The sequence below is a fragment of the Hyla sarda genome, chromosome 2, assembly GCF_029499605.1.
Source record: "Hyla sarda isolate aHylSar1 chromosome 2, aHylSar1.hap1, whole genome shotgun sequence".
Classification (NCBI taxonomy): domain Eukaryota; kingdom Metazoa; phylum Chordata; class Amphibia; order Anura; family Hylidae; genus Hyla; species Hyla sarda.
In genome coordinates, this window is record NC_079190.1 from 23,882,610 (window position 1) to 23,954,698 (window position 72,089).

Here is a 72,089-nt window from a genome sequence, read left to right on the forward strand (position 1 = left end):
CACAAATATTTACAGATCAGCACCCCGCAGTTGGGAATTGTTGTACAGACAGGATGTATTTTAGAATCACAAGAAACTGTGAGCAAAGCAGCTGGATTCCTATAAGCGAAATCTGACTAATGAAGGGCAAAAGGAAGGTTATGGATCAAAAACAACTGAACAGAGAAACATATTTAGAGAAATAAAAAAATATATAAACATAGAGGGGATATATTTTGGAAAACCCTGCTCCAGCCTACACAAAGCCTGTCTGAACCAGTTTTAAAGATTTGTGCCTCCAGCTCTCACTGCTCTTTGTTCCAAAACTCAGTTCCCGCAGACTATTGCATCTGTTGTAGGTTGATGTGCAACCAGATTCGCCTTCTTCCCCAGCACTTGGCAGTGGCCTGATGGTTCCAGGTTGCACCCTTTCTCTTGCTGTACCCAGCACATGTTGATAACATGAAGCCAGTTAGCTTACTTGAAGAAGAAGCCTCCACTTGGATGTCGCCTGGTGATTAAGGTATGTCTTTTACAAGGCACCACGCGCCACCATTCAGGTTCGATTGTAAGTTTGGCTTTGCTTCTTGAATAGGCCTCTTGCTCTGTAAATTTTGTTTCTTTTTCTAGGATACATTTTCAGTTTGACCACAGCCTACTCCTGACTTTGTTTTTGAATTCTCGCCTTGTTGACTGAATTCTTCACCTCCGATACTACAAGCCATGGCACCATCGCCACCAACCCAAAACTGTTCTGGCACTAACACTAGCTGGGGATCTACCTGCAGAGAAGTCCACATTCAGGGTGGCTAAAGGGTGAAAACCAGGGGAACTCTTAGACTCTGTGCCCTGTTGAAGCGTGTGTCAATCAGTGTGACTTTGTGGGTCCACTACCGGTTTATACACCATAACACTCCATAATCCATTATTACAAACTTCAGATCCAGAAGATAAATTCAGGCCTAACAATAGTATATACATAAAAATAAATCCAAATAAAGAATAAAATAAAGAATTCCAGACCTCAAGCAGTTCCGAGCAACTTCTTATCATTACCCTGTGTTGGTCTCTGGCTTGATGATGTAGGTTGCTAATTGCACGTGTACCTATGCACTTTTTTTTACAACTTTTGTGGGTACGCATAAAGTAACAAACAGCCTTAACTAGGCAAATTTCAGTTTTCACTTTGCAGCGGTCCCAAATTTATGAAGTGCCAGCGTTGCATGTCGGTGTAAAAAAAAGTCGCAACCCCCGCCAAAAAAAGTCACAAGCCAAAGCCAGATCAGATCTGGAGTATAAAACTGACTTTGGAGGGCACTTTTTAAAAGTCTCACGAAAAGTCGCAACTGAGACTTTTTGTGCAAAAAAGTTAAAGAGGAGAGGAGGAAACATACAAAGGGGTGTTCTGAAGTTCTTTATTGTTTTTTGCTTATGTGCGCCAAATTTATCAAACCCCCCCCCCTCCCCTTTGATAGTATGATAAATATGTCACACATAAGCAAAACCAAACCAAACATTTAAAAAATGACTTTAAAAGACTTCTCAAAGACAATGATAAATCTCCCCCATGATTCCCTTTTTCTGTTTGTCATAACCTTTACCATGACAAGTAAAATTGCTTGTTGCTTGTTAAGCGGTCGCTTAATTAGAATTAAGAAACAGAACCAAACTTTAAGAAAATGTAATCCTAATTAAACAGAAACCAGGCGTGAAATAATATTCCTTAAAGGAAATCTGTCATCAGTATCACCCGCACTAATCTGTCATACAGGCTTGTAGTGCGGGGGATACTGATCAAAATGACACTTACAATGTCCTGAATAGCCATTATCGCTGTTTTTCTTTTCATGTAAATGATGTCCTTGGGGCATGGGCAGAGCTAGGACCGGAGCTCCGGGCACACCACGTGATCTTCTGCCAGGCGGGCGCTCCGCCCGGCTCCTTAATATGCACGGCCACCCTCCCTGCTCTTGCAGCACGGCGCATGCGCCACTTCCAGAGTACACCCGGAAGCGGCGTCAGTTTCAGCCTCATTCACCTTCATGCCTTCGTGCATCCTCACACTTCACTGCTGGTTGTGGGATTGAGGCTGAAACTGACGCCGCTTCCAGGTTGGAGAAAACCTGCCGCGAGAGCAGGGAGGGAGGCTGTGCATATTGATGAGCTGGGTGGAGCGCCCCCCGGCAGAACATCACGTGGTGTGCCCGGATTCCCCCAAGGACCCCCCCCCAAGGACCTCATTTACACAAAAAGAAAAACAGCGATAACGGCGCAACGGCTGGACCGTTCAGCACATTGTAAGTATCATTTTGATCAGTATCACCCACACTACAAGCCTGACAGGTCAGTGCGGGTGACACTAATGACAGATTTCCTTTAAAGCATTGTGTCACTATATTTTCAAGGGTTTCAAATGGTTAAAGGAGATCTGCCCCAGTATATAACTTATCCCCTAGAGTATAAGTGTTTGATCGCAGGGGTCAGACCGCTGGCCCCCCCACCCCCCGCGATCTCCCATACAGGGACCCGGCATTGCCGCAGCTCTATGCAGCTAGTGCTTGTGTCGTCAACCTCACTAAGAGGTCGACAGACATGCCCCCTCCATATAGCTCTATGGGAGAGGCGGGGAGGCACGAACACTGCATCTCCTCCTCTCCTATAAAGATACATGGAGGGGGGAGGTGGCCATAGCATCATGCTGCAGCCAACACGCCTTCTGTACGGGGAGAACCACAGCAGAACCGTGGCCCCGTACAGGAGATTGTGGGGGGTCCCATCGGTCAGACCCCCGCCCCCCTCCCCTCAGATTGGCTTATCTGTCCATGCAAGGACCAATAGGTAAAAAAGATGGGTCCATGCCGTGGAATCACATTGAGGTATTAACAATAAGGCTATGTTCACATGGAGGTACAGCAGCAGCAGAATCCCACTGCTTTCAGAGTCCCATGGAAATGTGCTGCTCTGTGCACACGGCTGTTTTGGCAAAGAAAATCCAATTTCCATGTCTGCAGAAAGAATTAACCTGTCCATTCTTTCTGCTGACTCCGCACGGAATGCATAGCTGTCAGACGGCGCATTCCTGTGTGGTCCTAGCGCTGGCATGTTATGCCCTGCGCCCGCAGTCTGCAGAATGTCCCCACAGAGATTTTACGTGTGGACTTTTCGAAGTGTGAACATAGCGTTACTGTGGGACCCAGCAGTAGGACACCCTGTGATCAAGTTATTATTCTTCTAAGCAACTGTGGACAATATGGAATTGTAAAATTGGGAATATTTTCATGAAGTTATATTGTATTATTGTACAACACAAATAGAGAAACATAGCCGAACATCCACCATTTGTATTTTGATCTACTTGCTTCTCAGCATAATAAAAAACCTAACAGGTTGTTAGTATTTATTTTGATCAAAAAGTACAAGCCCACTCGCCACGTTAAGGCCACCTATCCAGAGTGGGTCCCTAACCTAACACTGGCGTAGTTCTGGGAAGCGACCACTGCCTCCGAGACCCCATGCCCACAGGGGGATAACCCAGTGGCCAGGCAGCCCCACTGCTGCCCAACCAAGCCCCTGGCTTTGGGCCACACCACCCCACAGACAAAGCATCACGGAAACAATGGCCGCCACAGAGTACCACACCAGTGTGAACACCTACCATTTGCTCCCTACCAGAGGGCTGGGAGAATGGAAGGAGGAAACCCTTATGCAGTCTCCTGCTAATTAAAAATGCCTGGGCCAAATGGGTGGAGTGGACTGCTGGCCAAGGAATTGTAATATTGGGAATATTTTCATGAAGTTATATTGTATTATTATGTGGTGCAGTGAATGGTGGGACCACAGGTGTTGCGGTGTAGAGTGGTGGGATCAGATGTTATTAACCCCAGGGGTCGGATGGTATTAACCCCTATGTGTTTGTGATGCCAGTGTGGTTTTCGGGTTCCGGAACACCACACGCCCGAATTCTCCGATATCCCACGGGCTAGTAGTGAATAAAGAATCCACAACCAGTTATGGGTAAACGGAGGCTTTACTGAATAGAAGACGTGTAATTATCTTCACAGCTATGGCCAGAATTCCCAGAGAGGTGACCAGGACCCAGAGGACCTCGCAGCTTGCTGGACCAATACTTGTAATACACTTGACTTTGACTTGTAATTAGACTTGGCTTGACTGTGCAGGACTTGACTAACTTCAGTGACAGCAGACAGAGACTTGTAGACTTACTGGAGAGTTGTAGCTTTGTGGTACTCCAGATGCTGAACACTTGACTCTAAGGCCTCTTGTTCTTGCTGCCTCAGCAAAGACTTTGATGTTACTCTCAGAAGAGTCTGAGGAAAGAGATCCAATTAAAGATGGCCACCCCTTTATATAGTACGAGGCTGGACTAAAGCCCATTGGTCAAGCTGTGGGTCATAGGTTATAGCTGGTGCTCTCTGGGAGAACATGTTACAACCAATCATATTACTGCATAACATAACATGTGACAGGATTACTCACATGTCCTTGAGTCCTCCACAGGTCCTGTATATTATTTAGACATAAGGATCCTGTCTATGCTCTTAAAGGTACATACACCACATTTAATAAATTAACAGGAGAACAAGGGGAGTCCCCCCACAGGTCACTGAGGGACTCTACCGGACAGGGCCTACAGGTAGTACAGAAACGTGTACCTGTACTGGGACATCACAATTACATTGACAGAATAAAAAGCGGTTACTGAATACAGATTGTTGTCTTCCACCCCAATGGCTGCCTGGGCATGCTGGGAGTTGAAGTTTTGCTGGAGGGCACAGTTGTAGACCACTGTTCTACAGGGTTCAGGAGATCTTCAGAAATTGCTGGACCGCTTAGAGCCGTGTTTTTCAACAAGGGTGACTCCAGCTGTTGCAAAACTACGACCCCCAGCATGCCTGGACAGCCTTTGGCTGGAGGCACCCTGTTTTAAAAACTCTGCTTTAGAAGGAGTGCACATCCCGCAGCACAAAGCCACACGAGTAGCATCCCAAAAGGTAAGTCTATGTTCACACATAGTATTTAGATCTATTTTCTAAACAATAAAACTTCCTAAAAAAAAGTTAACAGCTCAAAAAAGGGACCAAAAAACTTGAAAGAACAGCTGGTCGATGCCATTCAATGCAATCTTACAATTGTAAAATTAAAGGAGTAGTGCAGTGAAAGGATAGGGGATAAGTTATAGATTGCAGGGGTCCGACTGCTGGGACCCCCCGCGATCTCCTGAACGGGGCCCAGGCAGTCTACTGGAAGTGGGAGTGCTAACCCTCACAGGGAGAGGCGGCTGACATGCCCCCTCCATGTATCCCATAGAATTACATAAAGGGCGTGTGTTGGCCATGGCTTCCTGCGAAGGTTGGAATGGCTGCTTTCGGCAGACTGCCAGGGCCCTGTTCAGGAGATCGTGGGGGGTCCCAGAGGTCAAACCCCCCGTGATCTATAACTTATCCCCTATACTTTGGATTGATGACAAGTTATTTTTCACTGCACTACTCCTTTAAGTGTAGGGTGCTTTCCTTTGGTTGAATACGGCTTGAAAAAAAAACTTTGTCTGTAAAGTGTTTCCATGTTTTTTGGGCCATTTAAAAAAGAAAAAAGGCTACAAATTGCATTACACTGCCATAGCACAGCATTGGGAACATATATGGATAAAGAACAGAAAAAAAGAAAGAGCAGGCGCTCTCTAAGTGCGGCAATTTCCCATTAAAAATTCAAATAGAATAGGAGTAACTGGACTTTTGACAAATGGTGCAAAGGATGATGAGACTCACCTCTTAGTGTTGCGCTGCAGGTTCAAGACTGTGATGCGCATGAATGAGTGTATACACTCAGGTAGAGTCCTTGTGGCAGCCTTGCGTCCTTTTCACGGTCATCTGTGATGTCAGTCAGGCAATCAGTGGTTTTCAGAGGAATTCAGAACGTTCCACTTGCTGGTTTGGATCACAGTGCGGCACCTCAAGGTAGCTGTCCTATCACAAATTGAACCCCTTGCTTCGTCAGGTCAAGGGGTCAGGAGACCTGACGAAGCAAGGGGTTCCTTGCGAAACACGTTATCCATTTATGCTTTTATGCCTTTATTTTACCAATAAACTCCTTTGGATATACCTCTGCTGTTGTGATAGGACAGCTACCATCAGGCACCGCACTGCGATCCAAACTAGTGAGTGGAATGTTTCAAATTCCTCTCCATACCGCTGATAGCACAGCATTGATCAGTGTTATCGGTGATCCACTTATACAGGCTGCTGAGGCTGCCTGAACTTTAGTGCTGATTGGATGAAACGGAGCAGGATAAGGGACTATCTGTCTACCTTCTTAGTTGATCAGGACCCCACGATTTTGCCACGGTGGTCCCGTTCAGCTATACTGAGCAACTGGCCACTAGATTTTACTACTTTCAGACACCGCAATCAACTTTGATAATTGTGTGTGAAGGGTTAATCCCAGGCATCGGTGAGTTCACCGATGTTCAAAAATAGCGGTATGTCTGGGCTGCTGATAACTACCAGGACTTGCAGGGTATGTATAAAGCTCCCTGTAAACCATCCTGCCTCATATGCATGGCTCCTGTGGCCCCTGTTGTCTTCTCTGGCTGTTTGATATTCTTTGCCATCTTTTCCTACATCTCCCAGCAATCATTGCAGCTCTTCTCTGCCAGCCAGCTCACTCTCTGAGAGTAGCCTCCACCATCTGAGCAGCAGAGAGAGGTTCGGTGTCAGATTGGCTGAGGCTGCACATACCTCTCAATGATCTTCCATTTTTATCCCCTAGAAGAAATAGCTAAAGGTTCCTATTGTGTTACTTTTCTTCATACAAAGATTTTTTTTTTTTTTACTAAAATAGAATACCCCTTTAAAGCTATTAGTATCTTCATTTTTTTCGTAAATAATTCCAACATTCCAAATTGACGACAATTAAAACCAAAGCAGCGATGTGCGAAAGAAATTAGAGCTGTAATTGATCTCATTACCATCCTGGCATATGATGCTAAACAGAATTATTTAAATGCTGGCGCTGCTGCCTGCCAAATGGGAAACAGATGAAGAGGGAAAAGAAAATCATTATATACAGTATTTTACAAAAAAGCTGGAGAAAATTATGTAACATTTTATGTAACATTTTTTTTATAGTATTTAAAGGGGTACTCTGCCCTTATACATCTTATCCGCTATCCAAAGCTGGGGACCCCAGTGATCTCCCTGCTGCACCCAGCATTTGTTTAGAGCAGCGGGTGGTGCACGGGAGGCCTTCACAGATTTGTAAATGACTTCTATTAAAAAATCTTAATCCTTCCTTCAGCTGTTGTATGATCCACAGGAAGTTCTTTTCTTTTTGAATTTTCTTTCTGCCTGACCACAGTGCTCTCTGCTGACACCTCTTTCCATTTCAAGAACTGTCCAGAGCAGGATAGGTTTTCTATGGGGATTTACTCCTACTCTGGACAGTTCTTAAAATGGACAGTCAGCAGAGAGCACTGCGGTCAGATAGAAAGTAAATTCAAACAGAAAAGAACTTCCTGTGGATCATACAGCAGCTGATAAGTACTGGAAGGATTTATATTTTTTAATAGGAATAATTTACAAATCTGTTTTACTTTCTGGCACCAGTTGATTTAACCTCTTAAGGACCCAGCCATTTTACACCTTAGGACCCGGCCATTTTTTGCAATTCTGACCACTGTCACTTTAAACATTAATAACTCTGGAATGCTTTTAGTTATCAATCTGATTCCGAGATAGTTTTTTCGTGACATATTCTATTTTAACATAGTGGTAAAAAAAATTGTAACTTGCATCCTTTCTTGGTGAAAAATGTGAAAATTTTATGAACATTTTGAAAATTTTGCATTTTTCTAACTTTGAAGCTCTCTGTTTGTAAGGAAAATGGATATTCAAAATATTTTAATTTTTTTTCACATATACAATATGTCTACTTTATGTTTGCATCATAAAATTGACCTGTTTTTACTTTTGGAAGACACCAGAGGGCTTCAAAGTTCAGCAGCAATTTTCCAATTTTTCACAAAATTTCCAAACTCACTATTTTTCAGGGTCCAGTTCAGGTTTGAAGTGGATTTGAAGGGTCTTCATCTTATAAATACCCCACAAATGACCCCATTATAAAAACTGCACCCCCCAAAGTATACAAAATGATATTCGGTCAGCCTTTTAACCCTTTAGGTGTTTCACAGGAATAGCAGGAAAGTGAAGGAGAAAATTCACAATGTTCATTTTTTACACTCGCATATTCTTGTAGACCCAATTTTTGAATTTTTACGAGGGGTAAAAGGAGAAAATGTATACTTATATTTGTAGCCCAATTTCTCTCGAGTAAGCATATACCTCATATGTCTATGTAAAGTGTTCGGTGGGCGCAGTAGAGGGCTCAGAACCGAAGGAGTGACAAGGGGATTTTGGAGAGTACGTTTTTCTGAAATGGTTTTTGGGGGGCATGTTGCATTTAGGAAGCCCCTATGGTGCCAGAACAGCAAAAAAAAAACACATGTCATACCATTTTGGAAACAAGACCCCTTGAGGAACGTAACAAGGAATAAAGTGAGCCTTAATACCCCACATGTGTTTCACGACTTTTGCATATGTAAAAAAATAAAATAAAATTTCACTAAAATGTGTGATTCCCCCCAAATTTCACATGGGGGAAAATACCCCCCAAAATTTGTAACCCCATCTCTTCTGAGTATGGAGGTACCCCATAAGTTGACCTGAAGTGCACTACGAGCGAACTACAATGCTCAGAAGAGAAGGAGTCATATTTGGCTTTTTGAGAGCAAATTTTGCTCGGGGGCATGTCCCATATAGGAAGCCCCTATGGTGCCAGGACAGCAAAATAACCCCCACATGGCATACCATTTTGGAAACTAGACCCCTTGAGGAACGTAACAAGGGGTACAGTGAGCATTTACCCCCACTGGTGTCTGTCAGATCTTTGGAACAGTGGTCTGTACAACATTTTTAATTTGCACAGCCCACTGTTCCAAAGATCTGTCAGACACCAGTGGGGTGTAAATTCTCACTGCACCCCTCATTACATTCCGTGAGGGGTGTAGTTTCCGAAATGGGGTCACATGTGGGGTTTAGTTTTTTTTGCGTTTGTCAAAACCGCTGTAACAATCAGCCACCCCTGTGCAAATCACCTCAAATGTACATGGCGCACTCTCCCTTCTGGGCCTTGTTGTGCGCCCCCAGAGCACTTTGTGCCCACATATGGGGTATCTCCGTAGTCGGCAGAAATTGCGTTACAAATTTTGGGGGCTTTTTTCCCTTTTACCTCTTGTCAAAATGAAAAGTATAGGGCAACACCAGCATGTTAGTGTAAAAAATGTATTTTTTTACACTAACATGCTGGTGTAGACCCCAACTTCACATTTTCATAAGGGGTGAAAGGAAAAAAAGCCCCCCAAAATTTGTTAGGCAATTTCTCCCGAGTACGGAGATACCCCATATGTGACCCTAAACTGTTGCCTTGAAATACGACAGGGCTCCAAAGTGAGAACGCCATGCGCATTTGAGGCCTAAATTAGGGATTTGCATAGGGGTGGACATAGGGGTATTCTACGCCAGTGATTCCCAAACAGGGTGCCTCCAGCTGTTGCAAAACTCCCAGCATGCTTGGACAGTCAACGGCTGTCCAGCAATACTGGGAGTTGTTGTTTTGCAACAGCTGGAGGCTCCATTTTGGAAACAGTGGCGTACCAGACGTTTTTCATTTTTATTGGGGAGGGGAGGGGGGCTGTGTAGGGATATGTGTATATGTAGTGTTTTTTACTTTTTATTTTATTTTGTGTTAGTGTAGTGTAGTGTTTTTAGGGTACAGTCACATGGGCCGGGGGTTACAGCGAGTTTGAGCTGCCGCGCAAAATTTGCTGCATCGCAAACTTGCAGCCTGATACTCACTGTAAGCCCCTGCCCATGTGAATGTACCCTGTACATTCACAGTGGGGGGGGGGGGGGCCTCCAGCTGTTGCAAAACTACAACTCCCAGCATGCACAGTCTATCAGTGCATGCTGGTAGTTATAGTTTTGCAACAGCTGGAGGAACACGGGTTGGGAAACACTGAGTTAGGAAACAGACAATGTTTCCCAACCAGTGTGCCACCAGTTGTTGCAAAACCACAACTCTCAGCATTCTCAAACATGCTGGGAGTAGTAGTTCGGCAACATCTTTAGAGCCAGATGTTGCCGAACTACAACTCCCAGCATGCTTGGAGTTGTAGTTTTGCAACATCTGGAGGAATACAGTTTGCAGACCACTAATACAGTGGTTCTCAATCTGTGCCCTTCCAGATGTTGCAAAACTACAACTCCCAGTATGCCAAAACTGTCCAGGCATGCTGGGAGTTGTAGTTCTGCAACATCTGAAGGGCCAGATGTTACAGAACTACAACTCCCAGCATGCCTGGACAGTAAGGGCATGCTGAGGATGTGTAGTTTTGCAACATCTGGAAGGGCACAGTGGTCTCCAAACTGTGGACCTCCAGATGTTGCAAAACTGCAACTCCCAGCATGCCCAGACGCCAAGGGCTGTCTGGGCATGCTGGGAGTTGTAGTTTACAGGGTCCCAATACAGCAATGCATGTCGCTTTACGGCGACGTGCATTGCTGTAGAGGGCCCGACTGCGGCTGAAGATCTACTCACCTGTCGCCGCCGTCTTCATCGCAGGGATCCGGGTCTTCAGGGACGAGGTAAGTACCGGGGCCGGTCCCCAGCACTCCCCCGTCCCCCGCCACGTCCTCCGGTCTTCCTCCCGTCCTCTCCGGACTTTCAGGGGCCGGGCAGGACGGGATGAAGTAACCGCCCCCCCTCCTGCGATTGGTCGGTTAGTTAACCGACGGATCGCAGGGGATCGGAGGAGGTGGCAGGCTTGCCACCTCGCTCCTATACTTCAGCATGGTCCTGGCTGTCTGTGACAGCTGGGATCATGCGAAATTACCGGGCGGTCGGGTCCCAGAGACCCGATCAGCCCGGTATCGCCGCAGATCGCAAGGGCGATTTCCCTTGCGATTTGCGGCGATCGCCGACATGGGGGGCCTACATGGCCCCCCTCGGCGTTTGCCCTGGATGCCTGCTGAAGGATTTCAGCAGGCATCCGGTTCCGATCTCTGCCCGGCGCGCGGCAGAGACCGGAAAACGCCAGGGCGTACTAGTACGCCCTGGGTCCTTAAGGCCCAGGGTGTGAGGGCGTATCCATACGCCCTGGGTCCTTAAGAGGTTAAAGAAAATATGTTTTCCAGTAGAGTACCCCTTTAACCAAATGGGGAAAAAAACTATAGCTTTTTTAAACAAGTACTTTAGAAAAGAAAAAAAAAGAAAATTTGTCTAGTCTGGAATTTTCAGAACTAGGGTAGAGCGAATCAAATCTGACGAATCCAAATTCATTTCGAATTTCAGGAAAAATTAGATTTGCAACGAATGCGAATATCTGCGCAATTTGAATCAAATCGCTTCATTAAACTTCATTTAGTGCGGTCCAGACTCAAGGGCATCTATAATGGCTGATACACATGTGAGGACATAGGCCAAGGAATCCTGGGAAGGCGGGAACAAGAGTAGGTGGGATGACCCTGAATCACATGCAGCATGCAGCCTATCAGCAGCCAGTCACAGCCCTATAAAATCGGCAGCCATATTGCGGCCAGTCACTTCAGCCTTTCATTGCAGAGAGATAGGTAGGGACAGCACTGTGTGTTGACCAGAAAAGCCTTTTTCCAGCAGTGATTCACCTCCTAGTCACATCAGCGTTCTGTTACACAGAGGGACAGAAAGCAGTGTGTTGCACAGAACAGCAGCGATTCAGCGCAAGCACAAATCCTGCATAGAAGCACTGATAGGGAAGGGAGTGAGATTGAGAGAGCGAGTTCAATTTTGGGTGTAGTACACAGCGACTGTGTGCTGCAGAACTTGTGTGTACTGCTGGTGTTGTACACAAATACTTTTTTAAGCGTACTGGAGCACATGGTCCTCTCTTAAGTGCATACCACATAAGTACATCTAAGTGGTGTACTATTTTGTTCCTGTTAAAGTCTCAAGGGCCTATATACTGTGAAAGGCCAGGCAAAAGTACACACCTGCTGGTGTTGTAGACAAATACTGTTTTAAGTGTAGTGGAGCGTATTGTACTCCCCTCATATACGCACTAAGTATGTCAGGAAGAGAAGTGCCAGGACGTCCACAGAGTAGTTGCAGAGGCCTAAATTAATCAGGCAGAGTTTGCATCAGAGTAGGGGCAAGTGGCAGCAGGAGTCGCAGCAAGAGGCATGAGCTCCCTGTATCAGCTTGCGGGCGTGTCTCGCCCAGCAACCCATCTTCCGTCATCGATTTTTTAACACGGTCATCTACTTCATCACAAGTGAAATCTTATCTGTGGGTTCAGCTCCACTATTTAGTGAGGACGATGTACTAGAGGACAGTCAGCAGCTACAGCCCAGCCAAGAAATGGAGGAGACATTCACCGCTTCCTCCGCTAGGCGGGCAAGAAGTAATGAGGATAGTGGAGTGGGAGGTGGTGTTGTGAGCGTTCAGGCTCCTGAAGCAGACACTGTTTAGGAACCTAAGGAGGACACAAATGTGACGTGCAGACACAAATCGATGATGATGAAGCTGATCGCACTTGGGAACCGGATGCAGAAGCGGCTTCATCATCATCAGGAGAAGAGGGTTGCAGGTTGCCCCTGAGGCAGCAGGTGAGCCAGCAAGGTGGTAGCATGGTTGGCAGTCAGCATGGTGGCAGAAGGGAAAAGTCTGGAGCCAAACATGCCCGGGGCAGACCACCTGCTTCACGGCAGCCTACCTTCCTGTGAGGGAGTGGAACAGGGCTTCCTGGAGTTGGCGGCAGTAGCAGTCAATCAGGGCGGACTGTTGTTGGGAAAATCAGCTACGTGGCAGTTTTTCATCAAGCATCTGGAGGAGGTTAACATGGCCCCATGCAAGATGTGTCGGCAGAAGGTGAAGCATGGCAGGGGTCCCAATGTTGGCACCACGGCCCTGCGTCAACATTTGCAGCGTCACCATAAAGCGGCCTTGGAGAATCGTGCCTCTGATGTGATGGTCCAGCCTGCTGCATCACCCAGTGGCACGCTGTTTCCTGTTTCAGCCAGCCAAGGCTCCACCACCTCAGCTGAGGGGAGCTGTGTGTCATACCCATCTTCTGTCGCTCCAGATGCTCCTGCTCCTCCTACTTCGAGTCAGTCATTCCGCCAGCAATTCATCGGCGAAGCCATGTCCAAGAGACAACAGCATGCGTCCACTCATCCAACAGCACAGAAGCTGAATGTGCTCCTGTCCAAGTTGCTGGTGTTGCAGTCCCTCCCTTTTCAAGTGGTGGACTCTGCACCTTTCAGAGAATTGATGGCTTGTGCCAAGCCGAGGTGGAGAGTCCCAAGCCGTCATTTCTTTGCAAAGAATGCAGTACCAGCCCTTTTTTTTGTGGAACAGAAGTTGGGCCAGTCTTTTAGCCTGTCAGTGTGTACCAAAGTGCACAGCAGCTCCGACGTGTGGAGCTGTAACTACGGTCAGGGACAATACATGTCCTTTACGGCCACAACAGCAACTTGGACAGGTCACGCCGCTTCCGGCTCCACACTCTCAGGCCGTTGGTCCTGTGACAGTGTGCGACTCCACCTCCTCATCCTCCACCGTCTCCTCAGCCTCCACTGCACGGACAAGTCTCAGTGCCCCTCCAGCATACCATTTGTGCAGGGCACGGCGGTGTCATTCTGTTCTTCACAAGGTTTGCCTTGGCAAACAGAGTCACACAGGGGAGGAACTGCTAAAAAGTCATTCATAAAGAAATCAAATCATGGCTTACTCCACGAAAACTGGGAATGGGAACCATGGTGACCGACAACGGGAAGAACATCTTGCCTGCACTGCGACAAGAAAGCCTGAGCCATGTGCCCTGCATGGCACACTTGTTCAATCTGGTTGTCAAGCGGTTCCTGAAGTGTTCCCCCCATCTGCAAGACATCCTAACAATGGGAAGTAAACTTTGCATGCACTTCAGCCACTCGTACACCATAAAGCACACCCTCCTTGAGCTCCAGCATCAGAACGGTATGCCCAACATTGTCTGATTTGCGAAGTTTCCACACTTTGGAATTCCACCCTCCATATGTTGGACCGACTATATGAACAGAGAAACGCCATCACCGATTTTTTGATGATGCAAGCGGATAGGGGTACTCCACTGTGTAACTTCAATGTCAACGAGTGGCACCTGCCATTTGCTCAGGCCCTTTGAGGAAGCCACATTATTAGTCAGTTGCCAGGATTACGCGATGAACAACGTCATTCCACTGCTTAATTTACTACAACACGTTTCTGAAACAATGGCTGGTCAGGGCACTGGAGACGTGGCGCCTACATCTCACATGAGCCCTGTGGGGGCTGAACAGGAGGGGGAGGGGCACAGTGAAGCACAGTTTAGGTTTCGCCAAATGGGTGGTTTTTCTAGTCATCAGAAAAGAGAGGAGGTGCATGAGCAGCTAAAGGAGCTAGAGGGTTCTGAGGAAGGTGAGACAAAGGACCCAGACACACCGTGGCAGTATGCAGTAGAGATGGAGGCAGGGAGTCCCTCCGAGTCACTTGCACAAATGGAACGATGCATGCTCCCTTGCTTGTGTAGAGACTTTCTAATTGTCACCATGATTTCTTGCTCTCCACCTTATTGGATCCTCGCAACTGGCACAAAATTGGAGCTTTTTCACACCTACTGAGAGGGAGGACAAACTGACCTACTACAGAGACATCCTACGTAGTCAGTTGACCGATGCCTATCGGCGCCATCGTCCATTCTCTCGCAGGTCTGACTCGGGTGGCCCACTGCGCTCACCTTCCACTGCCATGGCTGCTGGGGAGGGGTTGGGTGGCAGGAGCAGTACCAGCTCCACCATCAGCAGCCTGAATCTACAGTCGCTGATGAGTAGCTTTCTTCACCCGCATAGTGAAGCAACTCAGCAGCAGGTAGACCTGGAACAGGACCTGAACCAGCAGGTGGTGGCATGCCTTGACATGACCATGGCAACACACCTTGAAGATCCGCTGGACTTCTGGGCAGCCAAACTTGATTTGTCTAAAGGGGAGAAAAGGGAGAGCGTTTCATGGTGTGATAAAAGAAAGATAATCAGTATAAAAGTGAAAAAAGACAGCAGCTCACCAGATGTGGTTGTGTAATGTCATATAAAACAATGGTAAGCGCATCAAGAGGTAGTGTATCCACAGCCCTCCGGCAAACTTGATTTGTGGCCGCAACTAGCAGAGTTTGCCCTGGAAAAGCTGTCCTGCCCGGCCAGTGTGCAATCAGAGCAGGTGTTTAGTGAGGCTGGGGCCATATTCACCCCAAGCAGAACTCATCTGTCCATGAAAAATGTGAAGAGACTTGACCTTTGTGAAGATGAATCAGGCATGGATCAGCCAGGATTCCCACCAACCAATGCCTGATGCATCAGAGTAGATTGACCATGGTGCCACACCAACACTACACCAGCAAGTATTGATGTGATGCAAAGACCTCTAAAAGGTGGAAGGGAACAACGTATGGTCCATTGTAACCGGTGGGGGAAAAACCTTCCCCTGTAAGGCCCTACTCTCGCATTATTAATTCCCTTCATGGCAAGTGTTACTCGCCCTAAAAAGGGCGGCCCCACACAGGAACCTCTCCCTATTTCCCCCTAAAAACACTGCCATTTCCCAGGGTATTTAAGTGGAAATAGAGATAGTTTCCTGTGTGGGGCCGCCCTTTTTAGGGCGGGTAACACTTTGCCAAGAAGGGAATTAATAGGGCCTTACAGGAGAATTTTTTACCCCCAACGGTTACAATGGACCATAAGTTGTTCCCTTACACCTTTTAGAGGTCTTGGCATCACATCAATACTTGGGGGTGTAGGTGGCACATGGTGTTTTAGCACACCTTTACTTTTGTTTGATTTAAAAAAAAATTGGGGTCCATAGATTTTATTCTAAGAATATTATTAAAAGTTAGTTTTACGTAATGCATATCCTCAATAATTACTTGTGCACACTAACGCTTTTACCGTTTTCTTCTGCCTACCTTTCTCAGCTACTATTCTGATACATCTGATGCCACACAGCTGATGCCAGGTCCTCCTTTTTTCACCCACCTTCGTCACCGGGTACTGGTATTTGCACCCACCGCACCACTCTGTCACCGGGTCACTTTCAAGACTCCTGATGCTGCTGTTGCCACCTCCAAGCTGTCTCATTATGCCACCATATGTTCTCCTCATGCTGATGCCAGCTCCAGGCTGTCTCATCCTGCCACCATATGTTCTCCTCAAGCTGCCGCCAACTCCAGGCTTTTTCATTCAGCCACTATATGGTCTCCTAATGCTTGCGCCACCTCCAGGCTGTGTCATTCAGCCACTATATGTTCTCTTCATGCTGACGCTAACTCCAGGCTGTGTCATTCAGGCACTACATGGTCATTGTGCCACCATGTGACTCCTTGTTAGATTGGGTTTTTTGGTCATATAGTATTAGTTCAAAGTAAACGCTGGGACATTAAACTTGAGAATCTAATATAAATCTTAAATTTAAAAAAAATTGATGCAATATTTTCAAGACTGAGGCCCTATGGTAGTCAACATGATATATTAGCTGTGGAATTACCACAAGAATCCAATGAAGAAAGAATTCAGCTTGTAGCGATAACAATGAACCATAACTGATTAAATGAAACATTTGCACTTTCACAGTCAGGTGGGTGCTGAGAGGTAGGGGCTGGAACAGGTGGTATCTCGCCTGGTGGAGGACCGCCAGCTCGATGCTCACCAGAATGGGTACTCAAAAAATTTAAATAAATTAAAATAAATGAAATAAAAATTACATAAAAAATCTCTTTATTCTCTTCAATTTTGACACCATATGGTCTCCCTGCTCGCACATCCAGAAGCTCTGTGGCAGTGATTCTAATAGTGATGCCTGTAATCTGCATGCCATACTGGATGACAGTATTATTTCACTAACACAACACACTCCCTATGCGTGTTAGGACAAGGTAAAGTGTTCTACACCCCTATTGAGGCTATATGGTCTCCTCCCTAGTGTTCTACACCCCTATTGAGGCTCTCTGTAGGCTAGAAATAGCCTTTTTTTATAGCGAATAAATTCGGACCGAACCTTATTTTTTTAGGAAAATTCGTCAAATCGGCCAGATCAAATTTTTCAAAAATTCGCTCATCTTTAGTCAGAACAAAAAATTTTAATTCATAACACATTGCACAATATGATGACAATGAGAAATATATGGATGACTGCGGTCTCCTCGGAAGCTCCTGGCCTTTGTTTCCTTGTTGTCATTCAGTGTTAATGTAATCACACAATGACATTCCGCCTAGAATTGCTTGGCGCGCTCCATGCCAGCAAAATCTAATTAAATACACTGTCATCTAATCATAGACTCCTCAACATGTACAATCTTCTAACTGGCCAAAAAGTATAGTTAAATCAGGTTAAAGGGGTACTCTGGTTAAAGGCATATCCTAAAGCATAGGGAATAAGATGTCTGATCGTGGGGGTTCTGCCCCTGGGACCTCTGTGATCTGCGGGCCGCCACCCCGAACATTTATGTTCAGAATGCTGGCTTCAGGCCGCCGTGTACATGATGTCACCACACCCCCTTTCCATTCATGTCTATGGGAGGGGGCCTTACACCCCCTCCCACAGACATGATTGGAGGGGGCGTGGTATGACATCAAGAACATGGCCGGCTGCTGGGACCATCCGGCGATCAGACATCTTATCCCCTATCCTTTGGATATGGGATAAGATGTCTAGGAGCTGAGTACCCCTTTAAAGGGGTATTCCCATATCAAATAACTTTAAATGCAGTCCACTCGATAGGTGTGCCAAGCTCTACCAGAAAAGAGTCCCCAGTATTGATTAGGTGCCAGTGCTCCTGGCCACCAGCTTATTATTATCAGGTCCCTCTTTATACACATTGATTGGGAGAGACCTGTGTATAATTATAGGAAGAAGACATCAGTGGGTGGGCAGGGGCCTTGGCACCTAATATTTGTGACTCTTTTCCAGAGGTGCTTGGTACAAGGTGTGTACTTCTGAATGTTAATGCCCTATACTTCAGCATTAGTGACAGAGCGCTGAAAGTAGGGACATAAAAGGGGTATTCCCATTTCCTTAATCACGCATCTATGTGTAGAACATGGCAGCATAAACAAGTTTGCAATTGGCTTCATACAGCAAACTTGCCTGGTTCTGAAGATATATTTTCTTATCTTCCCTCTTGTTGACAGCTGGAAGTCATGATGCCCGTCCATCGGCTCTGCTTTAGAAGCAGTGTAGGGTCACTGGCCCACATTTATCATTGTCTTTAGACTGTTTTTTGTGTCTAAAAAAGGGGCAAAAAAGGCACAAGCAGGGTTTTTTGCGCCATTTTTTGCCCCTTTTTGTTAACACATTTCTGCTGATTTTGAGTTGCAATCCACTGATTTTGAGTTGCAATCCACTGATTTTGGCAATAGACATGATATGGAAGGGATTTATCATTGCCCCTTTTTGTAAAAAGGAGCAAAAAAAGGCGCAAAGCCACTGAAAAGTCTCTAAAACTACACCAGCGCAGACATGGTGTAGCTTTTTGGTGTATGTGTAGACAGAAATTTCAGAAAATGTGGACCTGCACAAAATGTATCAAAGCTCTTCTGCCTTTTAATAAATTTGGTGCTCCTACACATTATCAGCACACAAAAAAAGGTGTAAAAAAATGCTTCACTTGCACTGCAATGATAAATGTGGGCCAGTGTGTAGAGTGATTGGAGAAGCTCATCAGGCTCCCTGATCGTGCTCATCTCAGCCCATTCATCATGTCTGACAGTTTTAGAGTGTTTTAGCTTGGGATCTGTCAGGCACAGAAACTGATGACCTGCTTCTGATCCCAGCCCGTCCACCAGCAATCCCAGAGTTTGAGCTGATAGCAGTAGGAGAGAGAGAGAGAGAGAGAGAGACAGAGAGAGAGAGAGAGAGGAAATCAACAAAATTAGACAACCCCTTTAAGGCTGCCATCTATGTACAAGGCAAATAGTTCTTTATAGTCTGCATATCCAAGGTAGGTGCCCAGGCCACCAGTCTTAAGTTTCCGGAAGTCTTGATCAACTTCAGCACTCCAGATTATGGCAATCTTTTTAATCATTTCTTGAGATACCCCTTTGGGATTGCATATAGGGGTGCAACTACCTTTTAGCCCTAGAAAAGCATGGAGTGTTGAGAACCCTACTGACCGCTATCTTTGTCCAGTTACATGAGATGTTCCATCAAAAGTCTATGGGGCCTTCTCCAGCAACTGGACGGAGACTGCTGCTAAATGGGAAGTGAAGTGCATTATTGCGTGCTTCACCCACCTATATCTAAAGATTGGTAGATTTCTGGACACTTAAAAAGAGACATAACATAAGTATTTTACGTAAATGGGGGGTGGGGGGATAACATTCACCCTTCTAACATGTACCCCCCTTATCCTGGACAATCTGTGCACTTGGCAGAAATAACATTATCAAAATAGCCATGTACAAATGCACGTAGATAACAAAATACCTATTCTCAAGTGATTTTTCCATTTTTAGGACTCGTCGTAGAACATCTTGAACCATATAGTAATCACCCACTTGATAGCTTTATTGTGACGCTCACTTGCATGATAGTGGATTCTAATAGCTGAATATTATCCAATTATTGGACAGTGTCCAAAATAGTCTTTGTGTGTTACAAAATGTCCTAAAGATAATCTGTTTTCTTGAGGACATAATGCGCAGCACTAGAGAAGAAAAACATTTGGTCATTAGAGCAAGCACAGTAGGATGGCATTTCCTGTCTTTGGCAGGCAACCTGTCAGTTTTGCTGTGTAGACTGGAACAGAGTAAGCAGAGTCATCTCACTATCATTAGAGGGCAGGGGAGTTACTAACAGCTCTATTGTAATGCTCAAGGCCAAGATAAGGAAGGATAACAACACTATAAGGCAGAATAGTAACATTATATATACAATATATAATAAGGTTTTCTGAGGAGCTTCTTGCCAAAAGTCAGTTTGGGAATTTTCTGTTTTGCCACAATCTGTGGAAGCATCTACGGGTAACAAGTGCTCAGGTACGAAAAGAACCACGCTAAGGCCTGCCATGTGCTGTATGTGGTACATGAAAATTGCCTACTATCTAGTATGCAAGACAGAAAGGGGAGGGCACACTGAACGGCAACTTCACCTGCATGGAATGTGCAATCCAACCTCGGCGACCTATATGAGTACCTCCTGCGGGGTGCATATACTAAAGATGAAGTATCAATAAATATTGTACAGAAGGGGTTTATGTGCACTCGCCGCTCAATATAGGTCACTGCGTTCCGGGGTACGGGTCACCGGAAGCAGGATCTCAGCGTGGACGCACATAGGTAGCGCTTGGAGGCAACACCGGCAGTTTCGCACATGAGTGCGTGCTTCTTCCGGCCTCAAGGCCGGAAGAAGCACGCACTCACTTGCGAAACTGCCGGCGTTGCCTCCGAGCGCTACCTATATGCGTCCATGCTTTTGATCCAGCTTCCGGTGACCCGTACCCCGGAACACAGTGACCTATATTGAGCGGTGAGTGCACATACACCCCTTCTGTACAATATTTATTGCCTACTATCTGTTGCATCATTTACTACAAAAATTTACTAAGGAAAAGTTGCCCAGTTGCCCATGGCGACCAATCAGATCGCTTCTTTCCCTTTTCAGAGGCTTTTTCAAAAATAAAAGAAGCGATCTGATTGTTTGCTATGGGCAACTGGTCAACTTTTCCTCTGCACAGGTTTTGATGAATCTCCCCCCATGTCTTCTGAGCTTCATGAAATCCGTTTTTATGATCATATGCAGCTGCCCAAAGGTTTACTGCCCAAGTTCCTGAACATCAGAGTCACTAGAGGCCAGAAGCATCATCTGTGTGCCGCTCAACCGTTAGGGCATCATTAGGACTTACTTACAGTTCAAAGAGTCGCCAAGTCCCAGTCACAAACAAAAAATACACAAAATTATTTTCAGTACTTAAATTAAAAAACACATTACCGAGCAGACAGCTAGAAATGATTAAAGACGATTTGCTTGTCACATAAAAACCAAGTGTTCTGCATGTACAGATAATTATACAGGTAACTCAGAACAGTGCAGAATTATAGCTTCAGTATTCATTACCAAGAGAAACAAAATTTATTGACATAAAAAGACACATTATCCAGGTTTTCTCTATACACTACAAGTGATTTACATTGGTGACATGGCAGATGCCAAGGCCAGGGGTACTCTATAGCATGCAGCAGTTGGAGGGTGCCCAAGGGTATCCACCACTTCCAGCTGGTTTGGAGAACCAGCAAGAGGAGGCTTTCAATCAGCCTGCATTTAAAGGGGTACTCCGGATAGGGGATAAGATGCCTGATCGCGGGGGGTCCCACCGCTGGGGACCCCCGTGATCTTGCACGTAGCACCCCATTAGAATCAGTACCCGGAGCTGTCACCCCCCCTTCCATATGCTTGCATTCAGGGGGCAGAGCATGACGTCACACGAGGGCGGGGCAGTGACGTCACAATGCTCCGGCCCCCGTGATCGCCAGTAATCAGACCCGGAGCGAACGTGCTCCAGGGACTGATTCTAATGGGGTGCAAGATCACGGGGGTCCCCAGCGGTGGGACCCCCGCGATCAGGCATCTTATAGATAAGATGTCTTAGTGCCGGAGTACCCCTTTAAATTGGCTAGGGGGCGAGGGAACACTCTTAGGGGTACGATTAGGGGCACAGTAGCACAGTTTATTAGGGGGTAATAGTACAGTTCATTGGGAACAATGGCATGGTTCATTAGGAGGGCAGTGGCATTGTTCATTATAGGGACAGTGGCATGGTTCATTAAGGGGCAGTGGCAAATTATATCAGGGAAAGCAGTGGTGTAATACTTTGGGGGGCAGTGACACGTTCTTTATGGGGGCAGTGGCACAGTTCATCGTGGGGATCAGTAGCATTGTTTTTAAGGGGGAAAAGTATGCGGAAGTATAATATTCAAGTGGTACAGTGTGTAGCAGTATTGTATACAGTGGCACAGTGTGTGGCAGTATTATATACAGGAGCACAGTGTGCGGCAGTATTCTATTCTGGGGAACAGTCTTGGGAAGTATTTTATTCAGGATGCACAGTGTGTGATAGTATTATATTCAGAGGCACAGTGTGTGGCAGTATTATATTCAGAAGCATAGTGTGTGGCAGTATTATATTCGGAGGCACAGTGTGGAAAAGTATTATATGTGGGATGCACAGTTTGTGGCAGTATAATATTAAGGGACATAGTGTGTGGCAGTATTATATTCAGGTGCACAGTGTGTGGCAGTATTATATTCAGAAGCACAGTGTGTGGCAGTATTATATTCAGAAACACAGCGTGTGGCAGTATTATATTCAGAAACACAGTGTGTGGCAGTATTATATTGGGAGGCACAGTGTGGAAAATAATTATATTCAGGATGCACAGTGTATGGCAGTATAATATTAAGGAACATAGTGTGTGGCAGTATTATATTCAGGATGCACAGTGTATGGCAGTATAATATTAAGGAACATAGTGTGTGGCAGTATTATATTCAGGATGCACAGTGTGTGGCAGTATAATATTAAGGGACACAGTGTGTGGCAGTATTATATTCAGGATGCACAGTGTGTGGCAGTACAATATTAAGGGACACAGTGTGTGGCAGTATTATATTCAGGTGCACAAAGGGGTACAGCGTGAACGTATTGTACTCAGGGACACAGTGTGTGGCAGGATTATATTCAAGGGGTACAGTGTGGGTGTGTGTGTGTATTATACTCAGGGACACAGTGTTTGACCGTATAATATTCAGGGACACAGTGTGTGGCAGCATTAAATTCATAACAATAATTTTCTGCAATAGGCAGTGTCTCTTTCTTACTTGGCAGTGCCAAATTAAATCCCCTCCATCTAAACTTCCTACCTACTCCCATAATTTAGCACCAAATGCAATTTCCAATGTTATTGTTCTCACTTTTCTTTCTTTTTTCTCTATGTTTGCATTATAACTATAAGGCATGTGCTGTTGAGTCATTGCTAAATGTACGGCTTGTGATTGACTTCTTTTTTTTCTTTTAATGAAGAGGAAAAGTGCTAAATTTTCTTTAGACGGAGACGGATGCAGGAAAAACACCCACCGAGGTTGTTGGTAGCTTCATCGCAGAACAACTGGTGACAATAACATAGGGTATTAATCTATTAATCATGTGACTAGAGGAGCTATAATAAAACATTAACATGTAGTAAAAATAGAGAGGCAGTAATTCCATTTATAAAGATATGTCTATTCTTGTCTTACCCATTATCGAACCAAAAATGTGTTTAGATCGTGTATCACATCCCGTCCCCACTCCCCTCGATGGTTTATATAGTGTCTGGGGTGACAAAGAGCACGGAAAGAGACTCCCCCAGGATTATGATATCTATATCCTACCCCAAAAATAAATGGAAGTATATTTATGAACACATGTCTATCTGTAAACATAGAGCAGATGGCCATTGTAGATCGACAATCACTCCTCTGAGCTCACTCCTATCCAATCAGACTTCAGGATGAAAACATAGAAGATGAGGGGGTTAAAGAGCAGCCTGCAGTGATTGGATGAAGAAACTCAGAACAGTACAGCAGAATCAGGGAGGAAGTGAACATATAGTGAGTGAGGGCGGGCTCAGTGCTTGCCTCCGACACACCCCTTCCTGAGCAGTGGATGTCAGAATGAGTAAGTAGAACAGAGGGATTTGTGAGCCAAATACAGAAGCTAGACACATAAAAAGGGCATGTAAAGCATCTGCATGATCTCGTAAGCAACATATAGAAGCATAATTTTTTCTGTGGTATGACAGATTCACTTTAAAATAATCAACCCTGTAAACAAATAGAACCTATGACTTTAGATTTAATTAGCAACTTCACTGTTCAATCAATTGTCTGTTTGTCTTAGACTTTACTATAAAGAGATTTTCCGCATGACATCATATCCCAGAAAAAAATTTGAGAAAAAAGCTATAGAAAAAATTTCAGCATGAAAGTGGTGCTGATAATTCTAAATCCCCAAAAATTCAGGTGGGCAAATGCAAATCACATGTAACAAGATATGTGAAATACTATTACAGGATTCCTTAGAGACCAGACAATGTTAATACTCAAAAAGGGTTGATTAACAATACATCAGGGCATTTTGAGGGTGATGGTCCTGAGGAAGAGGGTTGCAACACCCTCAAAATGTGTCATCCTGATGTATTGTTAATAATCTACTTTTGAGTATTAACATCAGCTCCGAGACAATATATACTTTATTGTCTGGACACCTAAGGAAGTGCTGATTCAAAGCATCATTTTCCTCTTCTCTACATTCTACTGTAAAAGTGTTAAAGGGGACAGGCCAGAAATTAGATTGCAGCGAAGTACAAAAATGTCAGGCAAAGGGGTAGTCAGGTCACTAGAAAGCAAAAAACAATAAAGCGAGTGCAGGGATTAACCACTAATACGGGAAAGGGCTGAGAAAACTATTGAAGTTTATATAACCCGTCTCTGGGAGCTGCGGATGTCAGCTGATACCTTCTGATTGGCCGGGCTGGCCAGACTGAATGGAGCCCAGGTATGAGTGCAGACCTAAAGTAAGCAAATGGTTAATAAAATCAAAGTTACATGCTGTATCTGATGCAGTCAAGCCATAATCGCACTTCAATATCCGCTGTCTAGTGGATTGAAGAAGTTATTTATCTAGAGAGGGGGTAGCTGTGAGGACCGTGGCCATTGTGCTGTCCTGTATGCTATATTATCAGATAGCTTTGTCCGGTTGATGAGACGTGACACCGGGAGACTTGGGGGAGCAAATTCACCTCTTTAGAAAATGCATTCACTCCCAAGAAGCACTTTAATTCTTAGGAGGCTGAACAAGAATCATTGTTAGGAACTGGAGTGAGCGATGCTCTGCAGTAACATGACAGCTTTCAACTCAGAAAGCCTCCATATAAGCCTGAATAGAAACTTTGCATCCCATGGCGTTGCCGGGGACAAATGATGCTTACAAAAAAAAAAAGTTCCTTCTTTTATTTCCTCGGGACAGAATTGATTCGGTATCAATTGGTATTCGAAAAGTAAAACCTGCAATTTGGAGCTTTCAGAAAAGAACACATTTTTTATCACAGGAATAATTGCGGCAGAACACAAGGTGGAAGACATTTAAATGTAGATAAACTGAGGATGTAGAATAAGATATAGACACATGTCTACAGCCGAGATGACAATTAAGTATAGGATACAATAGGAATATAGGATACAATAAAGGAACAAAATGATAGCAATCACTGGGAAGAAGAGCGTGAAGAACTTTGCTTTTCTGTTTGAGAATTATAGATTGTGATTGCTGAGTTAGGGGGGGGGGGGAGGTATTCAGAGTTCAGCCATTCTATCCTATAGTTGTGGAGTACATAGAAGAAAGGGGCCCCCACAGCAAATATAGAAATGGTCCTGATTATTATAGTATATGATTTGGCCCCCAGGACAGAAGGGTCTGGTGATTATTTTCCCTTTGCTTTCCATGACCCATTGGTCCATACCACCCTCCATTACTTTGCTGACAATGCAGTTCCCTGGAGACAGGAGTTCTGCACAGTTTCTTACCAAAAGAAAAAGGAATGGATCCAACTAGAATGGGGCCGCCACTCCCCATGTGCCCCATAGCAGCCACAGGGTCTGCCACTATAATATATATGCCCTTGCCTATAGATTATGTGGTGGGGCCCTTGGTAGGTGCCATCATGAGCACCATCCCCACTACATGGAGGTTGGCTTCACACTGAGTTTCTTGGTCAAAGTGGTGCTGATAATTTTAAACCCCCAAAATATCAGACGGACAAATGCAAATCATGATACAAGTAAATACATAATTCGTGAGATATTATAACTGCATTCCTAAGAGACCAGACAATGTCAATACTCAAAAGAGGTTTATTAACAATACATCAGGATGTTTCGAGGGTTATACTCCTCAGTAAGAGGGTGGAAACAGTCTCAAAACGCATTGTCCTGATGTATTTTTAATAAACCCCTTTTGAGTATTTAATATCGGCCTGAAGGCGATACATACTTTCCTATCTGGACACCAAAGGGAGTGCCAATTCCAAGCATCCACTCCTCTTCTCCATGTTCTACTGTGAAAGTGTTAAAGGGGACAGACCAGAAATCAAAGACCAAGAAGGCAGCACAAAATCATCAGAAGAAGTGATGATTTTTGAAGAGGAAGTACAAAATCATCAGGCAAAGGGGTAGTCAGGTCACAAGCAAAGGACAGGTATATAAGGTCAGGTCACTAGAAGGCAAAAAACAATAAAGTGAGTGCAGGGATCAACCTTTGAGAAAGGCAAGGACTGAGAAAACTATTGAAGTTTAAATAATCAACATCTGGGAGGTGTGGATGCCCACACCTCCTCATTGGTTGGGCTGGCCGCATCACTCAGATTGAGGAAGGAATGCAGCCGGTGCTGAAGCCCATACAGGTATGTATGTGACAATTCCTTTATATAAATATTCAGGTGAAAGTGCATATGTACCCATTGGTGACCAAAAGTAAATAGTTAATAAAATTCAAGGTTACATGCTGTATCTGATGCAGTCCAGTCATAATCACTCTTTAAAAATAAAATTTCCATAAATAAAAAAGAAAAGATTGGAAATTTTTTATTTATTTTTTGTAGAAAATGCATCTACTAATATCGAATGGAAGGATGTGGCCCTCCTTATGAGCCTCACAGAAGAGGGTTATTCCTTCGAAGAAGACGAAAAAACACCTAATGAAAACTTTTTTCGTGGTGGAGTAAAATCAACTTTTAATCCCCCAATAAACACAGTGGTAGCCTTGATATATTTTTTCAGCAAGTCTTAACACAAACAAAAGCTCTTATCTATCCGAAAGCAACATCCAATCTCCCGAAGGAGGAAGAACCAGCACTTAAAAAATTGAAGCAGAGAAGCGACTTGGTTGTGAAAAAAGCTGATAAGGGCCAAAACGTAGTTATAATGACAAAGGAGTACAGTGACCCCCCGACCTACGATGGCCCCGACATACGATCATTTCAACATACGATGGCCTCTCAGAGGCCATCGCATGTTGAAGGCAGCATCAACATACGATGCTTTTGTATGTCGGGGCCATCGCATAAACGGCTATCCGGCAGCGCAGACTGCTTCAGCTGCCACCAGATAGCCGTTTACGATGCCCCGTGAGCTCCGGTGATGGTCACTCACCTGTCCTCGGGGCTCCGGCGCGTCCTCTTCGGGATCCCCTGCATCGTCGGCGCTCTCCATTGTCGTTGTCACGAATGCCGTCCCTTCATCCAATAGGAGCGGCGTGTGTAGCGACGTGATGGCGGCGACGGAGAGCGAGGATGTAGGGGAAGCAGAGGCCTTGCCGGAGCGTCGGGGACACCTCAGGGACGTGGTGACAGCGATGGAGGATGACATCCAGGGCAGCGGTGACGGTCTCATGGACACGTGAGTACAACCTCCAATGCCAGTGGTCTTCAACCTGCGGACCTCATGGACACATGAGTACAACCTCCAATACCAGTGGTCTTCAACCTGCGGACCTCCAGATGTTGCAAAACTACAACTCCCAGCATGCCCGGACAGCCGTTGGCTGTTGTAGTTTTGCAACATCTTGAGGTCCGCAGATTGTAGACCACTGTCCTATACTTTACATTGCACGGATCCCTCAACATACGATGGTTTCAACAAACGATGGTCCATTTGGAACGGATTACCATTGTATGTTGAGGAACCACTGTATTATATTGAGAAGGCGGAGAGGCAACTGCACGATCTTGGTACATATACCCCTCTGAAAACGGACCCCACCAGTAAAATTAGTAACAAGGGGAAAACACTCCTGAGAAAATATGCAGAGAACGGATTTTTTAAAAAGAAGGAAGCGGAGAAGCTATTGCCCTTACACCCCATTAACCCAAAATGGTATTTTCTGACGAAAACACATAAGAACATAGAACGCCCCTCGGGCAGGCCAATAGTGGCCGGAATTGGAGGAGTCACAAAGCCACTATCTCAAAATGTAGAATAGTTATTACATCCATTGCTCTCAGGAAGAACCTCATATGTCAAAGATACAGATCATCTCCTCACGTCCCTTGAGACGCTGGAATGGCACGATTCCTATACCCTGACATCCATAAATGTTGAAAATGTGTACACAAGAATCCCACAGGAGTTGGGTGTAGTGTTGAGCGTGAATATTCGAAATGCAAATTTTTACCACGAATATCGGCACTTCACGATTTCACGAATATTTAGAATGTATCGATATATATTCGTAATGACCAATATTCTTTTTTATTTCAAAGTGATCATCCCTCCCTGCTTCCAGCTTGTGGTCCAAAGAAGGCTCCAATATTATTTACTGTGTGAGTCGGTGTGGAGCGCAGATATTTTGTATATGCGAATATTCGCGAATATCGGCACTTCCAGAGGACACTGATCTCTCCCTTGTTTTAAGTGAAGGATAAAATCGCGCATGCGCACTATGCAAATTTCATTACAAATTTTCGCGTGGAAAAAAAGGGAACGAACATAGCGAATATGCGAATTTCACGAACATAGGATGAATATTTGTCCATATATTCGCGAAATATCCCGAATTCGAATATGGTCCCTGCCGCTCATCACTAGGTGGGAGTTCAAGCGGTGAGGGAATTCTTAGAAGATGCCAAGAAAGATGAGCTCTTTATATCTTTTGTCTGTGAAGCCCTGCAACTCATTTTACAAAATAATTGCTTTACTTTCCAGAAAAAATGGTACACCCAATATACCGGTACGGCCATGGGCACTCCCATGGCATGTTCTTTTGCTATAATGTTTTTGGCAATTTTTGAATTCAAGAAACCCATTCTCTGCATATATGGTTCAATACTATTGCTATGTGGACGATGTTCTAATTATTTGGAAAAACACACCTCAAAAGTTTGACGAATTTGTAGAATTCATAAGTCACAATGACATGAACACAAAGTTCACAAAAAAATAAGCAGTACATCAATGGAGTTCCTTGATGTTCTACTGGTAATAGAAAATTGTCATTTTTTTCACAAAAGGTTACCGTAAACCCCCCGCCTCTAGTAATTTACTACATCATGATAGCTTCCACCCACATCATACAAAACAAGCTATGTCGTATAGTCAATTTTTAAGAATAAGAAAAATAAATAAAAAGGACATTGATTTCGAAATTCAAGCCAATGAGTTAATACACCATTTCTGTAAAAGAGGCTACCCTGAAAACGAATTAAATTCTGCCTTGGAAAAAGCAAGAGAAATTCCTAGACACGATCTTATCACAAAAGAAATTTAAAAAAAAGAAAAATCTGTGAAAAAAATAATCCTCACTTTATATTTTCTTTTCAATATAACACGATGGCTGACACAGTGAAACAAGTTATAAAGAAAAACTGGTTCATTATTGAAAATGATCCCTTTTTCAGAGCGGTAGGGGTGAAAAAAACCATGGTCTCCTTTCGAAAAATAAAAGTTTTAGCAATTTATTAGTACGGAGCAACCTCCCCCCTACCCCTAAAAATTAGGAAGAAAAAAAATCTGGCTACTTACCACTAGCCCGGCTGGAAATAATAAATGCAGGAATTGTCCACACTGTAAATGTTTCACCCCAGGGAAGAACTTCCAACTTGGTGGTACAGATATAGTTTTCGGAGACTTTATCTGTTGCCGAACTGAACCGGTAGTGTATGCTGTAGTCTGTCCGTGCAAAAGATTCTATATCGGCTCCACTATAAGACCACTGTGAGTCAGATTCCGGGAGCGTCAAAGATCTATTCACACTGGACATGGTTGCGTTCGTCTAAAAGAACATGTCAGATCCGCGCATAAAGGGAAAGGAGAGTCCCTATCTTTTTACGGGATTCAAAGAATAAAGGAACGTTCAACGGGGATTGACTGTCACAAAACGCTTCTTTGGTGCAAAGAAAAATGGATAATGCGTACCAGAGCCATGGATGGACTGGGTCTGAATGACCGCCAGGACTTGAGTGTTTTCCTATAATCACGCTCCATATCAGTTTTTCCTTATTTGCTTTTTCCCACTTGCTCCTTCCCATTTCTTTCTCCGTTTCTTTTTCTCATTTATTTATTTTGTTAATTATTTTTTCTTAATTTTTCATTTCTCTGTTCTCCCTATATTTAATGTTTTTACATTGTTATTATTGGAAATGTATTATTAACCTGTGAATGCAGCTTCCTATACTTATTATAGTCCAGGCAGTCTAAGCTGATTACGTCATTCAATGGGGGAATTCAAATCCTGACTCTTTCTCATCGGCGTTGTCCACAAACCAGAGCACTGCCAGGTGTGAAACTAGTTGTTTGTTCTGGGACTCCTCCATGTCTAACGCCTGCTGCTTCCAAACGTTCATCATTGGAATAAAGTTTCTCTTTACTGCAACTACAGAGGGTGAGTGCGATTCGTCTATTTTCTTCAACCCCGTATTAATTTCTGGATTTCTGGATACAATCTGCACCCCCTGGTATTTCAACTGTGTTTTACTGCCTCCCCTGATATCTGGTCATTTATCATTCAAGTATTTCATCTGCAAGCTGTGCCACCATGTTGTCTTCTACTTGGATATAACTACTATAATACTGCCTCCAATGTACAAGAATATAACCACTATAATACTGCTCCTGTATACAAGAATATGACTACTATAATACTGCCCCTATGTACAAGAATATAACTACTATAATACTGCTCCTATATACAAGAATATAATTACTATAATACTGCCTCCTATATACAAGAATATAACTACTATAATACTGCTCCTATATACATGAATATAACTACTATAATACTGCTCCTATATACAAGAATATAACTACTATAATACTGCCTCCTATATACAAGAATATAACTACTATAATACTGCTCCTATATACAAGAATATAACTACTATAATACTGCTCCTATATACAAGAATATAACTACTATAATACAGCTCCTATATACAAGAATATAACTATTATAATACTGCTCCTATGTACAATAATATAACTACTATAATACTGCTTCTATATACAAGAATATAACTACTATAATACTGTCTCCTATATACAAGAATATAACTACTATAATACTGCTCCTATATACAAGAATATAACTACTATAATACAGCTCCTATATACAAGAATATAACTATTATAATACTGCTCCTATGTACAATAATATAACTACTATAATACTGCCTCCTACATACAAGAATATAACTACTATAATACTGTCTCCTATGTACAAGAATATAACTACTTTAATACTGCTCATATGTACAAGAATATAACTACTATAATACAGCTCCTATATACAAGAATATAACTATTATAATACTGCTCCTATGTACAATAATATAACTACTATAATACTGCCTCCTACATACAAGAATATAACTACTATAATACTGTCTCCTATGTACAAGAATATAACTACTTTAATACTGCTCATATGTACAAGAATATAACTACAGTGGTCCCTCAACATACGATGGTAATTCGTTCCAAACGACCCATCGTTTGTCGAATCCATCGTATGTTGAGGGATCCGTGCAATGTAAAGTATAGGAAGCTGTACTCACCTGTCCCCGTCGCTCCGGACCAGGTCCTCACCGCTCCCGATGCTGTCCCAGGGGCTCCCGATGCTGTCCCGCTGCTCCGGTGTCTTCTTCGCGATCCTCCGGTGTATTGCACATCTTCTGCAGGGTCCGGGCCTCGCTTTCTGGTGGCGTTATTACGCTGCTGCACCGGCGCGGCGTGCGTAGTGACGTAATAACGACGCCGGAAAGCAAGGCCCGGACCCTGGAGAAGATGCGCAAGACACCGGAGGATCGTGAAGTGGACCCGGAGCAGCGGGAATAGGTAAGCGAACCTGCCAGGGATGCTTAAACTGCTATCTGACAGCAGCTTAAGCATTTTGCGCTGTCGGATAGCAGTTAATGCGATGGCCCCAACATATAAAAGCATCGTATGTCTATGCTGACATCGACATGCGATGGCCTCTGAGAGGCCATCGTATGTTGATTTTATCATATGTCGGGGCCATCGTAGGTCGGGGGGTTACTGTACTATAATACTACTCCTATATACAAGAATATAACTACTTTAATACTACTCCTATATACAAGAATGTGGCGACCAAGCTCCTGTTTTACAAGAATATAACTACTATAATACTGCTCCTATATACAAGAATATAACTACTATAATACTGCCCCCTATATGCAAGAATATAACTACTATAATACCGCTCATATATATAAGAATATAACTACTATAATATTCATCAAAGAGAAAAAGAATAGACGGACGACTCACCCAGGTGCAGTAAAAAATTCTTCTTTATTTTCATGAAGTTTTCGTATATCCACGGCAGAGCAGTACAGGGGGGTTATCGGGGGGATGCAGGGTGCGGGTGTGCAACAATTGTATCGCTCGTTCACTGAGCTTCTTCTGGCTTCCCACATGTGTGTACTGACCTGCCGTGATTTAAAACCAGGTACGTGAAGGGAAGGGGAGGGGGGAGGGGAGGATCCTTCACCCTGGGGTCAAATCACCTTCAAGTGCTTAAAACCAATAGAATATCATAGGAATGGTCCGAATTCAGCTCGGTCGTTTAACCCTGCCGGTCCCAGTGCTCCTGTTCTTAGGATCCAGCGGGTCTCCAACTGTATTAACAGATTTTCTCTATCCCCTCCATCTTGTAGAAGGGGGACCCGCTGGATCCCGAAGAATTTCAGAGCCTTGGGATCATTGTGATGTTCCTCTCTCATATGTTTTATGAGTCTGGGAACACCTTTTCCAGTTTTTAGAGAATACAAATGTTCCCTGAATCTAGTACATAGCTGTCTTTTGGTTTTTCCGATATAAAATCGGCCGCACTGGCAGGTTATGCCATATACCACATGCGTACTTTTACATGTGATGACTTCCTTTACCATCACTTCTCTCCCTCCCAGGTTAATAAAACTAACTTTCAAATTTTGAGGGCAGTATGAACACTGCCCACAAGTGTAGTTACCTGGGGGGAGGGAAGTGGTGAGCCAGTTAGTGTGTTTGACGTTTTTGGTGCGTTTTTTAAACCTCTTTATATTGTCGCCTATTGTAGTGTTTTTTCTAAATGTGATCAGTGGTCTATTTTTGATCACTTCTCTGAGGTCTTCGTCTTGTTCTAAAATCTTCCAGTTTTTATTTATTGCTCTTTTTATTACTTCGTTTAGTGGGGTATTGTTGAAAGTAAAATTAAACCTTTTATTATTTACTGCAGATTGATTGGATTTAATCTTTTCCTTTAACAAATCTTCCCTTTTTTTAGAAGCTGCTCTTTCATAGGCTTCATTAATAATTTCTTCCGGGTACCCCCTTTTTTTTAGTCTTATTTTTAACTCCTCAGCTTGTTTTTGATAATTTTGCTCCTGGGTGTTAATGCGCTTTAGCCTAATAAATTGACTGTATGGCAGTCCTCGCTTGGTGTGATGTGGATGGGAGCTGTGAAAGTGTAATAATGTATTTTTTGCTACTGACTTTCGATAACCTGTGATGTTGATTTTATCTTCTTCTACAGTTAACAATGTATCTAGGAATTCCAGTTTGTTGTTTCCAAATGCTGCTGTAAATGACATATTGCATGTATTGTTACTGTTCAAAAAAGCTACAAATTCGTGGAATTTATGTTCTGAGCTATTCCAAACTATGATAATATCGTCCACATATCGTTTGTAAAAACGGATATGTGGAAGATAGGGGTTATCATTAGTAAAGATATATTTATCTTCAAAAGCCGCCAAAAATAGAACTGCAAATGTGCATGACACAGGAGTCCCCATAGCGGTACCGTTCTTTTGCCGGTACCACTGGGATTCAAATTTGAAGGTATTGTTAGATAATACCAATTTTAAAGCCTCACTTACAAAATCTATGTATGGTTTGGATTTACCTGCCATTTGTAAGAAGTATTGCACTGCCTGTACACCCGAATCCAAAGGGATTCGAGTGTATAGGCTCTCGACATCAATACTAGTCAAACTGTCATTTGGCTCTATAGGAAAATCTTGGATCGCTGTTATTAAATTAGTGGTATCTTTTAAATAAGACCTGGTGTTTTGAAGTAAAGGACGAAGCAACCAGTCTAGGTATTGGGATAGGTATTCTGTAATAGAGCCTATCCCTGCAACTATGGGGCGTCCTGGAGGGTTCTCTAGCGTTTTATGAACTTTTGGTATTATGTACCATTTTGCAGGTTTGGGGTGGGTTGGCAATAATTTCTCAGCTGTTTTTTTACTAAGTGTGCCCTTTTCAATATGCGTTTTAAGGAAGGTTTTCAACGTGTTATTGATTTTATTAGTTGGGTCCCCCCTCAGTTTTTCATAGGTAATCTCATTACTCAACTGTTTCATGGCCTCTTTTTTATAATCGTCTGTATACATCACCACTACTGAGCCGCCTTTATCGGCCCGAGTAATGGTGATATCAGATCTAGCCGATATTTTTTTAAGGGCTTCACATTCTTCCTTAGGCAAATTGCGAATAGCTTGGGGATAAATTAGACTTTTCACATCTTGTACAATTGCTTTCCTGAACAACTCCAGGGGGCTCCCTGGACTTATTGGAGGAGAGAATGTAGATGGGTTACCTCCTGTAAATTGAGGGACACACATGGTTGGATCAGATGTATAATCTGTAGTTAGACTAGCTAGTACTTGGATATTAGTACTTGGATATATTTTACTTTCAACAATACCCCACTAAACGAAGTAATAAAAAGAGCAATAAATAAAAACTGGAAGATTTTAGAACAAGACGAAGACCTCAGAGAAGTGATCAAAAATAGACCACTGATCACATTTAGAAAAAACACTACAATAGGCGACAATATAAAGAGGTTTAAAAAACGCACCAAAAACGTCAAACACACTAACTGGCTCACCACTTCCCTCCCCCCAGGTAACTACACTTGTGGGCAGTGTTCATACTGCCCTCAAAATTTGAAAGTTAGTTTTATTAACCTGGGAGGGAGAGAAGTGATGGTAAAGGAAGTCATCACATGTAAAAGTACGCATGTGGTATATGGCATAACCTGCCAGTGCGGCCGATTTTATATCGGAAAAACCAAAAGACAGCTATGTACTAGATTCAGGGAACATTTGTATTCTCTAAAAACTGGAAAAGGTGTTCCCAGACTCATAAAACATATGAGAGAGGAACATCACAATGATCCCAAGGCTCTGAAATTCTTCGGGATCCAGCGGGTCCCCCTTCTACAAGATGGAGGGGATAGAGAAAATCTGTTAATACAGTTGGAGACCCGCTGGATCCTAAGAACAGGAGCACTGGGACCGGCAGGGTTAAACGACCGAGCTGAATTCGGACCATTCCTATGATATTCTATTGGTTTTAAGCACTTGAAGGTGATTTGACCCCAGGGTGAAGGATCCTCCCCTCCCCCCTCCCCTTCCCTTCACGTACCTGGTTTTAAATCACGGCAGGTCAGTACACACATGTGGGAAGCCAGAAGAAGCTCAGTGAACGAGCGATACAATTGTTGCACACCCGCACCCTGCATCCCCCCGATAACCCCCCTGTACTGCTCTGCCGTGGATATACGAAAACTTCATGAAAATAAAGAAGAATTTTTTACTGCACCTGGGTGAGTCGTCCGTCTATTCTTTTTCTCTTTGATGAATATCATATGGAACTGTTTGCCTGTCAGACGTAGACGCTCCCCGCGAGGTGTACACACTAGAGCAGTTCATCATTCCGACAGTCCGGAGCAGCAATAATTAGCGAGTAGGCAGTGCCTGGTGTAAATCTCCTTGTATGCCATAAATTGCACTTTATCTTCATTACACATTGTGAGCACGCTTAAGATCTCGCAACTGGATCCTATTGCAAAGCTGTATCATGGATCAAGGTGCTAATCCGGATGAAGACTCGGATGTGGAATTGGGGCGGAGGGATGCAGGAGCATACTTTATGTCCTGCAATGTGCAAAGTGACTTACAACTTGTAAGCACTAAGACCCTTGAATTCAAAATTATGACCCTGTCAGAAAAAGAAACGAGATTATTCTGGACCCTGAATTCCCTACAAGCATATATAGAAAGTGGACGTTCGCCAAGGGGTCTAAGGATTTATAAGAACCCTTCACAATTCCAGGAGAATAAAGATTTTGTTGCGGCCTGGGAGCAGGCACACATCCAACACTCCCTGCATCTAACCCAGCTGATCCTGGAACAGAATCACAATGAATATAAGCAAGTCAAGCTAACACTAGAAGACGCTAAGTCTGAATATGCCAAGAGAGTTAATGAGGAGCAAATGAATATGTTCTTCAAAAATGTGAATAGAAAAGTAAAAGTGCTACAAGCTGAAATTAAAACAAGGAAAAGAGATAAGTTCCTAAGGGACAAAGAAGATTTCCAGCAGAACAAAGTATTTTCGTGGAAAAACGCTAAACCATTTAAAAATCGAAACAAGAAATCTAATGCCGCAACAGCCAAGAAAAACTACAAAAAGAGATCCGATTTTTGGACGTCTGAGTCAGACACAGCGTCAGATGAGCAAACAGAAACATCTAATTCAGCCACTAGTCACACTCAAGATCCAGCAGTCCCTTTAGGGAAAGCCCGAGAAGGGCAAAAAGGAGGAGGCGAAAGAGGAATCGCAACCGCAACAAAAAGAAAGAATGTGACTTGGCGCAAAACATAGAAGAAGAAAATAATGTGGTGAATTTAACCTCTGAAGTGCTGGACGAACATACAGTGAGGGTACTATCTAAAGGACTAAATTATGGACTCCTGGAAGACTTCAAGGAAGAAGATTTCGAGATTGATATGCAAAAAGGAATAAGAAAAATGAACTTGCATAAATATTATAACAATAGAGTAAATAAAAACGCAGTAGAAAAACTAGAGGGTGAAATTCAAAGTTACATTGGCCCTTTGGGATTTATTCCCAACCCTCAATTTACTACGCAGGATATATCTAATATCCAAGTACTAGCTAGTCTAACTACAGATTATACATCTGATCCAACCATGTGTGTCCCTCAATTTACAGGAGGTAACCCATCTACATTCTCTCCTCCAATAAGTCCAGGGAGCCCCCTGGAGTTGTTCAGGAAAGCAATTGTACAAGATGTGAAAAGTCTAATTTATCCCCAAGCTATTCGCAATTTGCCTAAGGAAGAATGTGAAGCCCTTAAAAAAATATCGGCTAGATCTGATATCACCATTACTCGGGCCGATAAAGGCGGCTCAGTAGTGGTGATGTATACAGACGATTATAAAAAAGAGGCCATGAAACAGTTGAGTAATGAGATTACCTATGAAAAACTGAGGGGGGACCCAACTAATAAAATCAATAACACGTTGAAAACCTTCCTTAAAACGCATATTGAAAAGGGCACACTTAGTAAAAAAACAGCTGAGAAATTATTGCCAACCCACCCCAAACCTGCAAAATGGTACATAATACCAAAAGTTCATAAAACGCTAGAGAACCCTCCAGGACGCCCCATAGTTGCAGGGATAGGCTCTATTACAGAATACCTATCCCAATACCTAGACTGGTTGCTTCGTCCTTTACTTCAAAACACCAGGTCTTATTTAAAAGATACCACTAATTTAATAACAGCGATCCAAGATTTTCCTATAGAGCCAAATGACAGTTTGACTAGTATTGATGTCGAGAGCCTATACACTCGAATCCCTTTGGATTCGGGTGTACAGGCAGTGCAATACTTCTTACAAAAGGCAGGTAAATCCAAACCATACATAGATTTTGTAAGTGAGGCTTTAAAATTGGTATTATCTAACAATACCTTCAAATTTGAATCCCAGTGGTACCGGCAAAAGAACGGTACCGCTATGGGGACTCCTGTGTCATGCACATTTGCAGTTCTATTTTTGGCGGCTTTTGAAGATAAATATATCTTTACTAATGATAACCCCTATCTTCCACATATCCGTTTTTACAAACGATATGTGGACGATATTATCATAGTTTGGAATAGCTCAGAACATAAATTCCACGAATTTGTAGCTTTTTTGAACAGTAACAATACATGCAATATGTCATTTACAGCAGCATTTGGAAACAACAAACTGGAATTCCTAGATACATTGTTAACTGTAGAAGAAGATAAAATCAACATCACAGGTTATCGAAAGTCAGTAGCAAAAAATACATTATTACACTTTCACAGCTCCCATCCACATCACACCAAGCGAGGACTGCCATACAGTCAATTTATTAGGCTAAAGCGCATTAACACCCAGGAGCAAAATTATCAAAAACAAGCTGAGGAGTTAAAAATAAGACTAAAAAAAAGGGGGTACCCGGAAGAAATTATTAATGAAGCCTATGAAAGAGCAGCTTCTAAAAAAAGGGAAGATTTGTTAAAGGAAAAGATTAAATCCAATCAATCTGCAGTAAATAATAAAAGGTTTAATTTTACTTTCAACAATACCCCACTAAACGAAGTAATAAAAAGAGCAATAAATAAAAACTGGAAGATTTTAGAACAAGACGAAGACCTCAGAGAAGTGATCAAAAATAGACCACTGATCACATTTAGAAAAAACACTACAATAGGCGACAATATAAAGAGGTTTAAAAAACGCACCAAAAACGTCAAACACACTAACTGGCTCACCACTTCCCTCCCCCCAGGTAACTACACTTGTGGGCAGTGTTCATACTGCCCTCAAAATTTGAAAGTTAGTTTTATTAACCTGGGAGGGAGAGAAGTGATGGTAAAGGAAGTCATCACATGTAAAAGTACGCATGTGGTATATGGCATAACCTGCCAGTGCGGCCGATTTTATATCGGAAAAACCAAAAGACAGCTATGTACTAGATTCAGGGAACATTTGTATTCTCTAAAAACTGGAAAAGGTGTTCCCAGACTCATAAAACATATGAGAGAGGAACATCACAATGATCCCAAGGCTCTGAAATTCTTCGGGATCCAGCGGGTCCCCCTTCTACAAGATGGAGGGGATAGAGAAAATCTGTTAATACAGTTGGAGACCCGCTGGATCCTAAGAACAGGAGCACTGGGACCGGCAGGGTTAAACGACCGAGCTGAATTCGGACCATTCCTATGATATTCTATTGGTTTTAAGCACTTGAAGGTGATTTGACCCCAGGGTGAAGGATCCTCCCCTCCCCCCTCCCCTTCCCTTCACGTACCTGGTTTTAAATCACGGCAGGTCAGTACACACATGTGGGAAGCCAGAAGAAGCTCAGTGAACGAGCGATACAATTGTTGCACACCCGCACCCTGCATCCCCCCGATAACCCCCCTGTACTGCTCTGCCGTGGATATACGAAAACTTCATGAAAATAAAGAAGAATTTTTTACTGCACCTGGGTGAGTCGTCCGTCTATTCTTTTTCTCTTTGATGAATATCATATGGAACTGTTTGCCTGTCAGACGTAGACGCTCCCCGCGAGGTGTACACACTAGAGCAGTTCATCATTCCGACAGTCCGGAGCAGCAATAATTAGCGAGTAGGCAGTGCCTGGTGTAAATCTCCTTGTATGCCATAACTACTATAATACTGCCCCCTATAAACAAGAATATAACTACTATATTACCGCTCCTATATGCAAGAATATAACTGCTATAATACTGCTCCTATATACAAGAATATAACTACTATAATACTGCTCCTATATACAAGAATATAACTACTATAATACTGCCCCTATATGCAAGAATATAACTACTATAATACTGCTCCTATATACAAGAATATAACTACTATAATACTGTTCCTATATACAAGAATATAACTACTATAATACTGCTCCTATATACAAGAATATAACTGCTATAATACTGTCTCCCATATACAAGAATATAACTACTATAATACTGTCCCCTATGTACAACAATATAACTACTATAATACTGCTCCTATATACAAGAATATAACTACTATAATACTGCCCCTTTATGCAAGAATATAACTACTATAATACTGCTCCTATATACAAGAATATAACTACTATAATACTGTTCCTATATACAAGAATATAACTACTATAATACTGCTCCTATATACAAGAATATAACTGCTATAATACTGTCTCCCATATACAAGAATATAACTACTATAATACTGTCTCCTATGTACAAGAATATAACTACTATAATACTGCTCCTATATACAAGAATATAACTACTATAATACTGTCTCCCATATACAAGAATATAACTACTATAATACTGCCTCCTATATACAAGAATATAACTACTATAATACTGCTCCTATATACAAGAATATAACTACTGTTACGCCGAGCGCTCCGGGTCCCTGCTCCTCCCCGGAGCGCTCGCGGTGTACTCCTCTCTGCAGCGCACCGGTCAGACCCGCTGACCGGGAGTGCTGCACTGACATTCACGATGGGGATGCGATTCGCATAGCGGGACGCGCCCGCTAGCAAATCGCATCCCAAGCCACTTACCCGTCTTGGTCCCTGGCTGTCATGTTCTGGCGCGCGCGGCTCCGCTCTCTAGGGCGCGCGCGCGCCAGCTCTCTAAGATTTAAAGGGCCAGTGCACCAGTGATTGGTGCCTGGCCCAATCAGTCTAATTAGCTTCCACCTGCTCCCTGTCCATATTACCTCACTTCCCCTGCACTTCCTTGCCGGATCTTGTTGCCTTGTGCCAGAGAAAGCGTTAGTGTTGTTCAAAGCCTGTATTCCAGATCTTCTGCTATCCTCATTGACTACAAACCTTGCCGCCTGCCCCAGCCTTCTGCTACGTCTGACCTTGCCTCTGCCTCGTCCTTCTGCCCCACGCTTTCTCAGCAGTCAGCGAGGTTGAGCCGTTGCCGGTGGATACGACCTGGTTGCTACCGCCGCAGCAAGACCATCCCGCTTTGCGGCGTGCTCTGGTGAAAACCAGTAGCATCTTAGAACCGGTCCACCAGCACGGTCCACGCCAATCCCTCGCTGACACAGAGGATCCACATCCAGCTAGCCGAATCCTAACAACTACTATAATACTGCTCCTATATACAAGAATATAACTACTATAATACTGCTCCTATATACAAGAATATAACTACTATAATACTGCTCCTATATACAAGAATACAACTACTATAATACTGCTCCTATATATAAGAATATAACTACTATAATACTGATCCTATATACAAGAATATAACTACTATAATACTGATCCTATATACAAGAATATAACTACTATAATTCTGCTCCTATATACAAGAATATAACTATGTACTTCCTATGTCAACAATATAACTACTATAATACTGCTCCTATATACAAGAATATAACTACTATAATACTACCCCCTATATACAAGAATATAACTATTATAATACTGCCTCCTATATACAAGAATATAACTACTTTAATACTGCTCCTATATACAAGAATATAACTACTATAATACTGCTTCCTATATACAAGAATATAACTACTATAATACTGCTCCTATATACAAGAATATAACTACTATAATACTTCTCCTATATACAAGAATATAACTACTATAATACTGCTCCTATATATAAGAATATAACTACTATAATACTGCTCCTATATACAAGAATATAACTCCTATAATACTGCTCCTATATACAAGAATATAACTCCTATAATACTGCCTCCTATATACAAAAATATAACTACTATAATACTGCCTCCTATATACAAGAATATAACTACTATAATACTGTCTCCTATATACAAGAATATAACTACTATAATACTGCTCCTATATACAAGAATATAACTACTATAATACTGCTCCTATATACAAGAATATAACTACTATAATACTGCTCCTATGTACAAGAATATAACTACTATAATACTGCTCCTATATACAAGAATATAACTACTATAATACTGCTCCTATATACAAGAATATAACTACTATAATACTGCCTCCTATGTACAAGAATATAACTACTATAATACTGCTCCTATATACAAGAATATAACTACTATAATACTGCCTCCTATATACAAGAATATAACTACTATAATACTGCTCCTATATACAAGAATATAATTACTATAATACTGCTCCTATATACAAGAATATAACTACTGTAATACTGCCTCCTATATACAAGAATATAACTACTATAATACTGCTCCTATATACAAGAATATAACTACTATAATACTGCTCCTATATACAAGAATATAACTACTATAATACTGCTCCTATATACAAGAATATAACTACTATATTTGTATTTGTAGTATCATCTGTGTTGGATGGATTATACTATAAGAATATATGATGTGATTTTCTCTCATCTCCATTTCTAATAGAATTTCCCCATGAAGCCTGAATGGTGAAGCGATAACAACCGTTCTCCTCTTATAATCCCGCACATCATATGATCTCAGACGCATCGACTCTGTATGTAAGGGGCCGGAATCAATTTATCTGCAGAGCTCTGAAGTTTTTCCTCTGCTGTCAGGGATTATATTGTTGTGTACCGGAAGCAGGGACAATATTTACTGCCAGGAGATGATGTGCGAATACAAAATAGGCTGCGGTAAATCCCAGGCCATGAGTCCACATAGCACTGGCCATGAAGGGCGGCCGGCCATGAAGATCAAGTGCAAAAATGTAATTGGGGTCCATGATTTATTAAGAGATGATTTAAAGAGACATGACATGTTCATCTCTTCTGATAAGTAGACTGGAGGGGTTTTTTAATGGGCGCTGTCAGAATAAAAAATATTGTATATGTTGTATATCTTGAAAAAACATTAAAGGGGTACTCCGCCCCTAGACTTCTTATCCCCTATCCAAAGGAGATGTCTGATCGTCCAACACGCCCCCTCCCATAGACTTGCATTGAGGGTGCGTGGCCGTGACGTCACGAGCGGGGCGTTGGCGTAACATCACGAGCCTCTAACGCTGCACCCGATGCTCTAAACAAACGCTTGGTGCAGCAGGGAGATTGCGGGGGTCCCCAGCAGCACCAACGTAGACAAGGCTGGCTACCTCTGTAATTTTAATCTGTCAAAAACCAAAGCATGTTGGCCCCACATCTCCCCATGTAAATTATATTCATTTTTAATTTTTTTTTATTATGCATACACTTGCCTCCCTGGCCAAATAGCCATGCCCACATCATGATAAAGTCCAAACTAAAATTCCTTCTGCTTATTTTAAATTGGTACTTCCCTGCTAAACATCTTATCCCCTATCCAAATGATAGGAGATGTCTGACCACGGGGGTCCCCCTGCTGGCCCCGCGATCTCCTGCAGCATCGGGCATTCTAAACAAATGCTGGGTTCCGGCAGCAGTGGTCATGATGTCACGGCCACACTCCTCGTGATGTTACGTCACGCCCCCTCCATTCATGTCTATGGGAGGGGGAGTGTCGGCCACCACACCCCCACCCATAGACATCAATAGAGGCGGTGTGGCGTGACATCACGAGGGGCGTAGCCATGACATTATGACCACAGCCTCTGGCTCCGAGCGTTCTGAACAAAATGCTCAGAACTTTCGAGCATCGGAGTACCCGTTTAACACCCTTTTGGGAGGGGCAATTTATTATTTAACTTGATTTAGACAAAAACAGTCACCTTTTTTAATAATTTTTTTATATACTGTGTGTACAGACAACCACTTTCCCATAGACTTCCTCAGGGCACATCATTTAAAAAAAGGTGCAAATTTGAAAATACACTGTGTGATCATGGCCTATGGAAGCACATTTCAAATTCAGTTCTTGAAAATGAATGATGAGCTGTGATTGGTTGCTATGGGCATCTAAACATGTTTTGGTTTGATTTCCCAGTCACTGACCATTTACCACTGATGTTACTTTGAAAGGGTATTCCGGGAAACTCAACTCATCCCTTTTCCCATATGGGGCTCAACTTGTCCTCAAAGTGCTGTAGCCTTGGAAACACACAGGAGTGACGACTCGTTCAGCCAATCAAGGCTGAGACGCAACATCAATACTGCTTGTCTTCAAGGGTGGGGGCCGAAGCAATCCAAGGATGGGTGAGTTGCCAGGCCCTGTACAGGAGACTGTGGCGGGTCCCAGAGGTCAGACACTTATCCCCTATTCTGTGGTTAGCGGATAAGTTGAGTTCCCCCGAATACTCTTTTAACTACAGGGTTTAATTTTTACACCTTTTTGAATCCCCTTGTATAATTTTGGGAGGCATTCATGGGCATGTCAAGGGAATTCCACCTATCCCGATTTGGGTTTTTGTAAGAAAAAAGTAGAAAACACGGAGCGCCTCATAGGGTATTAACCTTCATTACATAAGAGAAAAAAACGTGTACCGTATTTTTCACCGTATAAGACACACTTTTTCTTCCCCAAAACTGGGGGGAAAAAGTCGGTGCGTCTTATACGGCGAATACACCCCTATTGCGGCGGTCCCTGCGGCCATCAACGGCCGGGACCCGCGGCTAATACAGGACATCACCGATCGCGGTGATGCCCTGTATTAACCCTTTAGACGCGGCGATCAAAGCTGACCGCCGCGTCTGAAGGGAAAGTGACGCTAACCCGGCTGTTCAGTCGGGCTGTTCGGGACCGCCGCCATTTCACCGCAGCGGTCCCGAACAGCCCGACTGAATAGTCGGGTTAGTGCTTACAGGACACCGGGAGGGACCTTACCTGCCTCCTCGGTGTCTTCTCCGTTCAGGGATCCCCTGTATGGCCGGCGCTCTCCTTCCTCGTCATCATGTCGTCGCGTACGTGCGTCGGCGTACGTAACGACGTGATGGCAGCGACGGAGAGCGAGGATACCCGGCCGGCAGCAGAGACGTTCTGAAGCGACGGGGACACGGCGACAGCGATGGAGCGACATCCAGGGCAGCAGTGACGGGTCCGGAGCGGCGGGGACACATGAGTATTACATCCTATGCAGTGGTCTTCAATCTGCGGACCTCCAGATGTTGCAAAACTACAACTCCCAGCATGCCCGGACAGCCGTTGGCTGTCCGGGCATGCTGGGAGTTGTAGTTTTGCAACATCTGGAGGTCAGCAGGTTGAAGACCACTATTGGGTTCAAAATCTTTATTTTTTTCGATTTTGCCCCTAAAAATTGGGTGCGTCTTATACGCCGGTGCTTCCTATAGGACGAAAAATACGGTATATTCACAGGGTGCTCACCTGCATAGGTTGTGGGTTAGCCACAAGACTAGTATAAGCCAACCAATCCCTCTCTGAGGAGAATACTAGGGATATGCAGCAAGGAGAAGATAATCGGGTAAGGTACCACATGTGACACCCCGTCGTATTGGGTTTTTTGGGTTTTTCTAATTTTGGCAAGTATAACATTGCCGCAACTGTCTGCGCCTTTAAGAACTATGAAGAAACTTTTTATATTAACCTCCAAATCCAAAGGTATAGCATGAAAATAGATGATTCACAAGTAACTTCACAGGCAGAGCAGCCATAACCAAATTATTTGTTCTTATGTTACGTGCCGCCACTACTTTACTAACATAATGAGCCTTTTAAGCCAGTATTCCTCCAAATTATAGCAATTGGAGCTGATGGGTTTTTAGTCTTTAGACCTTAGATGATAAAAGTGGAGCTGGGAAACTGTGAAAGCCGCTTCTTGTATTCAACATGGGGACGGTTCCTTTTAAAGTCCCGGTGGATTACTTTGGGGTGTTTGTTTGTTTGGCAGAATAATTACATCTTATTCCACTTCTATGGGTTGAAAGCCTTTTTATGACATCCCAATTACCCTAATGTTTAATCATAAATTGAGTTAGATCACATTGTTCTCTTAAAATGAAGAATCAATCATAAATTTATGCTTTTAAAATACAAGACTTTGTAAGATGTGTGGGTTTTTATTATTTTTTTTATTTTTTTATTAACCCCATCCAGAAATACAGGCCGCACCCCTATAAAACAGTCAATAGCAGTCTATTTAGGGTGCGCCAATAAAAGGTGACATCACAGTCCCACATAAACAGGGCAAGCAACAAAACTCTAACAGTACCTGAAACTTCCATTAGGGGGAGCTCATTGCAAATGCAGTGTCCCACTACATAGGTTTCCAGTAATCTGTCTGAGCTGTAAGACATTTAAATGGGTATTGCAGGAAAAAAAAAACTTTTTATATATCAACTGGCTCCAGAAAGTTAAACAGATTTGTAAATTACTTCTATTAAAAAATCGTAATCCTTCTAATAATTATCAGCTGCTGAAGTTGAGTTGTTCTTTTCTGTCTGGCAACAGTGCTCTCTGCGGACATCTCTGTCTGTCTCGGGAACTGAACAGAGGAGAAGCAGTTTGCTGTGGGGATTTACTTCTACTCTGGACAGTTCCTGAGACAAATTTCATCAGAGAGCACTTAGACAGAAAAGAACAACTCCACTTCAGCAGCTTATAAGTACTGAACGATTTAGATTTTTTAATAGAAGTAATTTACAAATCTGTTTAACTTTCTGGAGCCAGTTGAAATATATTAAAAATATATATATTAAAAAAAAATGGATAACCTCTTCAACTCCTACAACAATAATGTTACCTGTACTTGTAGAGAGTAGCAAAAAATAATGTATTTTATGTACTTTAGTAAAGCAGAGCAAATATTAGAGAAATTTCTAAACTTATATATAAATGGTGAAGAAAGTTCTAGAAAGGGGTTAAAGTCCCTGCCTAGTCTCCAATCCGGTCTCGGTGAGGGAGTTTAGCCTAGCCAATAGTCCGCATTCAGCAGAGACTGCAGAGATCCTGCACCAGGCCTTGGGTTCCATGGGCCTGCTGTACAAAAATAGTACCAGATACCCAGTTCGGCAGTCCCTCCTAATGGGGTTCCTTAGTCTAAGAAGTCTTCAGAATTTATCTCAGGTATACTGGTCAAGAAAATGGAGAACAGTTTAGTCAATAAGGATAAGCCAGTGAAAATACAAGACATTTATTGCATCCAGGGCCTAAAAAGCTTCTAGCAAGGCCTGGTTAAAGGGGTACTCAACTGGCCACACCGCCTCAATGTAAGTCAATGGGAGGGGGCGTGATGGCCGCTCCCATTGACTTGCATTGAGGGGGCATGGACATGAAATCACGAGGGGCGTGGCCGACCCCCGCATCGCAAAAACAGCATTCGGAACATCTTGTTCCGAACGCTGGCCAGTGGAGTACCCCTTTAAGTAAGAGTGTTGCTATTGAGGCTACAAAATGTCTACACTCCGCAGCTGAAAATTTTTTAATTATATAAGGAACTACAAGTAACAAGAGTATCTCACAGGAGCCCTGTTTCCCTACAATACAATGGTCTTTTAAAAGTCATCTTTGGTCTGGTCAAAAATCGGTTTAGAAGATTTACAACTAAAGCTAAATTTTACACTACATTAAAAATGCATTAAAAAGATGTCCACAGACTTTTTGCCAGGCTCGCTGAACTTTCGGAAAGTGTTAGTTTCATCTCGGCAGTGAAAGGGTTATAGAGGCCCTGTCATTATGAAAAACGTTTTACATTTTGTAACACTACTGATGAGATGACTTTTTAAAATACACATTTATTTAAAACAAAATTCCATTTTATTTAAAAATAAAAGATGAAAATAGCCGCCACTAGGGGTCATCGATCTTTATGCAGACGTACTACTCTGTATTTTGCAGCATTTTGAATATCGGCCATAAAGTGAGTTGGTATCCAGTATAGGAGATCACCACTGCAGCCTTCAGCTGTTCCTAAACTACAACTCCCATAATGAGAGTGGTAGTTTTGCAACAGCTGAGAATACAATCTTTGTAAAACTCTGTTTTAGAGCTGTGTATTCTCCAGCTGTGTGCATCCAACTCTTGCAAAACTACAGACAAAGGATGTGAGGGCATGCTGGGAGTTGTAGTTTTGCAACAGCTAAAGGCAACACTGCTCTAACACAGTGCTTTACAAACACAGCAGCTCCAGCTGTTGCAAAACTACAACTCCCAGCATGCTGGAACAGCCAAAGCTTTCTCTGACTCCTGAATTACAAAGAAGCTGATCTGACATCCAGGAGTCTGTGAAAGCTGAATGACAGACATAGTGACAGCTATGATGATTAGCTTTACTCGGAACAGAAAGAAAATCACTAAAATCCTTGCACTAAATTAGAAAGATCTAATTTTATATTTACACATTTTATATTGTTATAAACTCAACATGATGTCTTAGGAATACTGTTTCATGACCAACTGGGGAGAAAGGGAGAGTGAGCCCTAAACTGACCCTAAAACATCTCTCCCTGCCTACATGCCCATCCATCCTAAACGATGGATCGACAACTGGGCGCCGGTCCCTTCCTGCGCTAAAGTGCAGTGGTGTAGAAACACATAATACACATAGTCGGTCACACACCAGAAACAGAAAAGTACTAGACAACCAGAAATACCAAACAGGATACAAATACTAACAGGGAAGAATATAAACAGGCAAACTGATCAGGAACATAGGACACTGTTCACAAACAGGTACAAGTACAAAGGACAAAGATCAGATCAACCAAACAGGATATAAATATAGGACACTGTTCACACTGGACACAAGACAAACAAACTGGACACCCCACTCCACAAAAGGAGTACCCATTAATAATAAAGCCAAATAGGCTACTGGCCAGCAGACACACTCCACTGTGTGGACAAGATGCTGACTCAGTAGGAAACAGAAATATAATACATGAAACACTAGACTAGAACAGGATGAGTCTGAATAGACTCCAGAACAAGAATATAACATACAGAGCACAGGTAACAAGCAAGATAATAACCACACCCGAGTTCTCATTCATTCAGAGCATTAACTATTTCCTATTCAGGTTTAATAGCAAACTGCTCTGAACAAACTATTGTGTGAATACACACCAAAACAGAAAAATACAAAAACAAATAAACGGACATTACATACTGCAGGCAAACTCCAATAATCTTCCTCTCTGTGTAACATGTACAGCATGAAACCAGAGAGGAAAGGGTTGCAGAGTGCAGTGATTTGCCAGGCTGGTCCCAGACTCAGAGCAGATGAGTCATCATAGTGAGGGAGAAAGATGGGCCCCTCCACAAGGCAAGAGAACAAAGCATGTGAGAAAGATATAAATGCTATGTGTTAGAGATATATAGGTACTAGACAACATAAAAATATATGTATATGATCAGGATTAGGTACTGAGTAACATATCATTTTTTTTTCTTTTGCAATATGACAGGTACACTTTAAGTAAAGGGCTTGTTCCAGTAAACCAAACCCCCCCCCCCCAGAGTTCTTATAATATCATGGTATGTCATAGGGGGTCAGGGGTCACCCTATAGCTTCCAGACCACAATGCAAAATCTGTAACAGGCCCCCTCACCTACCATGTACCAGGACAAATTGGGTCCCGCTGCTCAATAAAAAATAAGGGGAACACAATGTAACTCCAAGTCAATGACACTTCTGTGAAATCCCACTGTCCACTCAGGAAGCACCACTAATTGACGATCAATTTCACATGCTGTTGTGCAAATGGAACAGACAACAGGTGGAAATTATAGGCAATTAGCAAGACACTCTCAATAAAGGAGTGGTTCTGCAGGTGGTGACCACAGACCACTTCTCAGTTCGTATGTTTCCTGGCTGATGTTTAGGTCATTTTTGAATGCTGGCAGGGCTTTCACTCTAGTGGTAGCATGAGACGGAGTCTACAACCCACACAAGTGTAGTGCAGCTCATCCAGGATGGCACATCAATGCGAACTGTGGCAAGAAGGTTTGCTGTGTCTGTCAGCATAGTGTCCAGAACATGGAGGTGCTACCAGGAGACATGGAGGATGCCATAGGTGGGCAACAACTCAGCAGCAGGACCGCTACCTCTGCCTTTGTGCAAGAAGGAGCAGGAGGAGCACTGCCAGAGCACTGCAAAACGACCTCCAGCAGGCCACAAATATGTCCACTCAAACATCAGAAACAGACTCCATTAGGGTGGAATGAGGCACCAACATCCACAGTGGGGGGTTGTGCTTACAGCCCAACACTGTGCAGGACGTTTGGCATTTGCCAGAGAACACCAAGATTGGCAAATTCGCCACTGGCGCCCTGTGCTCTTCACAGATGAAAGCAGGTTCACACTGAGCACATGTGACAGACGTGACAGTCTCGAGACGCTATGGAGAACGTTCTGCTGCCTGCAGCATCCTCCAGCATGATTGGTTTAGCGGTGGGTCAGTAATGGTGTGAGGTGGCATTTCTTTGAGGGCCGCACAGCCCTCCATGTGCTTGCCAGAGGTAACCTGACTGCCATTAGGTACCGAGATGAGATCCTCAAACCCCTTGTGAGACCATATGCTGGTGCGGTTGGCCCTGGGTTCCTCCTAATGCAAGACAATGCAAGACCTCATGTGGCTGGAGTGTGTCAGCAGTTCCTGCAAGAGGAAGGCATTGATGCTATGGACTGGCCCGCCCGTTCCCCAGACCTGAATCCGATTGAGCACATCTGGGACATCATGTCTCACTTCATCCACCAATGCCACGTTTCACCACAGACTGTCCAGGAGTTGGCGGATGCTTTAGTCCAGGTCTGGTAGGACATCCCTCAAGAGACTATCCTCCACCTCATCAGGAGCATGCCCAGGCATTGTAGGGAGGTCATACGGGCACGTGGAGGCCACACACACTACTGAGCCTCATTGTGACTTGTATTAAGGACATTACATAAAGTTGGATCAGCCTGTAGTGGGGTTTCCACTGTGATTTTGAGTGTGACTCCATATCCAGACCTCCAGGGGTTGATACATTTGATTTCCATTGATAATTTTTATGCGATTTTGTTTTCAGCGCATTCAACTATGTAAAGACGAAAGTATCTCATATCATTAGTTCATTCATTCAGATCTAGGATGTGTTATCTTAGTGTTCCCTTTTTTGAGCAGTGTATAATTGACCAAGCATGTACAGCCGCTCCCTTATTAAACTAATGCTAGAGATCTTCAGGAAAGTTCTGTCTGCTGAACAACACAACTTAGTCCTGGCATCGAAATCCTCAGGAGACCCTGTCTCTGCCCACCCGTCAGGTCTCTGAAACTGTACAGACAAGGTGGATGTTGCTAGGATGATGCTGATTAGGAGGGCTGCAGACTTCATATTGTTTTTATTACCGTTTGTGTGGTGGAAAACGTTACAGGGAACAACAGCGACACCTACAGGTCAAAACTGATTATTACATGAAGGAGGCATCTGAGCAAAATTTGCCTTGAAGGGGAACTCATGAAAAAAAATTCTAATCAACTGGTGCAAGAAAGTTAAACAGATTTGTAACTCACTTCTATATAAAAATCGTAACCCTTCTAGTACTTATCAGCTGCTGTATACTACAGATATACTACAGAGAAATGTGTGAAGTTCTTTCCTGTCTGACCACAGTGCTCTCTGCTGACACCTCTGTCCGTGTCAGGAACTGTCCAGAGCAAGATAGGTTTTCTATGGGGATATGATTCTACACTGGACAGTTCCTGGTGCGGACAGAGGTGTCAGCAGAGAGCACTGTGGTCAGACAGAAAATAAATTCACAAATATCTCTGTTTTATACAGCAGCTAATAAGTACTGGAAGGATTAAGATTTTTTATAGAAGTAATTAAAAAATCTGTTTAACTTTCTGGCACCAGTTGATTTAAAAAAAAAAAGTTTTCCATAGGAGTACCCCTTTAAAGGGGTACTCCACTGCTCAGCGTTTGGAACAAACTGTTCCAAACACTGAAGCCGGCGCCGAGAGCTTCTGATGTCATAGTCCCGCCCCCTCATGACATCACGTGCTGCCTCCCCCCCAATGCAAGTCTAAGGGAGGGGGCGTGACCGATGTCACGCCCCCTCCCATAGACTTGCATTGAGGGGGCGGGGTGTGACGTCATGAGGGGGCGGGACTATGATGTCAGAAGCTCCCGCTGCTGGCTCCAGCATTCGGAAAAGTTTGTTCCAAACGCTGAGCAGCGGAGTACCCCTTTAAGTCAATTAGTGATTTTCTCCTTACATTTCTTCCCCTATTGTAGAGATTTTTTGTGCACTGGTTCAGGCTGATATTAAGAAGTTGAAAAATTCTATGATGTCATTATTTCATTTTAACATGTCTCATAATCAGATTGTTGCTCTGAACGAACTGATCCATGAATACAACCTAGTGGTGAAACCCGCAGATAAAGGGGGTGCGGTTGTGGTCATAGATAGTTCAAAGTATAAGACCTAGCAAAATCCGCCTGGAAGACCAAGTCTCCAGATGAGAGTCACTGACTCGTCACATTTCCATTTTTTAGGCCATATGTAATGCACGTTCCTACATTTGTGATAGTGGCGACTTTCTGAACAAAATGAATGATCTTATAATTTCACAGGGGGTGATTCTAGCATCATTGGACATTGTCTGCCTGTCCATCTCCATCCCCCATGATGGGAGTGTGCAGACTGTCAGGTCCATGACTGCAAGTGACTTTTATGTGAATAAAATGTCTTTTGTTACTTAAAGGGGTACTCCGCCCCTAGAAATCTTATCCCCTATCCAAATCCCTACCCCTATCCCCACTGCTGTTGACCCCCGGGATCGCACCTGCTGCACCGCGCTATCATTACTGCACAGAGCGAGTTCACTCTGCACGTAATGACGGGCAATAAAGGGGCCGGAGCATCGTGATGTCACGGCTCCGCCCCTCGTGACGTCACGTGTCGTCCCCTCAATACAAGTCTATGGGAGGGGAGTGGCAGTAGTCACGCCCTCTACCATAGACTTGCATTAACCTCTTCAGGACATAGGGCGTATGGATACGCCCTGAATCCCGAGTCCTTAAGGACCGAGGGCGTATCCATACGCCCGTGGGAATTCCGGCCCCCACCGCTAGCCGGTTGGGGACCGGAGCCGGATGCCTGCTGAAATCGTTCAGCAGGCATCCCGGCATATCGCCCAGGGGGGTCATTATGCCCCCCCATGTCGGCGATCGCCGCAGATCGCTGGACAATTCAGTCCAGCGATCTGCGGCGATTCCGGGTCAATCGGGTCTCCAGTGACCCGATGACCCGGAATTACTGGCTGTTCGGGGCCGTCAGAGATGGCCCCGAACAGCCAGAGCCTGCAGGGGTGAGGTGGCACTGGTGCCACCTCACGATCGCCCTGATTCGTCGGCCGGATTACCGGCCGACCAATCAGGGCGCCTGCTGCGGGTGTCACTCCCGCACCCGCTCCGCCCCTCTTCTGGAGGACGTGAGCGGGTGCGGGACGTGCACCCCGGGTGCTGGGGACCCCGATCCCCGGCGCCCCTGTTGGGATCGGGGCCCCAGGAGCAGCTGCGGCGGCGGAGACGACGAGGGACTGACCTGGTGCAGCGAGGATCGTTGGAGGTGAGTGACAGCCTCCTGCTGTTGCTTAGCAACAGCTCCCAGCATGCAAAAAGGGCATGCTGGGAGCTGTAGTTATGCAACAGCAGGAGGCAGACCACCACAACTCCCAGCATTCCCTTATGGGCATGCTGGGACTTATGGTTTTGCAACAGCTGGAGGCACATTCTTTCTATGGAAAAGTGTACCTTCAGCTGTTGTCTAACTACAACTCCCAGCTTGCACAGCTAAAGTGCATGCTGGGAGTTGTAGTGGTGCATCTGCTGGTTGCATAACTACAACTCCCAGCATGCCCGTTGGCTGTCGGTGACTGCTGAGAGTTGTAGTTTTGCAACAGCTGAAGGCACACTGGTTGTGAAACTCAGAGTTTTTTTTTTACCTAACTCAGTGTTTCACGACCGGTGTGCCTCCAGCTGTTGCAAACTACAACTCTCAGCAGTCACCGTACACCATGCACCGTACATGCTGGGAGTTGTAGTTTTGCAACAGCTGGAGGCACACTGGTTGTGAAACACTGAGTTAGGTCACAAACTCAGTGATACATAACCAGTGTGCCTACAGTTGTTGCAAAACTGCAACTCTCAGCAGTCACCGACAGCCAACGGGCATGCTGGGAGTTGTAGTTATGCAACAGCTGGATGTCCCCCCCAATGTGAACGTACAGGGTACACTCACATGGGCGGAGGATTACAGTAAGTATCTGGCTGCAAATTTGAGCTGCCGCAAACTTTCTGCTGCAGCTCAAATTGCCAGCGAGAAACTACTGTGAACCCCCGCCCGTGTGACTGTACCCTAAAAACACTACACTACACTACCACAAAAAATAAAGTAAAAAGTAAAAAACACTACATATACACATACCCCTACACAGCCCCCCTCCCCTCCCCAATAAAAATGAAAAACGTCTGGTACGCCACTGTTTCCAGAACGGAGCCTCCAGCTGTTGCAAAACAACTCCCAGTATTGTCGGACAGCCGTTGACTGTCCAGGCATGCTGGGAGTTTTGCAACAGCTGGAGGCACCCTGTTTGGGAATCACTGGCGTAGAATACCCCTATGTCCACCCCTATGCAATCCCTAATTTAGGCCTCTAATGCGCATGGCGCTCTCACTTTGGAGCCCTGTCGTATTTCAAGGCAACAGTTTAGGGTCACATATGGGGTATCGCCGTACTCGGGAGAAATTGTGTTACACATTTTGGGGGGGTATTTTCTGCTTTTACCCTTTTTAAAAATGTAAAATTTTTGGGAAAACAAGCATTTTAGGTAAAAAAAAAATTTTTTTTTTACATATGCAAAAGTCGTGAAACACCTGTGGGGTATAAAGGTTCACTTAACCCCTTGTTACGTTCCCCGAGGGGTCTAGTTTCCAAAATGGTATGCCATGTGGTTTTTTTTTTGCTATCCTGGCACCATAGGGGCTTCCTAAATGCGGCATGCCCCCAGAGAAAAATTTGCGTTCAAAAAGCCAAATGTGACTCCTTCTCTTCTGAGACCTGTAGTGCGCCAGCAGAGCACTTTTCACCCCCATATGGGGTGTTTTCTGAATCGGGAGAAATTGGGCTTCAAATTTTTAGGGGTATTTTCTGCTATTACCCTTTTTAAAAATAAAAAATTTTTGGGAAAACAAGCATTTTAGGTAAAATTTTTATTTATTTTTTTACATTTGCAAAAGTCGTGAAACACCTGTGGGGTATTAAGGTTCACTTTATCCCATGTTACATTCCCCGAGGGGTCTAGTTTCCAAAATGGTATGCCATGCATTTTTTTTTTGCTGTACTGGCACCATAAGGGCTTCCTAAAGGTAACATGCCCCCCAAAAACCATTTCAGAAAAACGTACTTTCCAAAATCCCCTTGTCGCTCCTTCCCTTCTGAGCCCTCTACTGCACCCGCCGAACACTTTACATAGACATATGAGGTATGTGCTTACTCGAGAGAAATTGGGCTACAAATACAAGTAAAAATTTTGTCCTTTTACCCCTTGTAAAAATTCAAAAATTGGGTCTACAAGAACATGTGAGTGTAAAAAATGAAGATTGCGAATTTTCTCCTTCACTTTGCTGCTATTCGTGTGAAACACCTAAAGGGTTAAAAACGCTGACTGAATGTCATTTTGAATACTTTGGGGGGTGTAGTTTTTATAATGGGGTCATTTATGGGGTATTTCTAATATGAAGACCCTTCAAATCCACTTCAAACCTGAACTGGTCCCTGAAAAATACTGAGTTTGAAAATTTTGTGAAAAATCGGAAAATTGCTGCTGACCGTTGAAGCCCTCTGGTGTCTTCCAAAAGTAAAAACTCATCAATTTTATGATGCAAACATAAAGTAGACATATTGTATATGTGAACCAAAAAAAAATGTATTCGTGATATCCATTTTCCTTACAAGCAGAGAGCTTCAAAGTTAGAAAAATGCTAAATTTTCAAATTTTTCATCAAATTTACGGATTTTTCACCAAGAAAGGATGCAAGTATCGACAAAAATTTACCACTATGTCAAAGTAGAATATGTCACGAAAAAACAATCTCGGAATCAGAATGATAACTAAAAGCATTCCAGAGTTATTAATGTTTAAAGTGACAGTGGTCAGATGTGCAAAAAACGCTCCGGTCCTTAAGGCCAAAATGGGCTCCGTCCTGAAGGGGTTAAGGGGGCAGGCCGTGATGTCACGAGGGGAGGAGACATGACGTCACGCTGCTCCGACACCTGTATCGCCTGTCATTACGCACAGAGCGAACTCTCTCTGTGCAGTAATGATGGCGGGGTGCCTCAGCGGCGATCCCGGGGGTCCCCAGAAGCGGGATCCCGGCGATCTGACATCTTATTCCCTATCCTTTGGATAGGGGATAAGATGCCTAGGGGCGGAGTACCCCTTTAATTGCTTGAATTGGTGATAACTAAGAATAATTTCATGTTCAACAATTCATACTATACTATGTATTAAGCCCATGGGCCTGTATTTATGCGAGGGGCGTAAGTATTTCAAACCCCCTTGCACCTCTAGATGGGGCTTATAGGGATAAAGCGAGGGACATTAGTATATAACTCCCCCTTCTCTGTCCACATGGGGCATTAGTGACATTTGCGGAACCTGTCAGTGGCCTCTTCAGTCCCGGCGGGGAGCATATCAGGTGGGATCTTTCTATGTAACGGCGGTTTTCTGTACACTATATAAACCTCTTCAGTATACTACCTCAGGGCGGGTGTTGCGTTTTTGCAGTTTTCTTCGTGTGGCTGCAAGTGAGCTCACTCGTCTTCTCACTTCCGGTTCTGATTTACAGCTCCGGTGTTACTTGGGGTCCTAGCAGTGCGGCGTTGGTGGGTAAGTGCCGGCTTGATGTCATTCGTAAGTCATGTACTGTTTTCTGGTTATGTTCTGGGGTAGGGTACGTATACTTATTATACCTGACACGACTTCAGGTTTGGTTACGGTCATTTGTTGTTACTAATCGTCTTCAGAGCAATGCAATTTTATTGTTTCTGACATGTTTTCAGAGCAACGCTGTGTTTGTCGTTCTACCACTATTGTTGCTACTGACATGTCTTCAGAGTAACTCGTATAATTTTCTTACACACTGATAAATTTACTTACCAGGTTACCTGACTCGTCTTCAGGTTTGGGAGCAAATTACGGTTGTTCCTTACTCGTCTTCAGAGTAACTGGCACTGAGTTTTTTCATTGGTATGACTTGACACGTTTTCAGGTCAGGTACAACCTTGATTTGTTATATTATATGCTTACGTATTTAACTTGATGGACTTGATGGACGTATGTCTTTTTTCAACCATACTAACTATGTAACTATGACTCTTTCACATCGGTTACACATTGTAGTTGCCACGGGTGTTTTCACGATATGTTTTTCTATAGTTATACCTATCATTTACGGTCAGGTTTTGTTTAGTTTATTTTCAGGTCCGGTTTCTAACCTACGCTCGTAGTTTTGCTGGCAGGTGTTTTAGCAGTTATGATGTTCACTCGTTCGTATCGGTTACTATACATTAGCCGGAGCAGTTTTTATGTTCACGTGCTTGTAGCTTTGCTATTGTTCATACTTAGCATTTCACTATACATAGGTAGGTTTATTCTGTTTGTAGGCCTATAGTATTAATACTGTTCATACTCTGATTGCATGCACACAGTACATACACTCATAGTGTTGTGCTGTTTATTTACCTTTAGCATTTATATTGTTCATATGCTCATGGCATTCATGCTGTTCATACGCTCATAGCTTTATTCTGATTATACGCTTATAATATTTATACTGTTCATACGCTCATTGCATTCATGCAGTACATACGCTCATAGTGTGTGGTTTATTTGCTTGTAGGTTTCATTGTTCATGCTCATTGCATTCATTCTGTACATAGGCTCATAGCTTTATACTGTTTATCTGCTGATAGCATTTATATTGTTCAAACGTTCATTGCATTCATATCATACATACGCTCATAGTTTTTCTGGCAGGTGTTTTATCAGTAACGATGTTCACACGCTTATAGCATCGCTAACGTTCATACGTAGCTTTTCATATGTAGTTTTTCCCTATATATGCAGGTTCTATACTGTTCACATGTAGTATTCACTGTACATAGCTTTTACTCTGTACATATACTCGTAGCATATCATGAATTTATAAATTGATTAACATTCTCAGGGTATGTACGCTCATAGCACTTATATTATACATGCACTAGTACATAGCATTGTTGATGCATAGAGCCATAGTTTGTTGTTCTATGCATTTGTTCATAGTAATCTTGGTGCATATGTGCGTAGCCTCCACAGTAGGCATGTTTATCATGTGCATACGTTCCTAGTGTTGGATGGCCATTGCCTCTCTTGCTGTACATACATTTATAATACACGATTACAGCATTTATATTGGGCTTACGTTTGTAGCAGCTCTACCGAGCACATATTTCTTATGCCTGCCACATCTGCAGGGGGATGCATCACATAGGTTATTGTTACGGACATGTCTTCAGAGCAATAACATCTCGATTAGCGAGTTTTATTTTTGTGTATACTGTTAGCAGGTTTATTCTGTACAAACGGTTAGCATGTTTTGTGCTGTGCATACAGTTGACTTTATTCTGTGCTTACGGTAAGCATGTGTATTCCGTGCATACGTGAGCGTATTTTATTCGGTGTATACAATTAGCATGTGGTATTAGCATGTTTACTCAGTACATATGTCTTAGCCTACGGTTAGGGTATTTTATCCTGTGCTTACCATTAGCAGGTTTCGTTATGTGCATACGGTTTATGTGTTTGTAACATCTGCGCTCCAGCCGGACACGCCGGCCGTGAGCGCTCTCTGCTTATGTCCCCATTGCCGGCGGGGCTGGGATTCGCATCGCGGGATGCGCCAGCATGCAAATCCCAGCCCGTCACTCACCTCCCTCATCTTCCGCCTCTCCGTGTCCTCGCAGCCCCTGCGCACGTGCCCCCGCCTCCCAGGACGCGTTTGCCGGAGCTCTTTCATTTAAAGGGCCAGTGCTCATTTAATCAAGTGTCTACACCTGTCCCGTGTCCTTAAATATCAGCTCCTCCCATTGTTTCCCTGCCGGATCCTTGGTTGCCTAGTGCCATAGTGAAAGGCCTGTGTCCATGTTATCATGTACCTGTTCCTTGCTACCTTACCTACCCTGCACCTGTGTTTCCTGCCCTGACCTTCTACCATCTTGCCACTTCATGCCAGTCTCCTTTTGTGCCACGCCATCTCCCAGCTACCTGTGTGGACGAGTCGTGCCAGGGGTAGCGACCTGGGTGCCGCCTGCCGCAGCAAGACCATCCCGCTTTGCGGCGGGCTCTGGTGAAAACCAGGGGCACCTTAGACTCTGCTCCCTAACACGGCTCATGTCATCATCCACACAGGCCCAGAGGATCCACCACCTGCCGTGACCCGTTACAGTGTTTTTTGGGTTTTTTTTTTGCATTCAGTGAGCATGTTTATTCTGTGTACATAGTTAGCGTGTTTTATTCTGTGTGTACGGTTAGTGGGTTTATTCTGTGTATTTGGTTAGGGGGTTTTTAGTCTGCGTATACGCTTAGCAGGTATAATCATGGTTGTCATGTGTTACAGTTAATATGTTTTATTCTGTGTATCATATGGTTTAGCATGTTTATTCTGTCAAGATAACTTCAAGAAAAAGAAGTTCGGCACTGCTTACTTCTGCTCCCTCAGGATAAACTGTACTGAGTGCTATAGATATTCGGAAACTGTCTCTTGCTTCTAGGCGGTGCTCAGACATAATACAGCAATGGAATCAACATAGAACATAGATAAAAGAAAAATGTCGGCGACTCACCAAATCTTCTTTCTTTTTCTTTATTGCAATGACATACTCACAAAATACAAAATAGTATTGGGGGTGGACTAGTCCAGGAGGGGTACAGGAGGGCATACCTGGGGCACAAACAGGGGCAGAATGACCGGCCGGTCCGATTGGGTGTAGTCTGAGGGCCCGGCCGGGTAAAGGGCACGCCGCTGCTGCCGCTACTGAGGATCCAGGATACTTGTCCCGGATTCCCAGTGGACAGCCCTGCCTGGTACACGCACATACAGGAGAAGGCGTCACCATCTGTGTGAGTCGCATCTGCGACCTACACAGAGGAGACGTGACCTTTGCCCCCATGCAGCGCAGGCACCGATGATGTCACTCATCAGCGTCTGCACTGAGGAGGAAGAAAGACGCAGTACCCTGCTGCGCTACGGAGGAGAAGATCGCTGCGTGGGACATCAGGTGAACATCATTTTTTTTCAACGGGGGGGGGGAGGGGAAAAAACTCTGCTGCCTACACCTACTGGGGGGAATGGGGGGGGACTCTAACTCTGCCATCTACACCTACTGGGGTGGGACTCTAACTCTGCTGTCTACACCTACTGGGGGGAACTCTAACTCTACTGCCTACACCTTCTGGGGGGGCTCTAATTCTGCTGTCTACACCTTCTGGGAGGGACTCTAATTCTGCTGTCTACACCTTCTGGGAGGGACTCTAATTCTGCTGTCTACACCTTCCAGGGGGGAACTCTAACTCTGCTGCCTACACCTACTGGGGGGAACTCTAACTCTGCTGTTTACACCTTCTGGGGGGAACTCTAGCTCTGCTGCCTACACCTTCTTTGGGGGGACTCTAACTCTGCTGTCTACACCTACTGGGGGGGGGGACTCTAACTCTGCTGCCTACACCCACTGTGGGGGAACTCTTCTACACCTAATGTGAGGGACTATCTACTATGTTCCTGCCTAACTAATATGGGGACAAACTACTAAACTGATAGCAGGGCTACCTACTAACTACATAGGGGGTTTTCATAATGCCCCTCCCGAGACTAGACTCTGTATCCGCCACTGCGTGGAGGGGGGTGCTGGTTACCCACTTGACTAACTCCCTGACTACCTAACTTTGTACCTGGATACCTAACTACTTACCTACATACATCCCAGCAATAAGTCCAACAGCACTCACGGGTTCAAGTAAAAAACACAACGGTGTTTATTTAAACCATGTTCAAATGCAACGTTTCAGTGATATCCACCACCTTTTTCAAGCACCTACATACATCGCTATCTAACTACTTACATACCTGGCTGCCTAACTACCTACCAACATATCTTGCTACATACCTGGTTACCTAACTATGTACATATCTGGACTTCATACATGGCTGCCTAACTACCTAGCTAGCCACCTACCTACCTACCTGGCTAGTCACCTACCTACATATCTGGCTTCCTGATCTACCTACCTAGTCAATTATTCACCTGGCTACCTACCTGCCCTTTTACTGTGCAGGATACCTGTCACGATTCAGCTGGATGGAGGTGGATCCTCTGTGCCAGAGAGGGATTGGCGTGGACCGTGTCGGTGGACCGGTTCTAAGTTGCTACTGGTATTCACCAGAGCCCGCCGCAAAGCGGGATGGTCTAGCAGCAGGGGTAGAAACCAGGTCGTATCCACCGGCAACGGCTCAACCTCTCTGACTGCTGAGATAAGCGCGGTACAAGGGAGTAGACAAGAGCAAGGTCGGACGTAGCAGAAGGTCAGGGCAGGCAGCAAGGATCGTAGTCAGGGGCAACGGCAGGAGGTCTGGAACACAGGCTAGGAACACACAAGGAAACGCTTTCACTGGCACAATGGCAACAAGATCCGACAAGGGAGTGCAGGGGAAGTGAGGTATAAGTAGGGAAGTGCACAGGTGAAGGTACTGATTAAAACCTCATGCGCCAATCAGTGGTGCACCGGCCCTTTAAATCGCAAAGACCCGGCGCACGCGCACCCTAGGGAGCGGGGCCGCGCGTGCCAGGACAGCACAGACGGGGAACGGGTCTGGTAAGCGAGTCGGGATGCGCATCGCGAGCGGGCGCGTCCCGCATCGCGGATCGCATCCCGGCTGGGAACATTATCGCAGCGCACCCGGTTGGCAGGTCTGACCGGGGCCCTGCGAATAGGAGAACGCTGTGAGCGCTCCGGGGAGGAGCGGGGACCCGGAGCGCTCGGCGTAACAGTACCCCCCCCCCCTTGGGTCTCCCCCTCTTTTTGGAACCTGAGAATTTGAGGACAAGGTTCTTGTCCAGGATGTTGTCCTCAGGTTCCCATGACCTCTCCTCTGGGCCGCAATTCTCCCAATCAACCAAAAAAATTTTTTTACCTCTGACCGTCTTGGATGCCAGAATTTCTTTTACCGAAAAGACGTCAGAGGACCCGGAAACTGGAGTGGGAGAAACAACTTTAGGAGAGAAGCGGTTAAGGATGAGTGGTTTAAGGAGAGAGAGACATGGAAAGCATTGGGAATACGGAGAGAAGGAGGAAGGAGGAGTTTGTAGGAGACAGGGTTGATTTGGCACTTGATTTTGAAAGGACCAAGATAACGTGGTCCCAGTTTATAACTGGGGACACGAAAGCGGACATACTTGGAGGAGAGCCATACTTTGTCTCCGGGAGAAAAAATGGGGGGAATTCTTCTTTTCCTATCGGCATGTTTTTTCATCCGGGATGAGGCCTGTAAGAGAGAATTTTGAGTCTCTTTCCATATGGTGGAGAAGTCCCGAGTCACCTCATCAACAGCGGGCAAACCAGAGGGCATGGAAGTGGGAAGGGGGGGAAGAGGGTGACAGCCGCACACCACGAAAAATGGGGATTTAGCGGAAGATTCAGAGACTCTGAAATTGTACGAGAATTCGGCCCATGGTAGAAGATCTGCCCAGTCATCCTGGCGGGAGGAAACAAAATGTCGCAAATAGTCACCCAGGACCTGATTAATTCTTTCCACTTGCCCATTGGATTGGAGATGATAAGAAGACGAGAAGTTTAATTTGATTTTGAGTTGATTACAGAGGGCCCTCCAGAATTTCGACACAAATTGAACGCCTCTATCCGAGACGATATGCGTAGGCAGCCCGAGAAGGCGAAAAATGTGTATAAAAAATTGTTTCGCCAACTGAGGCGCAGAAGGAAGACCTGAAAGAGGGATAAAATGTGCCATCTTGGAGAATCGATCAACGACCACCCAAATAACTGTGTTGCCATGGGATAAAGGTAAGTCAATAATAAAGTCCATATCAATCTGAGACCATGGTCGTTCAGGAACAGGCAGAGGATGGAGGAGACCAGCAGGCTTCTGGCGAGGGGTCTTGTCCCGGGCACAGACTGTACAAGCCCGCACGAAATCAACAACATCAGCTTCCAGGGTAGGCCACCAATAAAATCGAGAGATGAGCTGGATGGATTTTTTGATGCCAGCATGGCCTGCGAGGTGTGAGGAGTGTCCCCACTTGAGAATCCTGAGGCACTGGCGTGGAGAGACGAAGGTCTTCCCTGGAGGAGTTTGTCTGATGGAGGCTGGAGAAGTGGAGATCAGACAGTCCGGAGGAATAATGTGTTGCGGGGAAGCTTCCACTTCAGAGGCATACGATGAACGAGAGAGGGCATCAGCCCTAATGTTCTTGTCAGCAGGGAGAAAATGAATTTCAAATTTAAAACGGGCAAAGAACAACGACCACCTGGCCTGGCGAGGGTTCAGCCGTTGGGAGGACTGAAGATAAGAGAGATTCTTGTGATCAGTGTATATAATATCTGGATATTTGGATCCCTCCAGCAGGTGCCTCCATTCCTCAAGCGACAATTTTATGGCCAGTAGTTCTCGATCACCAATGGAGTAGTTTTTCTCCGCCAGAGAGAAGGTCCTAGAAAAGAAACCACAAGTAACAGCATGTCCGGAAGAATTTTTTTGTAGGAGTATTGCTCCAGCTCCCACCGAGGAGGCGTCTACCTCCAGCGATAAGGGCTTAGATGGATCAGGTCTGGAGAGTACGGGAGCAGAAGAAAAGGCAGTTTTGAGATGATTGAATGCGTCTTCCGCTTGAGGAGGCCAGGACTTAGGGTTGGCGTTTTTCTTGGTTAGGTCCACGATAGGGGCCACAATAGTGGAAAAGTGCGGAATAAATTGTCTGTAATAATTGGCAAACCCCAAAAAACGTTGGATAGCATGGAGTCCGGAGGGGCGTGGCCAATCCAATACAGCTGATAGTTTATCTGGGTCCATTTGTAGTCCCTGGCCAGAGACTAAGTATCCTAGGAAGGGAAGAGATTGACATTCAAAGAGACATTTTTCCATTTTGGCATATAATTGATTGTCCCGAAGTCTCTAATGAACCATGCGGACATGCTGGCGGTGTTCTTCTAGGTTAGCAGAAAAAATCAAAATATCGTCTAGGTAGACCACAACACAGGTGTATAGAAGATCACGAAAAATTTCATTAACAAAGTCTTGGAAGACGGCAGGAGCGTTGCAAAGCCCAAAGGGCATAACCAGATACCTCTCTGACTGCTGAGATAAGCGCGGTACAAGGGAGTAGACAAGAGCAAGGTCGGACGTAGCAGAAGGTCAGGGCAGGCAGCAAGGATCGTAGTCAGGGGCAACGGCAGGAGGTCTGGAACACAGGCTAGGAACACACAAGGAAACGCTTTCACTGGCACAATGGCAACAAGATCCGGCAAGGGAGTGCAGGGGAAGTGAAGTATAAGTAGGGAAGTGCACAGGTGAAGGTACTGATTAAAACTTCATGCACCAATCAGTGGCGCACCGGCCCTTTAAATCGCAAAGACCCGGCGCGCGCGCGCCCTAGGGAGCGGGGGCGCGCGCGCCGGGACAGCACAGACGGGGAACGGGTCCGGGAAAGCGAGTCGGGATGCACATCGCGAGCGGGTGCGCCCCGCATCGCGAATCACATCCCGACTGGGAACATTATCGCAGCGCACCCGGTCGGCAGGTCTGACCGGGGCGCTGCGAATAGGAGAACGCTGTGAGCACTCCGGGGAGGAGCGGGGACCCGGAGCGCTCGGCATAACAATACCAAGGAGGGCTTTATAACAGTTAGGGGCTTATAGATGGTAAGATTGTGTATAGGGGGTAGGGCATTGGAAAAATGCAGAGTCTAACATGTTTGTCCTACAGATGTTAAGAGATCGACAGGGTCGAAACCGGACGGAGTAGAAAAGGAAAAAGTACGCTGCTGATCAGAAAAGACGTATTTGTGAGTCCCTTGATGTAACTGTAATCACTTATATGGTATACAGATCCTGTGTACAGCTGATATCTACCACCATATGGTCCTGTATATAATCACTTATATACTAAACTGATCCTGTGTAGTATACTGGTCTGTGTATAGTGGCTTTACACCCCCTCCCATAGGCTTGCATTGAGGAGGCGGAGCTTGATGTCACACAGGGGCGGAGCCGTGACGTCACAATGCTCCGGCCCTGTCATTGACAGTAATCAGACCCGGAGTGAACATGCTTCGGGGACTGATTTTAACGGGGTGCGACATGCAAGATCACGGGGGTCCCCAGCAGTGTGACCCCTGCGATCAGGCATCTTATCCCCTATCCTTTGGATAGGGGATAAGATGACTAAGCGCCGGAGTACCCCTTTAATTTCCTTGATGTGACATTATCTGCAAATTACATTGAGGGTCGTGTATATTCCAAACTATATAGGAAACCAACATCTGGAAACAGTATTCTGTCCACCACAAGCTGCCACCCGAAACATGTTATACGCAACCTCCCAATAGGAGCATTTATTCGGGCCAAAAGGGCCTCATCAGATAATGTTACCTATGAGGAATCATGCCATGATATAGTAACAAGGTTGCGTAGAAGAGGGTATAGTGCCAGCGTTTTGAAAAGGGTTAAAAAACCTAGTAGACAATAAGAACCGTAATGACTATCTCAAGTCAGGAACAAGTGAAAACGCATGAATACAAAATGGTTAATCATCCTGTGACCTTCTCTACCCCCTACAGCACTCATTTTAACTTAATCAGAAATATTGTGAAGAAACACCTACCTGTATTGTATGATAATGAGGATAACTGTAAAATTCTGGCTAATGGGGTCAGATTTGTAGCAAGAAAAGGTAAATCATTACAGGGAAGGTTGTCCAATAGTGACGTCAAAGAAAATCGAAATGATTGCTGCTCGAGTACAGTAGGCAATTAGAAATGAGGTGCACATGAGGTGCAACCTGTGTAAATATATGACACATACTACAGTTTAACAGTAGAACAGTTTTATTCACCGGTTAATGGAAAAATGTACAAATATTTACAAATATTTTATAAATTGCGAGACTACACACGTGGTATATTCTGCAATTTGTTCACAATGCAATGTACAATACATAGGTTGCACCTCAAGAAAATTTAAAAAGCGCTTCTATGCACATTTTCATGTAAAACAAGGAGAAATTGGTGGTTCTCGTGCACTTTCTGGCCCGAGTAGGCATATTTTGGAAGTGCATGCAGGAGACCCACAATTTATACAGGTCACAGGTATTGAGTGGAGGAGACTGGCCTCATAAGGTTTTCAAAAGAGAGGCTTTTTGGATATTGAAGTTGGATTAACGTTACCCGAAAGGGTTAAACTTCCGCATCCGTATTTCTTGGATGTCTGGAATTTTTTGTGGAATTTTTGTGTTTTTTTTGAATATTTATGTATTTGTTCATATATTTTTGCATTTTGTTTGCTAAAAATGTTGGGTGATTCAGAGAGTAATTTTTTGATTTATGATCATTATTTTTAATTTTTGGGGGGGGGTTTCATTCGTTCTTCTTGTGGTTCGGTTTTTGCACAGAATATTTAGCTTCTATATAGAACTTTATGACAAACATACAAAAGCAAAAAAAAATTCCTACAAGAATGGGTTAACCTTTGTTGATTTCCTGGAACCCCTCCCAGGAAGTGATGACAGACGCCAGCTTCCAGGTGAAGAATGGGGTGGTTTCCATAACCATGTGCTGTTATACGTAGTATATAAGGTCAGCTGACATTTCCTCCTGTGCCATGACTAATGTCCCATTGGTCCGAAACGCGTTGGGGTGGGGTTTTATCTTCCCTGGGGGTTTTCCTTTAACGCTTTTAATATGGATCAATAAATTCTGGACTTTTAATTGTTTTTAAACATCTTTTGGGAGCCGGATAACCTCCCTTTAATTATTTACGAACCCAGGAAACGGCTCGGCATCATCCTGGCTTCCTAACAAGTAACAACGAGTGCCCGGGGACTGGTCCACTAGGAGCGGTGAGCTGGCTACATTTTTTCTTTGGCCCTGAGTGTTGTCAGTCCACCCCTGTCCACAAAATTTAGTTCCGAACACTGGATGAGGGCTGCGGGGGTCGCAATGTCACGGCCACGCCTCTCATGATGTCACACCACGCCACCTCAATGCAAGTCTATGCATAGACTTGCATTGAGGGGGCGTGATGTGACATCATGAGGGGCGTGGCTGTGATGTCATAACCCCCGCAACTAAATGTTCTGAACGCTGGAATAGTGGAGTACCCCTTTAATACCATCAAACAAGCCATTACCTCTAATTTCCTTGTGCGCTATTGTCTAATTGGTGCTGTTTGTTATTCATCTAAGATGGTGATTGTTTTTTTTTTAATTCTTCCTACAGAGTTGGGATGGTGGAATGGACGGACCACTCGCCATATAGTTTTTTGGAATTATTCCTGAATTATAGCCACAATGGAAATATCTTACTGTTGGTATAACCTATTTGTGGCTTGTTACTGTTAACAGTTCTGTCTGTGTTCCGCTTCCCCTCTGTATTAACAGCGCTGCACGTCCGGTGCCCCAACTCATCACCATTCGGTGGTGGATTCGGGACACTGGTGTTGGGAGTCATGGGGTGTGCCATGTAACCTGTGGCACTCTATTGACACCTTGTGCTAATTGTGATATAAAACTGTACTAAACTGATGCCCCTAATCTTGCCCCTCTCTAACATGGCACTCACACACTCCACAAACATTCCACGCATGGGCGGCTAGAAGCGCCTGAGTTGCCTGGATACTAGGTTGTACGTCACTTCTCGTCCGTGGACTTGATGGTTGAGATTTATCAAAACCTGTCCAGAGAAAAGTTACTGAGTTGCCCATAGCAACCAATCAGATCGCTTCTTTCATTTCTAAAAAGGCCTCTGCAAAATGAAAGTGAAAGGGATCTGATTGGTTGCTATGGGCAACTTTTCCTCAGGACAGGTTTTAATAAATGCCTAAGAATGGCGTTCGCATGCTGTATACTGTTTGTAAGCCGGACTGGTGAGGGAACCGATCCCCCCCCCCCCCCGCCCATCCCATAATGTTTTTAATCATTACACCTGATCACTTTAGTATATAACACTGTATATGGAGCTATAATCGCATTACCTGTCACTTCTTATGTATTGTACTGAGAGTACTTGACCTGCACTTTCAATTTATCAATTTATATTATGAAATGAAATAAATTGCTATCTAGAACTGTTTGCACTTTAATTGTATAATGAATTGATTGTCCCTGCGTGGCCATATAAACTAGGGATCGACCGATATCGTTTTTTTTTTAGGGCCAATACCGATACCGATAATCGGTGCAGGTTAGGGCCGATAGCCGATAACTTATACCGATATTCCGGTATAAGTTATCGGCTATTTAACCCCCTGCGACACCGCTGCAGATCATTGATTTAAAGCGGGTGCTTTAAATCAATGATCTGCAGTGGCTTTTGCGGGGCCATAGGCCGCCGCCACCGCCACCCGCTTCTCTCCCCCTACCTGTCCGGGTGCTCCGGGCCATCCTTCCTGTAGTGTCCGGGGGCGTTCCGGGTGAAGAGTGAACCGGTCCGGGCTGTCCTTCTTCTCCGGCGGTCATCTTCTCCACTCCGGGCAGGCTCCGGCCTAGTATGCTGCATAGACGCCGCTGCGCAGTGACGCCCGTGCGCAGCGACGCACCTGACGTCACGGCGTAGCGGCGTCTATGCAGCGTACTAGGCCGGAGCCTGCCCGGAGTGGAGAAGATGACCGCCGGAGAAGAAGTACAGCCCGGACCGGTTCACTCTTCACCCGGAACGCCCCTGGACACCACAGGAACGATGGATGGCCCGGACCACCCCATTACGAGTAAGTTTAATTTTTTTATTGACTCGGAGGGTGGGGGAGGTGCCCGACCGGTATAGCGGTATGGGCAAAAATCCATACCGGTATCCCGCCCAGCATCACGGTGGGGGGTGCGACGCGGTGCGGTGGGTCGGGGGTGCGGTGCGGCGGGTCGGGGGGGGTGGCGGTCGCGGTGCGGTGGGGGCGGTTCGGGGGGCGATGCATTATCGGCAAGGTAATTGCCGATACCGATAATGCCCAAAATCGTGATTATCGGCCGATAATATCGGCCATACCGATAATCGGTCGATCCCTAATATAAACACCCTATATTGTATCATTCTTTGTTTTAAAATGGCTGGGTGAGACAGCCAGAACCACTAAGGACTTAGTGGTTTTAGGCAACTTAGGGGTCTGCAGGAATGTGAGGTCTGGACTTAGGGGTCTGAGGGAGAACTTAGGGGTCTGGGGGGACTGAGTGGTCTGGAGGTGGACTTGGGGGGTCTCAGGAGACTGAGGGGTCTGTGAGGATTCAAAAAAAAAAAAAATGGGATACTTATTCTAAACTGCCCAGACCTATTTTTGGATTTGGGGGACATTATGCCTCAACATTTTTGCACTTTCTATATTTATTTACATTTTGGACTTATCTTCATTGATTTAGAAAATGTTTGACTGTTTTTGAATTGTCTTTGCTTGTTTTTCAAATTTATCCCAGGTGGATTTTGAAGCGCCTACTGATTTGAACATTTTTCATGGAGAAAAGTAACATCACATTTTTCCACAATGAAAAATATGCAATGCAGCTTAAAAAAAAAAGCCTGATGTAAAATTTCCAATGAAGTCAAGGGAGTGTTGTCTGAACAATGAAATAGGATGTAATATGTTGTGTGACCACTAGATGTCAGTAGTTGATTAGGATTAATTGACCTAAAAAAAATTCTGAAACTTTTTTGAGCCGTTGGACAAGACCTCATTGACTTTATAACATATAAACTGTCCGGTCATACCTACCGTATTTTTCGCCGTATAAGACGCACTTTTTCTTCCCCAAAACTGGGGGGGGGGAAGTTGGTGCGTCTTATACGGCAAATACCTGAGACCATCAACGGCCGAGACCCGCCGCTAATACAGGACATCACCGATCGCGGTGATGCCCTGTATTAACCCTTCAGGCGAGGCGATCAAAGCTGACCGCCGCGTCTGAAGCGAAAATAACACTAACCCGGCTGCTCAGTCGGGCTGTTCAGGACCGCCGCGGTGAAATTGCAGTGTCCTGAACAGCTTACAGGACACCGGGAGGGCCCTTACCTGCCTCCTCGGTGTCTTCTATGTGCCGGGATCCCCTGCGCTCTCCTTCGACGTCGTCGCGCACGCCATCCCGTCATCCAATAGGAGCGGCGTGCGTAGCGGCGTGATGATGGCGACGTGATGACGGCGACGGAGAGCGTGGATCCCGGGGAAGAAGACGTCCGGAGCGTCAGGGACACCACGGGGACGCGGCGACAGGGCACTGATGGAGCGACATCTAGGGCACTGGTGACGGGTCCGGAGCGTCAGGGACACGTGAGTATTACCTCCTATACCAGTGGTCTTCAACCTGCGGACCTCCAGATGTTGCAAAACTACAACTCCCAGCATGCCCGGACAGCCAACGGCTGTCCGGGCATGCTTGGAGTTGTAGTTTTGCAACATCTGGAGGTCCGCAGGTTGAAGACCACTGTTGGGTTCAGAATCTTTATTTTTTAAGATTTGGCACCTATAAATTGGGTGCGTCTTATACGCCGGTGCGTCCTATAGGGCGAAAAATACGGTAATAATTCCTTTCATTCCAAAGTGCTGTACAGAGATTGTCATCACTCATATCAGTCCCCAGAAAAATATTTCCTGCAAAATTGCAATGATTTTGTTGACATCACTACTATTTTACATATATGTACTATACTAGCTGAGTACCCGGTGCTGCCCAGTTTTTCCTACAGTTTTTCCTGTAAGCTAATAATAAAAGGGGTGTGGCTTAAAGGGTGGGCATGTCTTTGTGAGATGAAACATGGCATGCGGGGAGGGTGTGGCTTACCAGCCGGACTGACGCATTCACCAGGGGATGCAGAGGGGAGCTTGTGGAGTGAGGTACCAGAAGTCCTATATACTTGCATGGGACTTAAAGGGGTACTCCGCCCCTGGCATCTTATCCCCTATCCAAAGGATAGGGGATAAGATGTTAGATCGCCGCGGTCCCGCTGCTGGGGACCCTGGGGACCGCTGCGGCACCCCGCCATCATTACTGCGCAGAGTGAGTTCGCTCTGTGTGTAATGATGGGCGATACAGGGGCCGGAGCAGCGTGACATCATGGCTCCGCCCCTCATGACATCACGGCCCGTCCCCTTAATGCAAGTCTATGGCAGGGGGCATGACGACCGCCACGCCCCCTCCCATAGACTTGTATTGACGGAGCGGGCCATGACGTTACGAGGGGCGGAGCCGTGACGTAACGATGCTCCGGTCCCTGTATTGCCCGTCATTACGTGCAGAGCGATCTCGCTCTGCGCAGTAATGATAGCGGGGTGCTGCAGCAGCGATCCCCGGGGTCCCCAGCAGCGGGACCGCGGCGATCTGACATCTTATCCCCTATCCTTTGGCGGAGTACCCCTTTAAAACAAAAACCCCATCCTTCACATATAAGGGTAGGTTAGGGTTAATTTAACTATCATATATATTTTTTTTTACTTATAAGTAACGTGACCAAGTATTATCAAAATATCTCCAGCCGTACGGATGTTAAGCTGGAACATACATTTCCCATAGATTTGCATTGGACTTTAAACAAAAACCCTGACCCTCGCAAATGAGGGTAGATTAGGTTTAAATTAACTATCCTATATTTTTTGTGGACATATAAGTAACATGTGACCAAGTATTATCAAAATATCTCCAGCCGTTATGCAGTAACATATATTTCCCATAGACTTGTATGTATGTAACTTTTGCTTTAGAGGATTTTTAGAATATGATGCATTCTAGTCTATTTTAGACGGAAAAATACATTGGTGCTGAATTTATCAATAGCAACTTTTCGGCGAAAAGTCGCAACATGCGAAAGTACGCTGAAATGTCAGACCATGCTGGAGCAGGTTTAAATACAGTCTAAAGTATAGATCCCAA